This window comes from Schistocerca americana, chromosome 5, assembly GCF_021461395.2.
Source record: "Schistocerca americana isolate TAMUIC-IGC-003095 chromosome 5, iqSchAmer2.1, whole genome shotgun sequence".
NCBI lineage: Eukaryota > Metazoa > Arthropoda > Insecta > Orthoptera > Acrididae > Schistocerca > Schistocerca americana.
Genome location: NC_060123.1, coordinates 414,627,139 through 414,699,227, shown reverse-complemented (window position 1 = coordinate 414,699,227; position 72,089 = coordinate 414,627,139). Strand labels below are relative to the sequence as shown.

At 43.0% G+C, this 72,089-nt stretch overlaps 1 non-coding gene across 1 annotated transcript; it reads right to left on the bottom strand.

Moving 5' to 3' along the window:
* Positions 1 to 39,836: 39,836 nt before the first annotated feature.
* On the bottom strand, positions 39,837 to 39,911 carry Trnat-ugu. Its single transcript has one exon. It is a non-coding gene; the product is annotated as a tRNA-Thr (tRNA).
* Between the last annotated feature and the right edge of the window lie 32,178 nt (positions 39,912 to 72,089).

Sequence of the window (72,089 nt, the reverse complement as noted above, 5' to 3'; positions counted from 1 at the left end):
CGCAGCATGTCATTCTCAATGGAGAGAAGTCTTCCGAAGTAAGAGTGATTTCAGGTGTGCCGCAGGGGAGTGTCATAGGACCGTTGCTATTCACAATATACATAAATTACCTTGTGGATGACATCGCAAGTTCACTGAGGCTTTTTGCAGATGATGTTGTGGTGTATCGAGAGGTTGTAACAATGGAAAATTGTACTGAAATGCAGGAGGATCTGCAGCGAATTGACGCATTGTGCAGGGAATGACAATTGAATCTCAATGTAGACAAGTGTAATGTGGTGCGAATACATAGAAAGATAGATCCCATATCATTTCGCTACAAAATAGCAGGTCAGCAACTGGAAGCAGTTAATTCCATAAATTATCTGGGAGTACACATTAGGAGTGATTTAAAATGGAATGATCATATAAAGTTGATCGTCGGTAAAGCAGATGCAGACTGAGATTCATTGGAAGAATCCTAAGGAAATGCAATCCGAAAACAAAGGAGACTGGAATAGAAGGGAGAACCGATAGAGGCACTCAGGGTACCCTCCGCCACACACTGTCAGGTGGCTTGCGGAGTATGGATGCAGATGTAGATACGTATTCTGCCAATGAATCTCACTCAGTCTTTGGTTTGCTCTACCCACAATATTCTCTATGTCATCGTCCCAGTTTAGGTTATTTTTAACTGTAATACCTAAGTATTTAGTTGAATTTACACCCTTCAGATTTGTATGACTTATCGCAAAATTGAAATCTAGAGTATTTCTTTTAGTGAATAACTTCACTTTTTTCCTTATTCAAGGTCAATTGCCACTTTTCGCACCATACAGATATCTTATCTAAATCATTTTGCAAGTCGTTTTGATCATCTTATGAGTTTACAAGACGGTAAATGACAGCATCATCTGCAAACAATCTAAGACGGCTACTCAGATTGTCTCCTACTTCGTTAATATAGATCAGAAACAATAGAGGGCCTATAACACTTCCTTGGGGAACGCCGGATATTACTTCTGTCTTATTCGATGACATTCCGTCTATTAGTACGAGCTGTGACCTTTCTGGCAGTAAATCATGAATTCAGTCGCACAACTGAGACGATACTTCGTACCCACGCAGTTTGGTTAGAAGACGCTTGTGAGGAACGGGTTCGAAAGCCTTCTGGAAATCTAAAAATACGGAAACAATTTGACATCCCCGGTCGATAGCACTTATTACTTCATGAGTATAAAGAGCTAGATGTGTTTCACAAGAACTGTATTTTCTGAAACCGTGCTGACTATGTGTCAATAAATCGTCTTGTTCGAGGTATTGCAGAATGTTCGAATACAGTATACGTTCCAAAACCCTACTGCAAATCGACGTCACTGATATAGTCCTGTAATTCAGCGGATTACTCCTACTTCCCTTTTTGGGTATTGGTGTGACTTCTATTTTCCAGTCTTTAGGTATGCATCTTTCTGTGAGCGAGTGGTTGTATATAATTGCTAAATATGGAGCTATTTTATCAGTATACTCTGAGAGGAAACTGGCTGGTATACAATCTGGACCAGAGGCCTTGGCTTTATTCAGTGATTTAAGCTGCTTCGTTACTCCGAGGATATCTACTTCTATGTTTCTCATTTTGGCAGTTGATCTTGTTTGGAATTCAGGAATATTTACTTCGTCTTCCTTGGTGAAGGAGTTTCGGAAAACTGTGTTTAATAACTCTGCTCTAGTGACACTGTCATCAGTGACTTCACCGTTGTTATCGCACAGTGAAGGTATTGACTGCGTCTTGCCACTGGTGTGTTTTATGTATGACCAGAATCTCTTTGGGTTTTCTGCCATATTTCGAGATAGAATTTTACTTCTAATTCTGGAACATTTCATAAACAAGAAAGCGTTACAGTTCCCAGGGTAATTTTGCCGCGAGGGATATAAAACATGAGAAAACTCAGGCAGAGAAGAAATACTCTGCCTACTCGATCAAGCGACGTAATTATAAAACCACAAAACTTTACGAAAGGAGGATTTATTGACGTCTTTCACAACAAATAATCGATAATGTTTGGTCAAGTGCAACTTTGAGATGAAGAGGTTGATACGGGTGAGGAAGTAACATCTACATCTAGAACATATTTACATACATACTCCGCAGTCCACCATACGGTGCGTGGTGGAGGGTACCTCGTACCACAACTAGAATCTTCTCTCCCTGTTCCACTCCCAAACAGAACGAGGGGAAAATGACTGCCTATATGCCTCTGTACGAGCCGCGGCAGTAAAATAGAACTGCAGTCAGCCTCAAATGCTAGTTCTCTAAATTTCCTCAGTAGCGATTCACGAAAAGAACGCCTCCTTTCCTCTTGAGACTCCCACCCGAGTTCCTGAAGCATTACCGTAACACTCGCGTGATGATCAAACCTACCAGTAACAAATCTAGCAGCCCGCCTCTGAATTGCTTCTATGTCCTCCCTCAATCCGACCTGATAGGGATCCCAAACGCTCGAGCAGTACTCAAGAATAGGCCTTAATAGTGTTTTATAAGCGGTCTCCTTTACAGATGAACCACATCTTCCCAAAATTCTACCAATGAACCGAAGACGACTATCCGCCTTCCCCACAACTGCCATTACATGCTTGTCCCACTTCATATCGCTCTGCAATGTTACGCCCAAATATTTAATCAAGTTACGGGAGGATTGCATCAACTCAGTCAGAAAGATGACCCGAAAATCACCCAAAAATAGGAGAAGGGTATTACATCACAGCAGGAAGCATTCACGGAGAGTGAAGGGCTGTAATTGTACCTAAAGGGCGGCGCTACACAATGTTAGTGGCACTGTCGGCGTTTCCCGAGAGAACGGCAGTGCAGTGGGCGTGGGGTAAGGTTTGTGCAGGTAGAGCGCAGTGTTGGGAGGAGCGGCGGAGTGTTTGCACGCGCGTGCAGACGGCTCGCAGCGCGCAGCAACGGCGGCGGCAGCGGCGGGGACCGCTCGATAGAGGTGGGCGTGGCCCGGCCTGGCTCCGCTCGGCGCTGCGCCGCGCAGCCCGGCCAAACACGGCTGCAATTACCGCCTGGCGCGCCGGCCGGGCCCGGTGCCGTGGCCGCGCCGCCGCGCGCGCACCCCTTAAGCGCGCCTTAAACTCGTTTACGGCCGAGCCGGTGGCGCCGACGCCGCCTCCTCTTAGACCCGAACCGACTCCAGCAGCAGGTGGCCCGCTGCCCACGGGTGCCCCTAGCGTCGCGTCTCACCGTGTCGGGATTGGACAGGGAGGCCACATCTTACGAGGGTAAAGCCTTCGGTACACGGACCGTGCATCCGAACGTTGAGCGTTGAGCGTGCCGAGTTTCTGACGTCAGAGCGTGGAATAGCACGCTCGGGAGTCTTTCCGGACGTGCAGAGCAATATCTGGCATGTCAGGTATTCTGACAAGGGAACCTCCCCATCGCACCCCCCTCAAATTTAGTTATAATTTGGCACAGTGGATAGGCCTTGAAAAACTGAACACAGATCAGTCGAGAAAACAGGAAGAAGTTATGTGGAACTATGAAAAAATAAGCAAAATATACAAACTGAGTAGTCCATTGGCAACATAGGCAACATCAAGGATCTTCTGAGCACAGCGGCGCCGTGGTCCCGTGGCTAGCGTGAGCAGCTGCGCAGCGAGAGGTCCTTGGTTCGAGTCTACCCTCGAGCGCAAAGTTTACTTACTTTATTTTTGCAAAGTTATGATCTGTCCGTTCATTCATTGACGTCTCTGTTCACTGCAATAAGTTTAGTGTCTGTGTTTTGCGACCGCACCGCAAAACCGTGCGATTAGTAGACGAAAGGACGTGCCTCTCCAATGGGAACCGAAAACATTTGATCCAGGAAAACACGTCTGATATATTCTATACGACACTAGTGACGGCATGTGCGTCACATGACAGGAATATGTTGTCGACCCACCTAACTTGCACACTTGGCGAATGGGTAAAAAGATTCTTCTACCTTGCCCGATTTAGGTTTTCTTGTTTATGTGATAATCACTCCCAAAAAAGTGATGAAAACATATGTGTATGTCACATAAACTGCAACAAATGAATACAATAGTTTCACAGTCGTACAGTTTTCTCTGTGCTCTGTCAAAACATATGTTTTTAACGTTTTCAAATTTTTCCTTGTGTAGACCGTCAAATCCTGCATATGTCCAAGCAAATCTGAACATGTCCTGGAAATTTCGAGAGTGAAATTGATTATGTGTGAGTGCCTGAACTTTGATAATTGTCTGAAAATAAAAATTTAAACTTTTTACTGAAGGGAAGAATTGAACCAAGGACCTCTTCTTCCACAGCTGCTCACGCTAACCACGGGACCATGGCGCTCCTGTGCGGACAGCATCATTGATGTTGCCTATGTTGCCCATGGACTACTCAGTTTGTATATTTTGCTTATTTTTTCATAGTTCCACACAACTTCTTCCTGTTTTCTCGATTGATCTGTGTTCAGTTTTTCAAGGCCTATCCACTGTGCCAAATTATAACTAAATCTGAGGGGGGTGCGATGGGGAGGTTCCCTTGTGAGCGTGCATCTCAGCGTTGACCAATGACATGGCACAACGCCACCTACGTCACAAGCACGCCGTCTCCCTTCAGTACTGAGTTGTGAGGCGCCATATTGGCATTCATTTCAAGCCTATATGTATATATGCCGTTCCGGGCACCAGCAAACTGAGAATCACTGCAAAACCCGTTGTTAACTGTGTCATTCGTTCCAATAAAATAATGAGAAACATCATATTCGTGGCAAAAGAATTATTGTAACTTGCGTATATGAGAGTAGGCTATTTGAAGGCAGCGACACACTAAAGATCCACACAAAACGCATTTTTCATGGTACAATGTGTTATAATTAATTTTCAATTAGTAACATATCTATGATTAAGGTTTTTAGAGACAGGTAAGACACTGTAATTAGATACGAAAGGTATGACGTTGGTTCAGATAGCCGGCAGGGTAACTCAGCGTGTTCGGTCAGAGGGTTAGCTCCCCTCCGTAATAAAAAAAACTGAGTTAATGGATCAACGACGAGCTGAAACGGGTGTCTTGCGACGTCCGCCCTGAGCAAATACAACGAACAAAATGAGATTAAAAAAAAGCGTAATTAATAGCGTCACCATCTAATAACGAGGTTTTTTTTTGTTGGGGCGGTGGTTCGCGTCCTGATACAACCAATTATTTTTCCCTTAACATTCACGTTTTTATTAGGTTCTGATACCTTATTATTAGTTTTATATAAGTGTAGACTATAATATTTGATGTTATGTAAATACAAGCTCACTTTCTTTTTAGGGGTGACTTTGTTCGATTGGCGTAATCTAAAGGAGAGCTTGCTCAACTTGTATAAAAATATTTTGCTCCTTCTTCTTTTATGCTTCGTAATTCACATGTTGCAAAGATTCTGCTACTGGGTACGAACAGTGATCAAGTAAGACTAACCTTGGGGTTTTACTAAAATGTGGGAATGATGAAATAATGTTTATCATATGCGGAGAAGTATTCCAAATTTGTAACGCACTGTTTGTAATGGAACTTTTATAAGCCTGTGTTGTTATTGATTGGACATGGTACTTTCCTTTTGGTGGACGATGGAAGAAATGTGCGTTTTAATAGAGCTAACGTGGGAATCTTACGCGCGCCCGTTGAGTAAACAGTGTGATTTACGAACTAGAAACATCCCTCAACTGCCGCTGGAGTGCGTTGCAATCGCGTATACCACTTGGGGGCTCACGTACCGTATGCGCAAGTCGCATCGTTCCCGAGCGTTCAGCAGCACGTCGAACTTGGCACGCTCAACGTTAACGTTCGGCAGCACGGTCCGTGTGCCGACGGCCTAAGGGGCGGTTTACACTCGCGACATGATATGCGATACGCGAAGCGACTCGTGATACGACGCAGAAGCGACCCGTATCATGTGGTGCGTAGACACACAGCTAATGCGACTTAACTGCTTCACTCTGTTACAAAAGGATACGACACCGACACGTATCGCCCAGCGCCTTATGGAGAGTTACACAACTTGTATGCTAAGATACATGGCGATGGAAATTTCAAGTCATCCGATGTGCCTAAAAAGCAATTGTTTTATGTAGATGAAGCAAAGGTAAATCTGAAACTTCCTAGCAAATTAAAACTGTGTGTCGGACCGAGACTCGAATTCAGGTCTTGAGTCGTGCTATGGTAGCAGTCAGTCTGGAATCATCCCCCAGGCTGTGGCTAAGCCATATCTCCGCAGTATCCATTCTTCCAGGAGTGCTAGTTCTGCGAGGTTCACAGGAGAGCTTCTGCGAAGTTTGGAAGGTAGGAGACGAGTGCCTGGCTGAAGTAAAACTGTGTGAACAGTGTCTCAATCGTGATTGGGTAGCTCAGTCGGACTCCGGCACGGTAGCTCAGCGTGGTCGGACGGAGGGTTATCTGTCCTCTGTAATGAAATAACTGAGTGAACGGATCAACGATGAACTTTTGACCGGTCTCATGGGACGTCCGCCTCGAACATATCAAAATGGTGCAAATGGCTCTGAGCACTATGGGACTTATTCGGGGGTCATCAGTCCCTAGAACTTAGCACTACTTAAACCTAACTAACCTAAGGACATCACACACATCCATGCCCGAGGCAGAATTCGAACCTGCGACCGTAGCGGTCGCGCGGATCCAGACTGTAGCGTGTAGAATCGCTCGGCCACAACGGCGGGCTCGAACATATCCAACGAACAATTACGAACACAATGACACCAGCAAGAAAATGACAAAAATGTCGGTAGAACACTTGCTTGCGAAAGGCAAAGGTCGCGAATTCGAGTCTCGGTCCGGCACACAGGTTTAATCTGCCAGGAAGTTTCATATCAGCGCACACTCGGCTGCAGAGTGGAAAATTCATTCTGAAAGCTACGTCTGTGTTTGTAGGTAGTTTGTTTCTAAGCAAAACTTTTACTTTTGCGTAAAACATAAAAACCACTGATTTTGATTCACACATTTTTCCTGCTACACAGTCTTTCTTATTCGATTTTGAGGAAACAATTTGGCAAAAATTTTTCCACATCTAATAGTCTGAACTGACTTAATTTTCGTTATTACCCATATTTACTGTGGTAGTTTCCTAATATATAACCACTAGGCACATTTTGAACTTTCTTCAGTGTAGAACATAGTCGCTGGCCAGTTTTGTCCACATTAGGTCATAGTTTGCTGCGTAGAAAATGTAAGTAACGTATTGGTACTGTTTCTGGCGGTGGAAAGAGCATGATACCTCTTTCCATTCTCCATAATATATAGGAGAATGCCAGGGTTGAGGTTTGCGGCAACGGGCCTCAAGCGACGCTATTACCTCCTCCTATGTGAAATGGGGAGCTCCTCCGTGTCTCTACGTGTCAATTTTTTTAAAACTGTATGCTTCCGGATTTGAGGTCAAAAAGAGATTGAAAGCTGAATTCCAGTTACTTTTGCATGACTATCTGGACGAAGCCGGGAATGACTCTTTGGAATTTTTCTAATTATCAAGGGCTACTTCCATTTCTTCAAAAACAATGTCTATCCCTACACACAGTTCACCATCTAGTGACTGCTACACCATCGATGTTGATTGGTGTCATTTCAAATCCAGCAATGTTTCTCGTTAATAATCATCAACCTGAATGATATACTTCTTTGCGAAATTGAACAATTGCAGAAGTCATATCCTAGGTTTATTAGTTATTAACCATTATTTATACATGTACCTAATTGATTAAAGTACTATACTATGTGGTCTCACAAGAAAATAAACTTTTCATGATGGCATTTCAATGTCATTCACACACTTTCACAAATGTATCTTATTGTAATGAGTAGCTCCTCAGCAGGAGAAATAGGAAGGCAAAAATATGTCTCCTGTTTAGTCAGAGTAGCTGATACTAGGTGCTCCAAAAAGTGGAAATTATCTGGACTTATTCTGTAGGTTTCGTGAAACTTGAAACTTTTCGTGTTGAGAGACCTCTCGAGAGATCACATCCATACTGTCAGATATGTAGAGCATTGTACAGCTGCGCCAAGTTCTCACTTTCATCTTTCAGTTTTTTGAGCTTTAACTAATGAGGACCAAAAAGAGCATCCCTTTCAGAAGAGCATAACTTTGCAACTGAAACTGAAAAAGAAACCTGCTGATTCCTGTTGTCTTGTTGCTTGTCGAATGGCGAAACGCATCGCATATCGTGCCGCATATCGCGTCATCCCAGTGGGAATACGACTGTCGCACCGATAAACGTCGCGTCGCGCCGTCCTCATTGCAACGTGTCGTATAGCACAACGTATCGTGTCAGCGTAATCCGCACCTCACGTGTCGCAATTACTAATTTGCCGTGGCTAGAGTACACTGTCCTGGAAAGTGCTTAAAAGACAGCACGGTCGTCCTTAACAGAGAAAACTAATTGAAGAGTGGGCACGTCAAATATTGATAAGTCCCAAATCAGACACTTGTCGGAAGACTCAGAAAACAGTGTGTGTCTTTTTGTACGCAACTGTTTTGTATCCAAAAAAAATTATAAGGTATCCTGATAACACATAACTATACTGAGCCCCTGGTTACTGCCTCGGGCATGGATGTGTGTGATGTCCTTAGGTTACTTAGGTTTAATTAGTTCTAAGTTCTAGGCGACTGATGACCTCAGAAGTTAAGTCAGGCACTGTGTGATTTGCATCTTTCCCGCAAGCTGGAGAAACATCTGGTAGGAAAAAGATTTTCCAGTGATGCCACGTACACAGCGCTTTTCTAATGGCTCCGCGGGCGAGGAGGAAATTTCTATCGTTGAGGAACATTCCGAGAATTATTGACAGAGACTTGATGACGAAGTTAAACAATAGTATTATGTATATGTGTCGCTTTGACGCATAGAGCAGCATTCAATAGAAGTTATGTGACTTGCCATAATAGCCGGCCGGAATGGCCGAGCGGTTCTACGCGCTACAGTCTGGAACCGCGCGACCGCTACGGTCGCAGGTTCGAATCCTGCCTCGGGCATGGATGTGTGTGATCTCCTTAGGTAGGTTAGCTTTAAGTAGTTCTAAGTTCTAGGGGACTGATGACCTCAGCAGTTACGTCGCATAGTGCTCAGAGTCATTTGAACCATTTGAACTTGCCATATAATGTGTAATACACCTTACGAAGTCCCTTCGTATTCTGGAGCACGGAAGTGCTAGGAAGACATATTGCATTACCTTTGTCATCCATTACGAGCATTGAACAGCTTTCGTTATGCGACTGCACGAAGTGTTCGGTTCAATTAAGAAGAGATTTTCCTGAATCACTCCTTTCTTGGCGTGAATATTGGAGCAGTTTGCTTAGCAACCTATTTTCTCGCATCCTAGTACACTACTGGCCATAAAAATTGCTACACCACGAAGATGACGTGCTACAGACGCGAAATTTAACCGACAGGAAGAAGATGCTGTGATATGCAAATGATTAGCTTTTCAGAGCATTCACACAAGGTTGGCGCCGGTGGCGACACGTACAACGTGCTGACAGGAGGAAAGTTTCCAACCGATTTCTCATACACCAACAGCAGTTGACCGGCGTTGCCTGGTGAAACGTTGTTGTGATGCCTCGTGTAAGGAGGAGATATGGGTACCATTACGTTTCCGACTTTGATAAAGGTCGGATTGTAGCCTATCGCGATTGCGATTTATCGTATCGCGACGTTGCTGCTCGCGTAGGTGGAGATCCAATGACTGTTAGCAGAATATGGAATCGGTGGGTTCCGGAGGGTAATACGTAACGCCGTGCTGGATCCGAACGGCCTCGTATCACTAGCAATCGAGATGACAGGCATCTTGAAAATGTAATCACATGTCAGTTCTAGTATAATATATTAGTCCAACGAATAACCGTTTATCATCTGCATTTCTTCTTGGTGTAGCAATTTTAATGGCCAGTAGTGTAACATCCTGGTGTAATTTAGAGTGTTAGGTCATGTGTACAGTATCTCAAATGAAACACAAAGTAGCCTTATAGTTGACAGTCATGGCCACTGATATCTTCATAGTTTCTATAGTACTTTCAGCGAAATAGGAAGTGTGTTGACATCTGTCAGACGGGATTTTTATAATATAGAGAATCTATTATCCCTTAAATCTATTTCAAGTTTGTAGAAGTCTTCAAAAAGTATTTAAAGTGCAATCTGCCAAAAACATTTTCGAGGTCACAACAGTTACAATTTTTTTTTTCAATTCAGCTCTGTGCTTCTTTCTAAAATAACTCATAATATTATTATATTTAATTAGATTGTTTTCTTTTATTTAACACAAATTTGTAATATCGGATACGTCGGTTAATCTTGAACTTTCGCGTTCATTTAACAATGTTTACTAGAATGTAAGAATCGTGGGATAAGCCATGTGTCTACACGTCTACACAATAATTAGACTTTGTTGTTTATGGTAATAGTTTTCCTTTCTGTGTGTTCCACTGGGAGTGCTCACTTCTCATTCGCACCAATGTAGCTTCTAGATACCCTTTTACTTTAAGCATCTTTTGCATGACTTGTCATTACAATGGTCATTAGATCAGATATGTTGATCTAAAACCAACAGCCTAGCAGAGATATCTAAGGTGTCTCCGAATTAGTAGTCTAGATGGGGATAATCGGACACCGAATCTGTTCTATTCGTTGCATGAAAAAGTGATGCGGGAATCAGGAAGAGAAGTTAAAACTATGTGGACTAGATGAATCACTAAATCCTGGCTGTGAACTCTAGAGTTTACTTGTCTGATGACCATGAGACTTTTTGGAGTTATTGTCACGGTTGCAAAAATACCAGTTTTGTAACATGAATCAACAACAAAAAAAGTCTTCTCTAAATTTTTCGCAAAAAGAAAAATTGATGACGAAAATTTTGAGTTGTAACAAATTCATATTTCCAGTGCTGAAAGCCAGAATTGTTTTCGTATTGCTTTTTCGAACCTTAATTCAAATCACAAACGTAAGGTTTTTCATCCCTTCCTGACATTAATCCACATTGATTGTGTCTTCTCTGTACCACATCATTGGTTTTGGTTTATCTTTGTGGCAGTATAATCCCACAGTGTAGTTTTTTGAATGTAACAGCATTCAGAGACATCAGAAGACTATGACAAACAACGGGAATTAAGTAACGAGATTTGATGCTGTGCAAATGGATTCTTTATTTATTCATTGCTTACTTAGCCTGACCACGTTAGATATACTGGGACGCTAAACAATATCTTGCGATCAAATTGGTTTCATTTCATAAATAAAAAATGTGCCACATAGAGATTCGTGTCCCGATACTTTCTGTATGTGGATAATGCGTTACCTGTTGTGCTACTGTACGGCGAAACATTAACTTTTCAAACGTACGAGCACGTGCTGAAAAGTAATGCCTTCGAATTTTTTATGTGAAAATTCTTAAGCTTTTTAAATAAAACAAACGTTATTTACATTCTACATCTTTGTTTTTCAAGTCTACATGTTTGCAGACCAGTGCCGCTAGAGGGTTCCGAATTCTGGCACGTAACACGATGGTGTGTAACGTAACCTCGATTACGGTAATGAAACCAACCTTTAGCTACTTTTCAGTCCAAATAATTGAGCCTCCTTCAGAAGATATACCTGAATCTATAATTTGTGTAAGAGGGCATGGTTAAGAAATAAAACTAAAACAGCCTGAATATTCTATTTATTTCTTAGACAAATAACAGATTCAGGTGTATATTCTGAAGAAGTCTCAATTACTTGGGCTGAAACCTTGGTAAAGGTTGGTTTCATTACCGCAATCGAGGCTGATAGTTTCTTATGTATAGGATTATCACGACTGCTGACTGTGCTGAAATGTTGAATGTACAATAACGTAACTATGTTGGTGTAGGAGAAACAGCTTGCTGTAATCCACACATGGAGCACCTTCTCTTTGAGCATGACGATTCCAGACTACACATGAGCGCTGCATCTGTAACAATCCGACGCCTTTTGTTCACTGTCGACGATCATTCTCCACATAGTCTTGAGTTGCTCCTATCCGATTTTCTACTTTTTCCAAAACTTCGAGAAGTTAATGTTGATAGTGCTGAAGCGGTAAAACGACAGGTGAGGTTGCGGCTCTGTCAAGAAGATCAAACATTCCACAGTGACGTTATTAACAAATCCTCTCCGTAGGAGAAATGTGTTCATCGCCAGAGTGACTATGTTGAGGAGTAAAATAAAGGTGTAGAATTTTGATAACATTTGTTTTATTTGAAAAGCTTGAAGACATTTCACTTAAAAATTCGATGTCATTATTTTTCAGCACACTCCACGCAATATGTGGTTTACAAGGAATATATAAATTTCATGTCACCTATCAAACACCCAATGAGACTTAGCATGCAACCTTATGGGTTAGTAGCTACTGATATTGTTAATGTCAAACAAAAGGACGTACAAATTGTTTGGGGTTAGAGTCGAATAAATGCAAAGAAGTGAGATAGTCTGTTTCAGGTGTACGTTTTTATGGATACATGCAGGGAGAGAATGTGTGTAGACGGAGACAACAAACACAGTTATGGATGCGGAAAGGATTAAACCATGAACAACTTGGCTGAAAGTTATCAAACAAATATTTCAACATTTCCACGCCTGCAGGATTTGATTGTGACTGAGAAGTTACTTGTTATTACGTCTTGAAAGTGATTATCGTAGACCGAAATTAATTACCTGACTACACATTTTGTATGGAACTGTACTAAGTGTAAAAGAAATTGTGTGAGTGCGTGATGATTATTGAGGGTGCCTAACGTTTCTGGAGCTTTTCAGGTGGTGATCGGAACAAAACATGGGCTCACATACGTCAACTTCTCGCCATCATATCTTGACAAAGAGCAATAATTGGTGTGAAAGACATGGAAGCATAATCCTAAAAGAGAGCGCAGACAGCTGGTTGTAGTACAATGACTGCAGAACGACTGTAACGAGATGGACTCAACAAAACGGGGGGTGGGGGGTAGAGGGAGGGATATAGAGAGACGGAGGGTGCTAGAGGGATGAGGGGTTATGAGTGGTGAGTGAGGAAGTGAAGGAGGAATCTAACGAGACAGGTATGTGAAGTTGGTGTAATGTGCACAAGGGATTGAAAGCAGCTATAAACCAAGAGACAATAACGTCATACCGCCCTCCATTTTGAAAACTGGAGCACATTATTTTCCATAGCCGTATTTTTACTTTGCGGCTTCTTTTCTGAGTCCACTTCCCACAATAACCTATCCACTGCATCCGCTCTTTAGTTCCCAGTGTCATCAGAGTTAACAGTCTGCACTGGCATGGTATACAGACCTGGCATGGTATACAGACGACAGCCACAGCCAATTGGATTGGTGTTCTGGAAAAATATTCTTTGTATTGTATGCACTCGTATATTTCTGTTTGAAACATGGTTTACAGATATTTAGGTGCACTCAGCCAGATTTGGCACAGAGGTTATCTAGGAAATGTTTGAAGAGAATAACTTACATCATAATAAAAGGCATTCGTTTAAAAGCAGTTATATCCGAAATCGCTCCATTCTCTGCAGTGATTCATTCTGACAGAAAACACGCGGTTAGCATTGACATGTTGTTATTACACTTACGTACCATCAAATGTGCAGCCTCACATACTGTACGTACGGACTATTTGACGGATACTGTGCACATAATGACAGACGCTGCTGAAATGGTTCAAATGGCTCTGAGCACTATGGGACTCAACTGCTGTGGTCGTAAGTCCCCTAGAACTTAGAACTACTTAAACCTAACTAACCTAAGGACAGCACACAACACCCAGCCATCACGAGGCAGAGAAAATCCCTGACCCCGCCGGGAATCGAACCCGGGAACCCGGGCGTGGGAAGCGAGAACGCTACCGCACGACCACGAGATGCAGACGCTGCTGAGATTTCTGACCTATATACAGGTACTTCTATTACAAGATAAATCTGATTTGAGTAGAAAAAGTTTCTGTATTGTCTTCAATTACACTTTCAATTGATATAAAGCCTGTTTTAAAAGAATCCAATGAAATGTTTCAGGAAAGAAAACAATACATAACGTAATGCAGGAACATGGTGATACTGCGAATGGCGTTTAAAATTTGAGGAAACAGCTGACGCTACCGTGTAATAACTGTCACCTGTTTATCACAATAAGGGTTCTGCCGCTGTCTTGTGGGAAGGAAGGAAAATTCCAAAATATGTGTGAATGAGATTGTTCTGTCAGCATTAGGTATGTAATGAAAGAAAATTCGCAGGTCTAGTCCTGTAACGTTACTAAATTTCAGTGAAGAAACGTGAAAACATTTATAATTATTTCCTCCCTTTAATACTCACCATCCCATCTGTCTTGCTAACGTGCCATAGCTTTCTGCTTAGTCTGAATAATGACACAGGACGCTGTAAGGAAAGAATTTTATTATCTTTTCCCAGATAAGAGGCTTACAGTTAATTGCAGCGTAAATAATTTAGGTCCCTCGTTCGTTCTCGCTTCCATCTTTCACGCCGCTTAATGTAGTGGATGATTAGCTGCGATGCTAAAATTTAAATACTGCATTCGGGAAGAAGTCTACCACTTTTAAATGAACGTTACTATGGAAGTTGATTTTTATATAGAGTACTTTAAAATGATGTGTTCGAGGCATTTCAGATGATATCCAGAGAAATAGGATGAGGAGAAAAACAGATTTCCCTGAATTTCTTACTATGGTAACATTTTAAACATATTGTTTATGAAACTCCGGTGGTGCCAAGCTGATACAATGTAACTAGCCCCTGCACATAACTCCACTACGGCAACCGTCTCTGGACAAGTGCGTCAATTGGAATCTGGCGTCTGACATTATCGGAAGTAAGTACTCCACACACTTGCGATTGAATTTCCTGTTTATCTTCTAATCTTAGCTGAACTAACAGCGCATACTTATTTGTATGTTTACCTACCGAGGTGAATAGGTGATGTACGGCTTGTTTAGCCGGCCGAAGTGGCCGCGCGGTTCTGGCGCTGCAGTCTGGAACCGCGAGACCGCTACGGTCGCAGGTTCGAATCCTGCTCGGGCATGGATGTGTGTGATGTCTTTAGGTTAGTTAGGTTTAACTAGTTCTAAGTTCTAGGGGACTAATGACCTCAGCAGTTGAGTCCCATAGTGCTCAGAGCCATTTGAACCATTTTGAACGGCTTGTTTTCACTGACGTATCTATTTCTCGTTTCCTTTCTTTCACACTGAACTCATGTTGGTACGTATCGGTTTACTGTCACGTTTTCCTTTGAGGGAGAAGATAATTAGGGCTGCGGGAGGGGGGGGGGATTTTTGACGTTCTGGAGCGCCGTTCAAACAAGTCACTGGAGATAGCTTACCCTCCTCACTTTGTTCACGAATTCACCACAATGATTAAACCTTTTCAGTACTTCGAAAGAAGAAGTAAAATAAGCTCTTACTGCAACCATCACATACGAAGGGAGCAACTTCGAGAAGTAAGTCACGCAGATCGCCCCACGCCTAGACGATTACGCGCCAAGTGTGGTGCATTGTCTGAAGTGAGTTCATGTTCCTCGTTTCCTGTAGACACAGTTCGATGCGGTACGGATAACAGGAGCATCACAGCGGGGGAGTGAGGAAGTGGAGCGGCAACTGGAAGTGTACTCCAGAATCGAAGTACGTGCTACAGTACGATTCTTGTGGGTAAAACATTTAAATTCCACACAAATTCGCACTGAAATTCAGGCGGTGTATGGACCAAGAGCAACGTTGCATCCTACCGTTGCGAAATGGTGCCAATATTTTCAGCAGGGCCATACAGACGTGGATGATGCTGATGGGAAAGGCAGGCCATCGACATAGGCCGCAGACGAGCGTCCGGGTAATCGAGGATCTGATTCAGAGCAGTCGCAGATTTTTGGACGTTGAAAGCGTTTACGACGATGTTCTCTAATGGTCCCTTGTCCAAGAAGCGGATTTCTACCGTCCGGGATCTGAACTATTGGTAGAACGTTCTCACCATTGATTACAGAGATCTGGTGGCTATATCGGGAAGCAGTCATGTGTCTGCGTCATTCAGACGTGTACAGCAGCGTTAGATAAATTCTAGTCGGTCTCCCATCGTACAGTCAAGTGAAGAAAGTAGTGGGATAACGGTGTGCACATATACAGATGGCAGGAGCATCGCGTACACAAGGTATAAAAGAGAAGTGCATTGGCGGAGCTGTCATTTGCATTCAGGTGATATACGTGAAAAGGTTTCGAACGTGATTGTGGCCACTCGACGGGAATAAACACTCTTACAACGTGGAATATTTGTTGCTATTAGATGCGTGGGACATTCAGTTTCGTAACTCGTTAGGGAACTCAATATTGCGAGGTCCACAATATCCAGTGTGTACCGAGAATGCCAAATTTCAGGCATTACTTCTCACCACCGGCAACGCAGTGGGCGACGGCCAACACTTAACGATCGAGAGCAGCGGCGTAGGCATAGAATTGTCACTACGAACACACAAGCTACACCACGTGAAATAATCGCAGAAATGTGGGACGCACGACGAACGTGGCAACAGACGACCGACAGGAGTATATTTGCTAACAGCGGAACATCGCCTGGAGCTCTTGGTTCAAATGGCTCTGAGCACTATGGGACTTAACTGCTGAGGTCATTAGTCCCCTAGAACGTAGAACTAGTTAAACCTAACTAACCTAAGGACATCACAAACATCCATGCCCGAGGCAGGATTCGAACCTGCGACCGTAGCGGCCTTGCGGTTCCAGACTGCAGCGCCTTTAACCGCACGGCCACTTTGGCCGGCCTGGAGCTCTTGTTCTGGGATCGTGATCATATGGGTTATAGCTTAGACGACTGGAAAACCGTGACCTTTTCAGATGATTCCCGATTTCAGTTGATAAAAGCTGATGGTACGGTTCGAGTGTGGAGCAAATACCACGAAGCCATTTACACAGGTTGTCAACAAGCCACTGAGCAAACTGGTGCTCGCTCCACAATGGTGTGAGCTGTCTTTACGTGAAATGGACTGGGTCATGTGGTCCAACTGAACGTATCATTGGCCAGAAATGTTTTTGTCAACAAGGAGACCATCTGGAGCAGTTCATAGACTTCATGTTCCCCTAAGAACGATACGCTACAGTTGTCCGTGATGTATTTGTAGAACATTCTGAACAAATACACTTCTCGGGTTTGCCGCCGGATCGTATTGTGTAACTCGCATGATATTTCATCGACTCAAGTGCTCGGCATCATTTGGTGATGGTAGCAGGAAGGCATTTTACCATTCCTGGATGTCATAGTCAGAAGAAAAGGTGGTGGAACACTAGGACATAGCGTCTATCGGAAATAAATTCATACGGAACTATATTTGCAGGCCACAATTTGTCATCATCCTGCGCAAGGCGGTAGTGTCTTACGCTCTTTGGTGCATAGAGCACATGTGGTCTCAGATGTTGATAGTCTACCTGGCGAGCTACAACACCTAAGAACGGTATTCCAACAGAATGGCTATTCCGATAGGCAGATACGCCATGCATTCCGTTCAAGGTAAATTCTAAGCCAACAGCGTTTCTGCCTTATTTTGGTGGCATGTCCTCAAGAATAGAAAGAATCCTCAAAAGACACGACATCAAGTGTTTTCTTCCGGCCACCAGCAAAATTGAGGAATTTATAGTGCTCGTACAAAGACGACCTTGGCCTTAGTAAAATCCCACGCCAGTATGGAAAATGAGAGATTCGGCAGACATGCCGAACCGTACAAGAACGTTGGGTTGAACGCCATCGTCCTACAAGCCTGGAGCAACCTAATAAACCTGCAGTAGTGCAGAAGTGCCTGGACACGGGACACCGTATGTTTTACGAAAATTCTGAAATTTTATCCACAGCGTCATCTTTCTGCGACTGTGTTGTTAGTGAGGCGGACAGGGATGCATGTTTTCAACTAAGCGACGCCTGATATCCACTGGCTACCATTAAAGAAAACAGGGAAAACAAGAACTGCCGATTCATCACGCGACGCAACGCACTACTGAGATTTAATTCAGCCGCTAACCGCAGGAGCGTCCGGCAGCACAGTCATTTCCCATAGCTCACCCGTGGATGGCCTTTCTGCGGCTCCCAGCAGGGGCACCAGGAGCGCCGCTTTCCTCCAACTACGAGTGTCTTTCCGCGCACGCGTATTGCCTGCTCCCGGAATGATACATTCCGACGCCGTCGCGCGATTGTCATCAGTCGCGCCTTGCAGTAGTGACAGCAGCAGCTACCACCACCTGATGATGTCGAACAGTTGCATCGATGAAACATTGTGCAAGTTCCGCAGTACAATAAGGCGCAAACCCGAGAAGTGTATTTGCAACAGATTCGTAGGGGAAGCATGAAAAGTCACAACAGTCTGGATAATTAGAAAGAATAATTTTACCACCAAGATCGTCCGACGTGAATCCCTTAGAAAATTTTTGGGATATAATCGAGAGATCAGTTCGAGCACAAAATCCTGCACCGGTAACATTTCCGCAACTGTGGACGGCTGTAAAGGTAGCAAGGCTCTATAGTCTTGGAGGGAAGTTCCAACGACTTGTTGAGCCCATGCCATGTCGAGAGGGTGCAGTACGCCAAGCAAAGGGAGGTTCGACACGATATTAGTTGGTATACCAGGTCTTTTGTCATCTCAGTGTATACAAGAGGACAGAATGGAGTTATTCCAAAACGTCAGGAATAGAGGAATCGGTCTGCTCAGAAAATTCTACACATTGTTGAATCCATCTTCCATCTACCGCCGTAGATTGGTAATACATTTTATAGGCCGTAGCTTCTCAATGTACTGGAATAGACTGCTGTCATCTGCAGTCAAGCGGTGGTACGCATGTACAGACGGCACAAAGAGTGCAGAACCACGCACGCGGTGGCTCCACACATACCCTTTGCAATAGCTGAGATGTGTCTAGTGACCGACGTGCCACTTCTAGAGGACCATCTTCTACGACAAAACCAGAAAAATTTGTGGGATAGGCAGAAAAATTCATCTGAGCCACAGCAGCTAGCTGCATAGACAGATGCTACTGGTAAAAACAAATCGGATGAAGAAGGAGGCAGTTACTACTAACGTACAACAAAAAATAAATAAACAAATAATTCTAATAAAGACATAGCCCTGTTGTGAATTCCTAAAGTAGCCTGAGAATTATGCACAACTCGGCGAAGACCCGTCGCATGAATGTTGAATCTTGCTAGCGACGGTACGTGGGGTAGCACACTGACATAAGCGACTGCGACAAAGGGAAGATGGCCAGGCGACTGCGAACTGTGCGAGTGTTCACGTGCTGTTGTGGGCATCTATGGAAAATCGTTGAAGAACGGTGAAGTCGGAAGTAAGCGATGAGGTCTTTCACGTTCGCATAACGTGAAGAACCGAGGATTACCCGTTCTGTAAAGGCTGATAGGTGGCGACCTGTGGGATTTCCGATGACAGTGTACAATGTCTGGTGGAGGCAAGAGTGCTTCGGAGCACACAGTTCAGAGCTAATTTTTGGACAAGGGGGCAGCAGGCGGCCCCTACGATTCCATTTTGATCCCACGATATAGTCAGTTACGCCTACAGTGGTCACTTAGATTTGGACTGTGCGTAAATGGAAGCTTGTCGCTTGGTCGTATGAATGGCTTTTCTTGATAAACATGGTCGACGGCAGTGTCCAGATATTCCGTCATTCATTGTAGAATGAAGATCCAGTACGATTAGGCACATGTTAGTCAGGCCAACAAGCTTATAAATTCAATCGAATATTCACAAATGATTTGACACCCGGCGCTAATGCTTATTGTTTGGGTGAGGTACGTCACATAGTGAATATAAAGTTGTTCTCTTGCAAAACCACCGAGTGACACGGTCTGAAATTGCAATAATTTAATCGTTCATCATGTCTCTACGTAGGGCGTGGTATGCTCCAATTCCGTAAGCTGCGCGCACAATGAGTAGACTGGCAGGTGGCTTTCGAGTCAGACGTATGAACACCTTTTGCAGTGCATTGAACAATAAACTGAGGTCCTTGCAAGAATTTTCACTGTCGCCAACATGAGGCTAAGAGAGTAATGCCTGAGCGCTTCACGTAGCCGGAAGTTTATTAGCATCACATCGAACTCAGGCCTTCTCCACCTCGGTAGCTGCACGGTAACTGCAGATTGCCAATCGCACGAGCCTGGGATCGATTCCCGGTGAGGTCGGAGATTTTCTCTGCTCGGGTAGTGCGTGTTTTGTTGTCCTTACGGTCATATAACCGTATCTGGCAGGAAAATCGTCTACAGTATGCTGTCGTATTGCCTTTCCATTAGTGAGATCGCTGAATAGGCACGAACAGAAAGCCAGTCAATTGAAACAGAAGTAATAATAATAATAATAATGATAATAATATCTCAGCCCTCCTAAAAACAAACTTTGGCCTGCAATCAAACTGAAACGAAGTGGTCTATTCACCGCTGATATTCTGTTACGACATCACAGCACGTATCCCCTTATGGCCGGGTAGCAGTTTCAACAGTGGGAGGCCTTGTGGCCGAATGTATTCCGCATCCAAAATATCCGCCATCGGTTTTCACGAACAATTTTCAAAAATTTCGACTACTCGAATAAACGCTCGACTTCAAGCAATTACAGTCTCACGAAGAGTTACACAAGACAATGGTCGAGTGGCTACGTGGACTTAGAATTTTTTCCCTGTGAGAATGAAAACGCATGGAAAATTGGATTAAGTGTCGTAGTATTAAGTGTCGTATCCCCAGTACGGATATATGCAGTTTTTATTTGTTTATCCTCATAACTGCCAACGTGCACATCTACATCAACATCGCAAGCCAGCCTAGATGTGTCGCGGTTGTTATTCCTGTTACCACTATCTGGTTCTCCTTTCCCTGATCCTCTCGTGACTTGTGCACGGGAAGAATAATTCTGATAATCCTCAGTACGAGCTCCAATTTTCTGACGCGTCTGGGAAGAACTAAATGCATCTTTACTCTTTTGGAAAGTGCGTTCAGGGTATTTCAACCCCAGATATCTCCGTGGCGTCCGCAACTGTAGTTCGATGAGCCTCTACGTGAAGCTCTCGTGCCAACTATACGTTAACTCATATTTTTAAGCGTCCGAGACTGATGAGAAATACTCAAGAATTGGTTTAAAAAGTGTTTTGCAAGCAACTTCTTGCTTGGATGAATTCCATTTGCTTATGGTTCTCCCAAATAATCTCAGCCCGGCATCTGTATTTTTTTACAATTTCTTTTACGTTGTTAATATACCTTACGTCGCTCTGGATTGTAGCTCCTAAGTATTTTACAGGAGATACTGTTTCCAGGCGTTTGTCACCAGTGGTGTTGTAACCCGCCCCCCCTTCCCTCCCCCGTGGTGTTCGATACAGATAGCGTGTGTGCGTGTGGCTGTCTAATGTCTCCGAAATGGAATTCTCACATCTACAAATGATTAAGATGACCCTGCAGTTGACAACCTACACTTAAAGATTTCCACAAAATGAAGTATAGTGATGCGGTTTTATTTCAGTTCAGTTAATCACATCAAACCAATCACTTCTGTCGGAGCGCAACTTCTACGTGGATAGTGTAAATTACTATTTTTCAAATACCGTGTATAGTGCAAAAATTGTATAGAGATGAATTGTACAATGTCAGATTATATGGTACGTGTAATATCGAAATTCACAAAACTCTGTTAAAACCTTCCCCACCGCCTCCCCAATTATTAGACGGACGCAAGCCGGCTGATACCTATTAGCGGTGATCACAGAAGTCGTTTCAGAAAACGCTCTGTGGGCAAGCAAATGGAACTCAACGAGTTTACTGTGAGTGTTTCCCTATGTGCTGAACCCGAGAGCGCATATCACCTACTGAAGTACAGACAGCAGTTGCACTGCACCGATGATCTGGCAGCTGTGCAAACGACGTACGTGGCATAACTGCAATTCTATAGCTACACGATGGACACAGTTTGCTGTCAGGAAACTCCTAGTTTTTGTATGTCCATACTTCTCATTAAAGGTTTGAGGGACTTTGGCTGTTCACTTATGTAATAAAATGGAACACCTGCAGCCGTCCTTTATTTATTATATAACTATTATATAACTACCAGTTTCGGTGATACAATCTTCAGGTCTTAGCTGACACTGAGGGGGTGAACTCCGTGAATGGCCAATATATATGAATAGGTTTCCGTACACTGTAATAGCGATGATGTCTTTACAACCTAATATAAACATAAATCGAAAGACTATTAAATGGATTGTGGCAAAATACTGCCTCCGTACAGTGTAACCAAATACCAGCGGACCTCTTCACCTTATCAATATGCGACATTAATTTGCCCTTTGGGTCAATTGACAGATCTAGCAGCAATCGTCGATCTTCTACAGGTCTTTCTGCACACCGCTATAATCTTCTGACGTTGCAACCTTCGTACAGACAACAGCATTGGATGCACGTAGCCTTTCAGAGCGGCCAAATTTACCAACTATAGTCCTATCCCTGAACGATGGAGGTTCGCGCATGTCGAGGCACAGACGGGAATGGCATTGTTGACGACTGCAACCGACAGTTGCGGTACGCGCACGAGCATACGTTCTGCTTGAAGGAAGCGTATCCTGCAAATTATCTCTCTCGCTTGCTTATGCAGAATTTATCACTTACCACCACCATCAGCAATGACAACTCGCAACAGATTAAATATAAATTCACTACACTACTCGCTACGATCATATTTAATTCTTGCATTAGCTACGGCATTCAGAACAGAGCGCTCAGAACACTAGTGAACGATTTTTGGCTGTCGGAGTATGCGTGACGTAGGTGCGCAGAACAAGCCTAAACTCGACCGTCATCGTTCTTGACTCCAAATATAGATCATTAATATATCTTGGAAGCAGTAACGATCCTATAACTCTCCTTCGGGGTATTGCTTGTGACCACTGCTTCGATATCAGATCGAATGTGCGAGATAATCTCTTTGTCTGCAGCTAAGCAATCGCCTCCTTCGTGTCTCGCTAGGGGACATGCGCGCTTTGAGTCACGCCGCCTTACCGGCGGAATAACCTCGCTCACAGTCGTTGACCACCGGTCAATGGAGGATGGCTATCGAGGGGCAAGTTTGTCACTTATGTGGGACATGGACGCTACAAGCAACTCTCTTTCAGGGAGTGTGTGTTGCTCATCTATCAGTTTACATGCCTGAGAAATATGTCGCTTAGCTTAAGTGGAATACAGCGTTGGTATTGCATCTGGTGTCTGATGTATACAGAAATCGGGGAAATTGTGTAATGGCTGAACCATATGACCTGCCTGGTGAACACCTTAATGTGTAGCCTGTACAAGCCACTGTTGAGAGCTATCTGCCGTGCTGTAGGGTTCGTTATAACGTGTGTTTTAGGCTTCATTTAACACCGTTGTTATTGAAAAGGAGTATACCGGTCATATTAACTTACATTGGTATATTTTGTATGTCACTGCTATTTCTGTCAGTTGGTTTTGTGCCCTGTTGATTATCTGATGAGCTGGTTCTGCAATCTATCGCGTTCTCGGCATAAATGCAAGTTTAATTTTCCTTAGTTCAAGCGTTTTGAGGATTCTCGTTTAAATTATATTTACTCGTGTAGACTGTGTTATGGAAATAGCCTTAACAATTTCAATTTAAAATCGAACTATGTACTTTGGTATTCTTGTCTATAGGTTTTGAGTCAAGTTTGCAATTTATCAGTACTATTTGTGGTTGCTTTGAAAATGAAGGTTAATTTTTCTATCTATTGTTGAAGCCAGCTAGGCGTCGTTCTTAAATTTTATTTATACATTTGTTTCACAACATTTTCCACGGCGGCTCATTGTCTGTTCTGATGTGATAACTAAATGTTTATTCATGTTTTGTTTACTGTTACGGAATTTTTTTTAATTGAAATGTTCATCTCTCTGTTTTAGTTCATGCTCTGCTTTATTTAATCTGCGTTGAAACAGAACAGCCGGACTATAGTTAACCGTTTGATATTTCAAATTAAATTGCTCGGTTTATCCATCTAAAATTGTATTGTCCATTTGCTAATACTCATTTGAGTGTTTCAAACTTCATGCGTTAAAGAAATACATAATAACTATTTGGAGTACCCTTTTCAAAAAAAAAAAAAATTGACTTTTCTGTTTCAAATGTTATGTTTTCCTGAGTTGGTGCATTACCTATATCAGCTCCTCATCTGCTACCGTACGCCCTAAGAAAAAATTACGTATGTATGCACCACAATAGAGTTACGCAGATTGTTATTTGTGCAAGTATCGAAGGAAAATGCAAAATTGTAAGCTTTGGCGACCGATAGATGAGTACGTGACGCTGCAGCGCAGTTTCAACGCATAGCAGGCAAGGATGTAAACAGGGAAAGTCTTTGCTAATTCCATTTCGTGTACCCACTCACACAGTAACTATGCCTCGCAGACAGGCGCGTCAACAACATAAGCAAATGCCAACATTTGAGATAGAACGTGTAGAAGGGCTCAAAGAACCCGGTTGGAGTAATCAGCAAATCGCTCGACATTTGAATAGAACCGTCGCCACTATTCGACGGTAATGGAAGGAACGGGTGAACTATGGCTGACAGGAGTGTCAAGAAGGAAGCGCTCGGTCCAGAGAGCCGATAGAACGTTAGGACAGAACAATCGTCAGAGATGCGCTCAGAGCACCGATTTCATCATCATAGATCCGACGAGCAACTGGTGCTCCATGGACCACAAGGGGACTGGCCTCACGGAGCTCCTGGAGCCGACTACCTCTGTCCTCTGTACACCAACAAACCAGTTTGGTGTGGTGTCGGGCCCATTGATCCAGAAAAATCATTCACTGGGGTATAATTGTCTTCAGTGATCAGTCTCGCTTCAAACTGAGTCCCAACGACCACTGAAGACGCCGCAGACAGCGGTGGGATAACAACCTGACTGTCGCCAACCATAAGGCCCGACAACGAGGAGTGAGAGTCTCGAGTGTCATTTCACTTCAATTTATAGCACGACCTCTTTGGTTGTCAACTGCAACACACTTCAGCACAGCGGCACGACAACTTTATTCTACATCCAGTTTTGTTGCCCTTCATGGCAAGCCATCCTGGGCTTACATTTCAGCAAAATAATGCCCGCCCGCTCGCGTTGAGGTCTTCTGCCGCTTACCTTCGTGCTTGCCAAACCCTACCTTGGGCAGCAAGGTTGCCGGACCTTACTCATGAAGTAATAAGTGCTATCGACAGGGGATGTCAAATTGATTCCATATTTTTAGATTTCCAGAAGGCTTTCGACACAGTTCCTCACAAGCGTTTTCTAACCAAACTGCGTGCCTACGGAGTATCGCCACAGTTGTGCGACTGAATTCGTGATTTCCTGTCAAAAAGGTCACAGTTAGTAGTAATAGACGGAAAGTCACAGAGTAAAACAGATGTAATAACGGCGTTCCCCAAGGAAGTGTTGTAGGTCCCCTAGTGTTCCTGATCTATATTAACGACATAGGAGACAATCTGAGTAGCCGTCTTAAATTGTTTGCAGATGATGCTGTCATTTACCGTCTTGTAAAATCATCAGATGATCAAAACGACTTGCAAAATGATTTAGATATGATACCTGTATGGTGCGAAAAGTGGCAATTGACCCTGAATAAGGAAAAGTGCGAAGTTATTCACATGAGTTCTAAAATAAATCAGCTAAATTTTGATTTCGCGACAAGTCACACAAATCTGAAGGGTGTAAATTCAACTAAATACTCAGGTATTGCAGTTACAAATAACCTAAATTGGAACGATGACATAGATAATATTGTGGGTAGAGCAAACCAAAGACTGAGTTTCATTGGCAGAACACTTAGAAGGTGCAACAGGTCTACTAAAGACACTGCTTACACCACGCTTGTCCGCCCTATTCTGGAGTATTGATGTGCGGTGTGGGATCCGCATCAGGTGGGACTGACGGATGACATCGAAAAAGTACGAAGAAGGGCAGCTCGTTTTGTATTATCGCGAAATAGGAGAGATAGTGTCACAGATATGATATTGAATTGGAGTGGCAATCATTAAAACAACGTCGTTTTTCGTTGCGACGGGTCTTCTCATGAAATTTCAATTACCAGTTTGCTCCTCCGATTGCGGAAACATTCTTTTGGCACCCTCCTACATAGGGTGAAATGATCATCACGATAAAATAAGAGAAATCGGGGCTCGCACAGAAAAACTCAAGTGATGGTTTTTTCCGTGTGCCGTTCGAGAGTGGAACGGTAGAGAGACAGCTTGAAGGTGGTTCATTGAACCCTCTGCCAGCTACTTTATTGTGAATAGCAGAGTAATTTCATAGATGTAGATGTAAATCTCTCCCAAATGAGAACATCTGCAGCATAATGGGCAGGATCCTCCAACCAGTTCGGGATTTTGTGGACCTAGGGATTCAGCAGGATATCCCTCAGGGAGGCATCCAACAACTTTGTCAATCAATGCATACCAAAGTAACCGCTTGCATATGGTCCAGAGGTGGACCAACGCGTTATTCACTTCCTCAACTTGTGATGCTCTCCTTCTGTTGAATAAATCATCACATTTTTCTGAAATTGGACTCATTTGTTTCTCTGCACAGGTATATAGCACCTACCGATTTCCGTCCCATTCGGATAATTCCTTTGTGCTAAATCAGTTTTTTTTTCTTAGCATGTGTTTAAAATAAAATTACTGTAACATCTCACTATTCTGTTCCATTTAGAAGGGTGTGTTGAGTTGGTCTGCGAGGAACTTCTGTGTCCATTCACAAACCTGTCCAGTACTCGGTAGCTCGTACTCACTAAATGTCCCGGCCGGGGCACACATTTTCAGCTGTTTCCATTGATGTATATCACCAACACCTTCGGCAGCTGAGGGTTTTAGTTAAATTATCATTTCATTCTAGAGAATCTGCACGGTCATCAATGGTATCTGTTTTTTCGGGAACAGATGCTATCTTCATATAGACTTGGAAGTGATGATACCAACTTAATTGTGAGCAAATTTTCATTCAAAATTAATACAGATCGCTGAATAGCAGTACCTGCGATAACTGCGCCCATGTTCTCCACGTCGGCCACAACGAGCGCCACTTACGCCCACGCCGCGCTCTTACTTGCTGTTGTACCAGGTGGAACAGCGATTTATCTTTTTCCCGCCTGAGAGAGCGGTGTTGACGCCTCTAATGAGTTTATAACGCGACGCTATTAACGTCTTCAAACGTAATGACCGTTTTTGTCACAGCAAGTGAGGCGAAGCAGAAAGGCTCTTGAGGCGTCATGGATAAGAAATTGAATTTCGTCGTACCGCTACCCTGACACAGAGAAGAAAATGATGATAGGCGCTTAATTTTCACACCAGTGCCCTGTTGCCGTTATACAGCGATGAAATAAGTGGACTCCAGGAAGTATCATCATTGGTCTTATTCGCTAATTATTGGTTGTTCATTTGACATGATTTCATTATAATTCAAAGCACTGCATACGTCTTTTTATAAACCTTCATCAGTATAGAGCAGTACGCATTTGCATATCTGGAAGAGTGGTCTTCCGTGACTGTGTTATAATAAAGTTTATGTGTATGAGCCGCAACTAGTTCACAAGTGTCGGCATCATTTACCTTTTAACATTATTTTCGACCCGTTCCGAGTCTATGGTGATTCAGCCATCTACTTCTAACTAATTTTGTCTTTCATCGATTTACTCTCGATCCGTATTCTGTGCTGACTGGACTGTTCATTCCATCCAGTACATCATGTAACTCTTCTTTACTTTCACCGAGAATCACAAAATCATCACCAAATCGTATCATTGATATCTTTTTACCATTAATTATAATTCCAAATCCGAACCTCTCTTTCACTTCCATCACTGCTTCTTCGATGTATAGATCTAACAATAGGGCCCTGTCTTACACCCTTTTTAACCCGAGCACTTCGTTCTTAGTCCTCCGGTCTTATTATTCCGTCTTGGCTCTCGTACATACTGTGTATTACCCTATCTCCCTATAACTTACGCTATTTGCCTCAGAATTTCGAATATCTTGCACCATTTGACATTCCTGAACGTTTTTTTCAGGTCGACAAATCCTTTGAAAGTGTCTTGATTTTTCTTTAGTCTCGCTTCGATTACTAACCGCAACATCAGAACTGCCTCTCTGGTGCCCTTGCCTTTCCTAAAGACAGCTCGTCATCTACCACTATCACATCTTCAGTTTTCTTTTCCATCTTCTGTATATTATTCTTGTCAGGAACTTGGATACATGAGCTGTTAAACTGATTGTGCGACAATTATCGCACTTTTTCGCTCTTTGAGTCTTTGGAATTTTTCCGAAAAGGCAGATGGTATATCGACAGACTCATGCATTCCACACATCGACGTGAACAGTCGTATTGTTGCCACTTCTCCCACGGTTGTTGGAAATTTTCATGGAATGTTACCCATCCCTTCTGCCTTATTTAATTGTAAGTCCTCCAAAGATCTCGTAAACTTCATCCGTGTAAAAGCCTTCAGTGTACTCTTTCCACCTATCCACTCTCTCCTCTGCATTTAACAGTGGAATTACCGTTGTACTCTTAATGTTACCACCCTTGGTTTAATTTCACTGAATGTTCTTTTGACTTTCCTACAAGCTGAGTCAGTACTTCCGACAGTCATTTCTTTTTCGCTTTCTTCATATTTTTCATGCAGCCATTTCGTCTTACCTTACCTGCACTTCCTATTTATTTCATTCCTCTGAGACATTTCCACATTCCTGAATTCCAATGAATATTTTTGTATTTCCTTCTGTCATCGAGCACCTGAAGTATTTCTTCTGTTACCTGCGGTTTCTTTGCAGTTTCCTTCTTTGTACCTATGTTTCTCCTTCCAATTTCTGTGATTGTCTTTTCTAGAGATGTTCATTCTTATTCAATTGAACTGCCTATTGAGCTGTTCCTTATCGCAGGATCTATATCCTTAGAGAACTTCGAGCGTATATCGTCATTCCTTAGCACTTCCGTACCCCACTTCTTTACGTATTGATTCTTCGTAACTAATCTCTTGAAGTTCAGCCTACTCTTCATCTCTACTAAATTGTAATCTGAATCTGTATCTGCTCCCGAGTACTACTTACAATCCAGTACCTGATTTCGGAACTCTGTCTGACTGTGATACAATCTAATTGAAATGTTCCCCGTATCTCCCAGCCTTTTCCAAGTATACCAACACCTCTTGTGGTTCTTGATCAGAGTATTCGCTATTACCATCTGAATTTCGTTTAAGAACTCAATTTGTCTCTCTCCCCTCTTATTTCCAGTACCAAGACCATAGTCTTCCATAACCCTTTCTTCTAATCCTTCCTTTACAACCACATTCCAATTCCGCATGACTATTGCATTTTCTTCTTCTTTTACTTTTTGATAACGCGTTCGATGTCCTCATATATTTTCTCTGTCTCTTAATCTTCGGAATCGACGTCGGCAGGCATACCTACACTATCGTCGTTGGTGTTGGTTTGCTGTCGATTTTACTGAGAACAACCCTATCACTAAACCAGAGTAACACACTCCCTCTTGGCAGCCCCCTCCCGCAGATCCGAATGGGGGGCTCTCCCGGAATCGTTCACCAACGGAGAGATCATCATGGCACTTTCCGCATTACAGGCCACATTTCCTGTATATACACATTGTCTCTAATGTAGTGGTTTCTATTGCCTTACGCATGCTCATACCGTTGATCACTACTGATTCTTCCGCCTTTAGAACCAGTTTCCCACCCCCAGGACAAGAGAGTTCCCTGAACCTCTATCCATTTCTCCGCCCCCTATGACAAGGCCGGTGGCAGAATGAGGGCGACTTCTTATACCAGAGGTCTGTGGCAGCCAATGGTTCGAACCCGGGACCGAACGCGTTCTGATTACTAATCAAAGACGCACAAACAAATTGAAGAAACAGAAAGAATGAGTAGAAAGGTAACTATAGAACACTGTGCTTTTTTTCAGACATGGCGTAAACATGACCATAGTAACAGTGGTATTAGTGATTTTTTAGTGAAAGAAATATCCAATCTTCATCTGGACAAGGTATTAGCAGATTAAATTTAGGATTTGACGATACTAGTTCAGTATCTATGACATCGAGGTATCTATGAGACCTCGTTCATGTAGGCCAAAATCTGTTACTGCAGAAGAGAATCTTAATGTTGTCGCGCAGTGTTTTGTGCAGCCACCGACTAAATCTCAAAGTAAAATGTCCAATACTGTGGAATGTCAAGAACAAGCATGGATTTTGAAAAACCTGAAACTGTCACTTTACTTCACGGCCTAAATCAAGGTGATACCGGCATGCATACAGTATTCTGAAAAATGGAGGCGGTCTGACAGTCCAGCCAAAGTTTTGCAGAAGCATTCTTTGGGAAACGAAGAGAACTCTTAAGGTGACTGGCGGAGTGAACAGACAAAGGCGTGTCTGCTGGGATTCTACGAATCCCCTTGTGGCGGTCAAACTCTCGTAGTGTGCTTGTATGGGCAGAAATTTTCAGCGGTGGGCTGAACGAGCGTTATAATTTTATTGCTGATTTCATTTCTGGATATGCGTCAAAAAACGTTCTTAGAACTGTAAACTTTTTGAACATCTACAGCTGTTTAATGAGAAGTTGATATGGCAACAAGTTGGGGAATCCCTCGCATTATGGAATTATAGTGACAGACTTCCTAAATGAAAAGTTTGATGAATGGATTGGCATCCCACGATCCCCAGATGTCACACGAAAGGTCACCTGCTGTGGAGCCCTGTGTTCAACAATAAGCACTGGACGTTCTCCTCCGAAACACCTGTGCATTCACTAGCACTACACACTATCGTCGTATCTTCCACAGGCCGCCACCTACACTGCTTTAAAGAGCAGGCAAGGCACTGACTTACATCTTCTGTGATGACACGCGGACGCGCATGATCTTGTTGTCTACTCAACGACTTTCCATAGGTGCTCACGACACTAGCTCTCGAACGGCCGACCAGTCGCCGTTTGCTTGCTGCCCGTCCCTAGACGCTGCGCCACAATAATGCTACCTTTGTCAAATTTGCTATGCCAGTGCAGTTCCTCAGTTGCGGCCCATACCGTTGCTATAGCGATTTCCTCATCTATCTTTGCTCTACATATAATGGTAGTCAGAAACAGTCTGAAAAGCTTCAAAAGGTGTTGCAGGGTATCTTGTGCTGATGAATAATTGTGAAGAAAAATATTCGATACGTTGCTCCAAGTTAATTGGCATTGAAGTAGCCAATCGGGCTGCTGCAAGCAAATCAAGCGGCTGAGGAGTTACAATTAGTGTCAATTGTTCTCACAGCGTAGATGATAGCGCACGGAATTCTCAGCCTTTGGCTCGGGTTCGATCCTGACCACCGCCTCAAGTTCAATTTTTATATCACTCTCTTGTTCGGTTTTAGGAAGCTAAACGAAGAATACGTTTGGTGACACCGTCTCTGGCAGGCTCGCAAAGATGTGATGTATGCTGATTAACACGACAATGGTGCAATGTATTTGATATCTGTTTTCGCAGGACAGAGCGGATCAGGTTATGGTTGTGGAAACGGACCAAGATCAGTTACTGTTAGTTGCACAGAACACAGAACTTTATTTTCCTAAAACACTTAATCACACATCCCCTTAAAAACATTAAAAAACAATACGGCTGAAGGCCCGACCACAAGTTATTAAAATTGCCGGACGGAATACACACGGCTGAAGGCCTTAGTTAAAAAAATAGAATTTTACATAAATACTCGGCTAAAGGCCACACACTGGACTCAAAGGGTTAAAGCATGGGTAACAATGATTTCGAAAAAATTAGTTTAAACAAGAATCTTCAAGTTTTAATTTAAGACGGCTGAAGGCCTTATCTTAAAATATTTCAAGTAAAGTTCGGCTGAAGGCCACATGCTGAACATGAACAATTCAAGGCTTAAGGCCTGGATAACAAAGATTTAAAATGAGGCAAATCTGCTTTTTAAAACCAATCAATCTTGAAAGCTTAGTTTAAGTCGGCTGAAGGCCTTATTTTAAAATTAAAACAAACTAAACTAATAGACGGCTGAAGGTCTAGCACAGTACTTCAGACTAAAAGAAAACCACAATCTAAAACCAACAGAACAGTAGTGCTCAGAAGTGTTCCAAGGGTCGGCCTGAAGAGGTAACTCTAACGTAACGTTAGGTGAGGTAGGCAGCCAAGTAAGATTAAGTAGCCCGCCCGGTTGGCCGTGCGGTCTAACGCACGGCTTTCCGGGCGGAAAGGAGTGCCTGGTCCCCGGCACGAATCCTCCCGGCGGATTTGGGTCGAGGTCCGGTGAACCGGCCAGCCTGTGGGTGGTTTTTTGGCGGTTTTCCATCTGCCTCGGCGAATGCGGACTGGTTCCCCTTATTCCGCCTCAGTTACACTATGTCGGCGATTGCTGCGCAAACAAATTCTCCACGTTCGCGTATACCACCATTACTCTAACACAAAAACATAGGGGTTACACTCGTCTGGTGTGAGACGTTCCCTGGGGGGTCCACCGGGGGCCGAACCGCATAACCCTGGATTCGGTGTGGGGGGGCGGAGGGGTTAAGTGGACTGCGGTAGTCGTCGTGTTGTTGTGGACCACTGCGGCTGCGGCGGGGACGGAGCCTCTCCGTCATTTCTGGGTGCCCCGTTCACATACAATACAATACAATACAAGATTAAATAATCGTATGGCAGCCCGACCCAGGGACGGCTGAAGGACTGACCAACAACCTAATCAATTCCCTTCCGCCCGACAATGGAAAATGTCAGCGAGGACGAAGATACCAGCAGCACTACGTCTTCAAAATATTGGAATCTAAATGCAGCCACGGCACAATAACCACTGAAAATTATTAACAAACGCAAAAGACTGTCGAACTACACGCCGTGCCGGACAGCATCAACACGGCGAGGAAACACACACTCGCTGCTCTGTCCGAACCGACTAGCTGCCTATTGCAGTACGCAGAGAGCATTCATAACTGCTCATTGGAAATGACAGAAGCTACACACAATTCCACGTAAGCACTTGCACGAAGAACTCCGACAATCCTAAAACCAATCACTGTGGAACAACAAGGAGAAATCGTAAGTCGGCACAAACAGAGTTTCCATAAGCGGTCGGCGGCCAAATACACGTCGTCCGATGAGACGACCTACCCAACGACCAACCAAGGTCGTCCGTTATGTGCGTCGGCAACGGTCGGGCGAGTCATGGCTGTCCGGAGCTCCATCCCGACTCCCTTGATGTCCGTTCGGAACTCGGAGACACGGCGACCCCTGCACACTGGCTCGGACCCAACCATGCACAGGGAACACTTGCCCATTGCCCTCCCGACGTTTCTGCACAGGGAAGGAACCGACCCACGTTGGGCAAGATGACCAACTGACGCGGCCCAGAAACGGTCAAAAGATAAAGTAAACGTCGCCCAATGAGACGACCGACCGAACCATCAAACCGGTCGTTCCCGCTCCAGTCTCCTTCCGTGGGACAGTGAATGTGTGTCTCCAGCGGTCGGCGAGTACTGGCTGTCCGGACCTCACTGGCGCTGCGTCCCGACTCAACTACCGATACACAACGAGCCGGGAATACTAGCGGTCGCTTCAAAGGTAATACGACAGTGCTCTTATGGATACGCGCTGCTGCTGCCACTCACGGAGAGGGAAGCCAGCAACTTATTGACGCCAGTAAATCGAATAAGAAACGAGGCGACAGTTCCGTGAAGACAAGCTGTGAAGCGAGAAACGGCATGAACACGAGCCGCGCACGGCTTGGTATTGAATTCTTTTCTTAACAATTATTTCTCAGCAGAACCTACCCTGCTAACTTTTCAGATTGTTTCTGATCACCCTATGTTACTTTCCTTACCGCGTCAGCTGCCCGCAACGCCACAAGTCGGATTTCCGTCTCGCTGTGGGCAGTGGTCTTGAAGTTATTTGTGGATGTGGATGTATGCTGTCTCAGCCATGAAATGCTCCTGTCTACAAAGCGAAAAGTGAGCGGTAGAGTTGCGTCAGACAAGTGATACGAGCGGCTGTGTACGGTCGCGCCACTTGTTGCGTGTAGCGCGGCTTCTTTCGCGGCCGCAGGTCAGCGGGCACGGCGGAAGCAGACACGGCGCCGGCATTTGCGTGACGTCACGGGCCTTGTGAATGAGCGCGGCGGCGTGTAGCGTGACGTGCGACCGCGGCTATGTTTAGCGGCCGCCGCTCCGCGGGCCAGCACCGCCGCGGTCATTGCCGGCGTACGGTACTAGCCCAGCTGTACGGTGGCCCACCCTCTGCTCGAGGCGGCGGCTGCAGAGGAGCTACTGGACGAATCGAAGACTAGTCGCATCTAGTGAGGAGGTCGAGTGGTTAAGATACTGTGCTCTTGCGTGAGTGCCTTATAACGCGGCATTTGCAACCCGTGGCCAGACGAATGTATGATTCAAGAATCTGTATAGAAATCGATCTGACGTGACTGAAGAAGTCGATCTGACTAGAGTGAAGCTTCCGCCATGGCACTAGAGCAGAGCAAGTTGCCACATTGAAAAAGTGGGGAAGAGACGGCTGCAGTGGTGACCTGGATTACCACACGTCCGAACCTGACACCGCGCCGCTTCCTTGTCCTAGGTAAGGAATAATGAGGCCCTGTCGTAAATGAGATGGAACGAGCATCCTAAATATCAGCGCACACTCCGCTGCAGAGTGAAAATCTCATTCTGGAAACATCCCCCAGGCTGTGGCTAAGCCATGTCTCCGCAATATCATTTCTTTCAGGAGTGCTATTTCTGCAAGGTTCGCTGGAGAGCTTCTGTAAAGTTTGGAAGGTAGGAGACGAGGTACTGGCAGAAGTAAAGCTGTGAGGACGGGGCGTGAGTCGTGCTTGGGTAGCTCAGTTGGTAGAACACTTGCCTGTGAAAGGCAAAGGTCCCGAGTTCGAGTCTCGGTCCGGCACACTCTTTTAATCTGCCAGGAAGTTTCATATCAGCGCACACTCCACTACAGAGTGAAAATCTCATTCTGGGTTCTAAATACTATCCGTTTCACAATGCAGCCAGCTCCGAGTGGTACACCACAATGACCTACTCCTGAGGCCAGATGCTAAGCGTTCTTGACGTCCAGGCCACACTATGTTCCTGAGTGCTGATCGCAACATTTCCACTGATATATAATGGATGAATAAATACACTAGTGTTCTTCAGTGTCTCTGTAGTTTTAAGATGGCCATCCACCTAATTTTATGTGCCTGCTGCCCCACCAACCACCCTGCACTGCCACTGCCATCTGCAGTGACACAAATAACAACGACTCCAGCCATCCTGATGTGGATCGCCCAACATACTGCTACTAAATGCTGACTCCACTAGCTGTGAGACTATGGGCTCCGCCTGGTCCTGATAAATCCACATTCTGGCTGCATTCTGCCGACTTAAGGGCGCCTACCTAAGAGTGCACGGTTCGGATGCACACTGCCCAGTGCTCTGTTCACATGATCTCTGGCGATGCGTCCCACGTAGGAGCGCTTCGTTCGACTCCGCATGGTGCGTAAACTGGTTGGATTCGCTGTCGCTGCGTGGTAGCCTGCCGTGGCGCTACACTTGACAGAATCCTGACAACGTAACTTGGCTATCGTTGCGCCTGTCTGCCGTCGCTCGATGGCCAACTCCTGAGTCCATGGGCTAAATTGATTTTTATTTATTTTTTATTTATTTACACGTCGAGATCCGTAGAACCAAATTGAGGAGCAAATCTCCAAGGTCAGAGAACGTATCAGTACATGAAATTAGAACGTAAAAGTAATAACAGATAAAAATAAAATGTTTATGAATCCGAAAAAAGTCAGTCCATAAGTTTAAGTAAATGCAATCAACGATACAACAAGAATCAGATTAGTTTTTCAAGGAACTCCTCGACTGAATAGAAGGAAACTCTTGACTTTTGATTTGAAACCCAGTGGATTACTGCTAAGATTTTGAATTGGGGTGGTAGTTGAATGAAAATGGATGCAGCAGTATACTGCACACCTTTCTGCACAAAGGTTAAGGAAGTCTGATCCAAATGTAGGTTTGATTTCTGCCGAGTATTAACTGAGTGAAAGCTGCTTATTCTTGGGAATAAGCTAATATTGTTAACAAGAAATAACAGTAAGAAATATATATATATTGAGAGGCCAGTGTCAAAATACCCAGACTCGTGAACAGGTGTCGTCAAGAGGTTCGTGATCTGACACCACTTACTGCTCGAACCGCCCGTTTCTGGGCCAAAAATATCCTTTCAGAATGGGAAGCGTTACCCCAAAATATAATACTATACGACAGAAGCGAATGAAAATAAGTAAAATAGACTAATTTTCATAACGAACGATCAGTCTCTTCAGATATCGTTCGAATGGTGGAAATGGCAGCATTAAGTCCTTGAACAAGATCCTGAACTTGGGCTTTCCACGACAGTTTTCTATCTATCTGAACACCTAGAAATTTGAACTGTTCAGTTTCACCAATCATATGCCCATTCTGTGAAATTAAAAGATCAGGTTTTGTTGAACTGTATCTCAGAAACTGTAAAAACTGAGTCTTCTGTGATTTAGCCTTAGTTTATTTTCTACAAGCAATGAACTTACGTCTGGGACGGCACTATTTGAAGCCGAGCCAACGTTGCACACAACATCCTTTACTACCAAGATAGTGTCATCAGCAAATAGAAATATTTTAGAGTTACCCATAATACTAGACGGCATATCATTTATATAAATAAGGAACAGGAGTGACCCCAACACTGATTCCTGAGGCACCCCCTACTTGACCGTACCCCACTCAGACCCCACATCACAGAAATTCACAACACTGTCCGACGCTAAAGTAAGAGGTGAACGAATTGTAAGTTACTACCCGTATTCTGTAATGGTCCAACTTCTGGAGTAATATTTTGTGATCAACACAATCAAACGCCTTAGTTAAATCAAAAAATATGTCTAGCATTCGAAACCTTTTGTTTAACCCATCCAGTACTTCTACATCTACATCATACTCCGCAAGCCACCTAATGGTGTGTGGCGAAGGGTACTTTCGGTAGCACTATCTGATCCCTCCAACCTGTTCCACTCGCGAATAGTGCGCGGGAAGAATGATTGTCGGTAAGCCTCTGTGTTGGCTCTAAGTTCTTGAATTTTCTCCTTGTGGTCAATACTCGAGATGTATGTGGGTGCAAGTAATATGTTGTCTTACTCCTCGTGAAAAGTTCTGTCCCGAAATTTCAATAGTAAATCTTTCCATGATGCAAAACGCCTCTCTTGTAACGTCTGCCAGTGGAGTTTGAACACCATCTCCGTAACGCTCTGTCGCCAGCTAAACGATCCTGTGACGAAACGCGCCCCTCTTCGTTGGACCTTCTCTATCTCCCCTATCAGTTCTACCTGATATGGATCCCAGATATATTATTCGAGAATCGGGCGAACAAGCGCATTATAAGCCACTTCTTTCGTGGATGAATTACATTTCCTTAAGATTCTTCTGGTGAATCTGAGTCTGGTGTCTGCTTTTCCCACTATCTGTTTTATATGGTAATTCCACTTAAGGTCGCTCTGGATAGATGTTTTACGGCAGACACAGTCTCCAGCTGTTTGTCATCAACAGTGTAGTTGTACAGTAGTGAATTTCTTTTCCTTTGAACTGCGAGATTTTAAAATTTGTCTTACCCATTTTGGCATTAGATGTAAGATGGAGCCCTTGAAACACGTATAAAGAGTGATTTAAGATCGTTGTAACTCTGAAAAAATGTGGAAACCTGCGATGGCATTTGTTAGTATTTTTAGAGAGCGGTACTCTTCACTTGTCGAGCAGAATTTGTGATACAACACCCTACACAGAAGGTGTCACAGTAGCATACTCCATGGCGACGAAGACGAGGGATAAGGATATGTAAACATAAAGCTGTATTAATATCGCGTACACAAGCTATATAAGAGCAGTGCATTGGCGGAGCTGTCATTTGTACTCAGCTGATTCATGTGAAAAGGTTTCCAACATGATTACAGGAACTAACAGACTTTGAACGCGGAATGATAGTCGGAACTAGACACATGGACATTGCTGTTTCTAAATTGTTAGGGAGTTCAATATTCCGAGACCCACAGTGTCAAGAGTGTTCCAAGAACATCATATTTCTGGCATTACCTCTCTCCGTAGACAACGAAGTGACCGACGGCCTTCACTTAACGACTGAGGGCAGAGGCGTTTCCGTAGAGTTGTCAGTTCTAGCAGACAAGCAACACTGCCCGAAATAATCGCAGAATTGAGTGTGGGACACACCACGAACGTATCATTTAGGGAAGTGCGCTGAAATTTGGCGTTAATGTGCCGTGGCAGCAGCCCACCGACGAGAGTGCCTTTGCTAACAGCACGAAATCATCTGCACCGCCTCTCCTGGGCTCCTTATCATATAGATCGGAAAAACTTTGCCTGGTCAAATGAGTCCCGATTTCAGTTGAGAAGACCTGATGGTAGTGTTCAAAAATCAAATGGTTCAAATGGCTCTGAGCACTATGCGACTTAACTTCTGAGGTCATCAGTCGCCTAGAACTTAGAACTAATTAAACCTAACTAACCTAAGGATATCACACACATCCATGCCCGAGGCAGGATTCGAACCTGTGACCGTAGCGGTCGTTCGGCTCCAGACTGTAGCGCCTAGAACCGCACGGCCACTCCGGCCGGCTGGTGGAAGTGTTCGAGTGTGGCTTAGACCCTACGAAGCCATAGACTCAAGTTGTCAATAAAGCACTGTGCAAGCTGGTCGCGGCTCCACAATGGTATGAGCTGTGTTCGTATGGAATGGATTGGATCCTCTGGTTCAGATGAACGGACTGCATCGATTCATGGACTGCATGTTCCCCAACAACGATGTAATTTTGAGGGTGACAATGCGCCATGTCATCAGGCTATAATTGCTCGCGATTGGTTTGAAGACCATTCTGACAATTAAAGCGACTGATTTGGCCACCAAGATCGTCTGACACAAATGCCATCAAGCATTTACGGGACATAATCAGGGCAGTTCGTGCTTAAAATTCTGCCTCGACAAGACTTTCGCAATTACGAACGGCTGTAGAGGCAGCATGGCTGAATATTTCTGCAGGGGACTACTAACGCCTTGTTGATTCCATGCTCCGTCACTTTGCTACAGTACGAGGGTCAAAATGAAATCCGACACTATATTAGGAGTCATGACTTCTGTCTCTTCAGTGTATAGTGCCTACAGCATTTGACAAGATGCATACGTATAAACCAGTGTGTTGCGAAATTCACAAGTAAATGGCACAAGAGGCGGACCCGCCAGTATAAAAGGAGTCAGCAGGTATTGTGTTGGAGTACAGAAAGTAACAGCAGAATGGTTCGTCCAGGAGGGCTCAGTGACTTCGAAAGTGGACTGGTCTTTGGAAGGAGCCGGAGCAACAAATTCATGTGCGATATTTCAACCTTCCTAACTTTATACTGCAGCTATGTTTGTAGAGCTATCCAAGCAGACTGTTGGTGGCGTGACTGTGAACCAGGACCACGAATTAGCAACACAATGCACAAATCACGTACTGATGGACAGGGATCGTCGAGTACTGCCGAGGGTGTTTGGTCACGAATCCCATGAAATGAGCAGAAGGAATGTCTCGTAAGTACTACCAATGGCCCGGCTAGCACAATGACTGTGCGTAGGGAGCTAAAATGAATGAAATGATAATTAAATAGACACCCTAGCTGCAAGCAGGCGTTGATACACTTCATTGGGGACATGTTGAAAATGTGTGCCCCGACCGGGACTCGAACCCGGGATCTCCTGCTTACATGGCAGACGCTCTATCCATCTGAGCCACCGCGGGCACAGAGAAGAGTACGTCTGCAGGGACTTATCCCTTGCACGCTCCCAGTGAGATCCACATTCCCAACATGTCCACAACACTACATTCGTAGTGCGCCTAATAGATGTTTGCCCATCATACTCATTACTCGTGACAGATTAATCTACCAAGTCCCGTACGAGTTCGGGCATAGCGTGTGCGTTCGCACAAGAAGGTCAAAGGCCGGGAATCCATATTTTTAACTATATATGACGGTAGTATCTGTTCCCGAAACAACAGTTACCGTGGATGACCATGCAGCTTTGCTAGAAATGAAATGATAATTAAATAGACACCCTAGCTGCAAGCAGGCGTTGATACACTTCATTGAGGACATGTTGAAAATGTCCCCAATGAAGTGTATCAACATGGTGAAAATGTCCCCAATGAAGTGTATCAGCGCCTGCTTGCAGCTAGGGTGTCTATTTAATTATCATTTCAGTTCTAGCAAAGCTGCATGGTCATCCACGGTAACTGTTCTTTCGGGAACAGATACTACCGTCATATATAGTTTAAAATGAACGAGGTAAAAAGACAGAGGAGCTCGTCTTAGGCCACTGATTTCTGTTGCCAGCGCTAACCCAATGGATGGGTTTGGGTTTGACGAATGCGCTGAGAATGTTACCTGACATGATGTGTAGTGCCAAGAGGAAAATTGGAGGGGATAGTGGTACAGTATGGGGACGTTTTTCGTCGCTTCGGTGTGAGCCCCTTATTGCTCTTGGGAGAATACTAAGTGCTGAAGGACGTGAACATACTTTACAGCGTTGTGTACTGTGTACAGTAAAGGAACAGTTCGGAGATGATTGTATTTGTATTGGTGTGACAAGGCATCTTGTCATACAGCAGCAACGAGAGGCAATGATTTGTGAGCAGTTCGTGGCTCGTGTTTGTGCCATCTCTTATTGAACATCCTGTTTTCGCCGTACTGCCCCCTCGTTATGTTAGTTTCAATTACTTGTGTCACTGAGCAGCTGCGTTACTTGTCCGTGAGCGGAAGCAGCAGAGCTTATCGATATAAGCCCTGCCGCATTATCTTTGCCGGAGTGCTGTTACTTCCCGGTCGTCGTGTGTCGACCAGTCAGTTGGAACGTGTCAGCAGTTAGTTCGGACCTTGGCACGCGGCACAAGTTGAGTCGGGCAGCAGTGATGTCCGGACCGCCATGACTCGCCCGACGGTTGCCGACACACGTGATTGGAGTGGCGACGACTTTGGTTGGTCGTCGGTCGGTCGTCTTGTCGGACGACGTGTATTTGGCCGGCGATCGCTTATGGGTTGGCTGTGTGTGCCGACTCGTGATTCGTCCCTGTTATTGTACAGTAACTGCCGTTAGCATTGTCTGGTTGTTCGTGCAAGTGTTCGTGAAACTGTGTGTAGTATGTGATTTTGACTGACAAGTTATTTTAAATGTTTCCGACGTACTGGCTCTGAGCAGTCGGTCATTTGGTGTGTATCAGCCAGGAAATCTCCGCGCGGACAAGTGGGCCGGGCCCGCTGGCGGTCTCTACGCAGTGTCGGAGTGTGTGGGAGCTGTTCCGATTGCTACGAGGTTCGTGGTTCACCGACCCAGGACATCAAAGTTGAGTGGTGATCTAATTACCGAAGTTAGTCTGTTCACATTGTGCCGCTAGTTTTCATGGTGGGCTGTTGAGGGTATTCCCGTGAGCAACAGACAAAGTTTGGCCACCATCTGGTGGAGTTTAAGTGTATTTTGGTTATTTGAAGTCCAAGTGCACCAGCGGAATTTTCTGCCTTGTGGCCGTTAGCGTTCCGGTTACCTGCCCTGGCCGCTGATGTAAAATTAAGTCTGTGTCCTTTCTTCACCGTGTAGTCGCTAACCAACACGTGTGTGTAGTTTTTACAGCTTATGCATGCTTGGTTGCGGGCGGCTACGCCTTTTACGTATTGGCTTTGGAGTTCCTTATGTACTGGTCGGGTGGAAAGCAAGTCGTCTTGTCGGTGGGTCCGTTGACTGTCTCTTGGTTGGGTTGCCGCCGGATCGAATGTAGTTGGGCCGACTACCTGTCACCCCTAAGCGAACGTTAATGTTTCAAGTGCAGACCGGCCCCCGGAAACTTCTGAGCGCCGCTGGCTGTACTGTCTTTTCTTATTGGTGATTGATTGTGTACTTAAATGGCTCATAGCCGATGGTTTGAATTTGTATGCTTTTAGTTGGGTTTTAAATAAAGGGCCTTCAGCCACTTTAAAATTGAAAGTTCCTTACTCGTCACGTCTTGCATTGTTTGGGCCTTCAGCCTCATTTGAAATATTTTTTTTGGATAAAGCTTTGGGCCTTCTGCCTTTTGAAAATTTATTGTGGTTGTATATTTCAATCATGGGCCTTCTGCAGTCTTAAAATTTACATTCTTTACTTGTTAAATCTTAGATTGTTTAGGCCTTCAGCCTCACTTGAAATATTATTTAAAGATAAAATCTTGCGCTTTCGGCCTTGTAAAAATTTATTGTACTTGTGTTTAAAATCATGGGCCTTCAGCCGTTCTAAAAATTAAAGAGGTTGTGCCCTGAAGCCATAAGATTGTGTGACATATTCAGTCGATAGTTAAGCTCGAAAATTGGCGCTGTAATGTTTGGGCAACTAAATAAAGTTATATGTGTCCGAGTGTAACTGACAGCCGTTCACTTTTGGCCCCTTTCCACAATTCCAACTACCTGTTCTGTCCTGCACATTTAACCAACGCGTTTCAGTTGGTGAACTATAACATTCCCGAAATGGCCTGGCATGTCCAGAATTCCAACGTGAACCCATTGATACACCTTTAGGATGAAAGTCGACTTCGCTCCAGGCCCCAGCACCAAACATCACTTCTCTGGTTTAGGCTGTTGAAGTAGAATGGCCTGCCATTTCTTTGCACACATTCAGAAACACGTTGAAAGCACCCCCATCAGAGTTCAAACTGTCATAAAGGCGAAGACCGTAAGCACAACGTACTGATGTCCTAAATAGGCATTCGGATATTTATTATGAGAGAGCGTATCTGTGCCACCAGTGTTGTAATTGGTCCAATATGATTATCGCTGTACGCATGCGTAGTTGGCTCGCACAACCTGTATATAAGGTGTACACGAGCGGTTTAAAGTCGGTCTTAGCAACTCGCTTCGAAAATGACCGGACAGTTTCCAGTCAAAAAATTTGCAGGAGACAAATCTTGGCTATGACTCAGTTCCCGCATTGTTCTGAATCAATTAATACGTCGTGAAAACATGAGATTGTCATAGATAGTTGTCTTGGACCCTGTTCAATAGGCATTTTTTTTAGCAGCAATTAGCTCAGTAGACGGAGGCGAGCTTAACCCTAGCACAATTACAACAAATTTGTAGCAATTTTTTTTTAAGGAAACACCGAAATAAACGAAAACTGTACAACACGTGTAACACAAACGTTGGGAGTATGGATAGGAAGATGTTAAATTAAACGCAATTCCTGTCAAAATAGTAGAACGCGAAGCCATCAACCAGCACTGTAGAAGAATTCTATGGAAAGACGTAAGACTCCTTGCAAAACCAAGAGAAACTCTGGTCATATGAAAAGGCTTGCAGTGGCACTGGAGCTGGTGTTACGACACTCTTGGACACCACTGGAACTGCAACTGAGAACAGCAAAGCTAAGACATAAATACAGAACTCAGTACAAAAACGTTCCTTTAAAATGGTATCTCCATGCGCACTGCCCGACTTTAATTTTCACAACAGTGCAAAGTTTATTGATACAAGCATTAGTGTCACTGATGCTGAGAAAAAGGAGGAATCGCAGAAACTATACAAAGCTCTAGGCTGGATAAAATCCCTATCAGATTCTACATCGATGTAGCCCCTCTGTCAAGCATAATATAGTACAGCCATCGAACGACAAATTGTGCCAAGTAGTTGGGAGAAAATACAGCTTGTAAGTAGCCTGTTTGTATGTTGGCAGCGCTATAGACTGTGTTAACGATGACAGCACCCTGCGCCCTCGGCAAGATATTCTGTGGTTTGACGGATTAGCAGTTAGCGAGTGTATAGGGAAGTATAAGGACATGATATTCTTAGTGGAGACTTTGTCTTGGTAAGATATGCCTTGTAAATACATTGTTCGCTCTTCAACAAAATTTTTCTTTTCCCTAACCATACGCCTGCTAGTAGTGAGAATCTTTTTAATTAGCTGGTCGTTGTTGGTATTTGCTGTAGTTTCTATAATTCGTGTTATGAAGATTTTCTGTGAGGTAAGCGACTTATGAAAAAGAATGGTGTTTCCACTATCGGGATTCGCTATTGAAATGAGTTTAGGCAATCAACAGAGTTGGAGGTAGTTTCAAGCTGACGCCTGTCTACAAGAGAGGTTGCAGAAGTGACCACAAGCTTACAGCTCATCCACCAATTTTGTCATCATAAATATATCCTGAGCTCAAACGTAATGAGGTATCACCAACACCAAAACCTCCTCCACAACAACCACAAGGGTCCCGAAAACGCATGTCATACGATACGCTATATGAGCATGTTGAGCAGTTTTGAGAATATCGAACTGCATTTATGACATCAAAATTTAGACAGGAATCGCTTTAATCAGCTCTATGCCTTGTGTACTGATTGTGCATAACGTTCAAAATAACACAACTAGCTGAGGCCTTTCCATTATTGATTTACTTGAACACAGTGACTGTGTATTAACTGAGTATAGATGTGGATACCTCTGGCCAGTTACTTATGAAGTATTTATTTCAATAACTAGTAGTTTGGGTATTCTTGCAATCATCTATAACCCGTTCTGGTGTTAGAGTACCCTGATGAAGATGCCGTTTTGAAAAGGACAATGCGGAATGTCACCGATCTTTGGTTGCAAGAAGCGACTTCGTGAACACTCCAGAAAATTCGCGGTCATAGCTTGGCCTCCCATATCACCCGATCCCAACCGAATTTGTAGAATGTCATCGATACTTGGATACGTACTGTGAACCAAACACCAACTGCAAGAGAACATAATTATGGGTAGTACTGCAAGGTCCGTGGATAAGTTTCTCTATAGAACGATTCCTACACCTTATGGGGTCTACGCCTCAACGCGATACTGTACTTCTGAGGGCTTAACGGTCCACTATGAACAATATGTCGAGTACCTCCACGTGTTTTTGGCCACACGTTGTACAACAACACGTGTTACAAAGCCAAAACGGTAATCTATATTTCATTGTATGTCCTTGGTATTGCGCATTAGGCCTTCTATATTTTGCATCTCATGATAAATGTACGAACAGACTACTTGTAGGTGTCGGTCTCATTTCACAAAGGCAAAATTCTAAGACAACGAGGCCAGTTTATCTTAAAATTACATCAATAACCTTTGTATTAATGTACTACAGGAGGCTGACATCGCCGTACTACACTGCTCTAAGCTACAGAGGTTAACTTTACTGGCGCTGTGGGGCGTATTGCCTATGCGTCGGGGAGTACTGGCGTGGAAGTCCACGGCCGGCATTAAATATTCTCACCACACCAGTTAATGCACGAACTTGAAGCGCTCCGGGGCAGTTTCGCTAAACTGTAATGTTGTGAAGTAACGCTGGAGGCTTTTCGGAGCCGTGTTCACTAACGCAACTGTAGCATGATCTCGATCTATCTAAGGACAGAGTAGAACATTGTCAATGCCAGCCTCAGATGAGTAACTCTCCTAATTAATGTCGGGATATCTGAGATGGATATTTCTTTGAGTGTCAAGGTGAAAGTTATAAACCACTAGCTGGTTACCCGTCCTCCATATTGGATGAAATGTGAGAAGTACAGCACAGTGCCTCACAGTGTTAAACAATAATCATTGTTCTCTTGAGATTCTTTACTGTACTTACCGGCAGTTAACAGTACTGCCAGATAAAAGGAACACTTACACATCGGCAGAAGTATTTACATCTTAAAGTTTAACTGAATTTCTAACAACACGAGAAATATAATGAACTGCTTTTTTAACTAATTATCCAAGATGTGATATTTGGGGAGATATAAGAATAATATTTGTCTCGAAAACAGAGTTTTTCATGATCAAACTATTGAGCGTACAGAAATAATGCGTTATAAAATTTAGTAGTAAGAAATATATGATAAAAACGTATGTTAACTATTTTAAAGCGGATGAGTTCAAATAGGAATGACTTGAGAAACAGGTTCTTACAGTTTTCGGAAATAATGCATAGGAACATCTTTGCTGATAATTACTGTTGATTACTTGAGAATATGGTAGAAATCTCAAAAACGTCGACATCTAAAATAATTTTTGTTTCGATTTCCCACCAAAGTAATAAATATATTGAAATGCCGCCATTCCAGAGATACCCGTAGATGAAGCGTACTTCACACGTCAGTCGTGGAAACTTCGACTACCTGCAAACATAACAGTGGAGATCTAAATATGATTCTCTCATACTGTATAACAAAAATTGCCTTTTACCACAGTTCCATCTGAAAATAACTGTAGGCAGAGTGTTCTATCACAGTTCAAACACAATTTGTAATCTATATTATTGTCTCATTTCTTCGTCAGATCCCTGAAACATCATCCGAGTTAATTCGACTATATTTCAATACTTTTTTATAGTTTTGTTGATGTTCATCTTATAACCTCTTTTCAGTTTTGCTTTTGTTTCCTTCACAATTTGCTTAAGTTACGGATTGCATAACATTAGGGGAAGGCTACGATGGAGTCTCACTTCTTTGTCAACTTATGTTTCCCTTTCGTATCAGCTCTTATACTGGGGTCTGCTTTTTGTGCAGTTAGTAGTTAACTCACCGCTACAAGTACGTTTTCCTTCCTGCCTTCAAAGCTTCAGATAATGTATTGCAATCAAAAATGTAGAAACTTTCCTCTACAGCTACAGATTTTGCTATCCAAGGCTTAAATTTATGAAACCTATTAACTTAGAAGAAGGAATACTTTAATCTCTACAGAAATTTTCGTAAGTTCCTCATTACGATTCTTTTAATTTCGAAACTAATTTTTGAACCCATTAGACGGATTATTACGCTGTTGACCGATTTAACGATCGCAGTAAGGAGTACACAATAAGTTGTGCGGCGGCTTACTCCTTCTGGAATACATGCTGTCTAGATAGCGACATGTATACAATTTCTAAAATAAACTTAAACAAAGAGCGTCTGCGTCGTGCTTGCTCCAAAAGTGAGAAGTACGCGACCGGTGGAGCTACAGAGCAAAAACTGCGCACCGAACGCCCACACAGGGACTGGGAGGTCTTTGTGACGCTCAGTTCGACCGAAAGCGGCCGTATCTCTCGTCCGGAGGAAGCTCCGCTGCCCCCCTACAAACACACATACAGGGTCGCGCCTGCCGCTGCTCTAACCATCCTACTTGCGTGTGTCGCGGGTAGCAGACATTCAGGCGAACACAGTGAGTGGGTCAGTAGTAGCTATGTAGAAACGGAGCCTCTGGTTGATGAACCTGGGCAGTGAGATAGTTTCGTGACTCCAGTGTATCATTGTACAGAGCTATTCACTGACACGGTGACAGGAAGAAGAAAAGAAATACATTTCATTAGCTAGTTAATTTCATGTTCCGCAGATGATTTTGCACGATAAATCGTAATGACGTGGAATGACTCATTTTATACGCACCCTGCAATTTAATTTGTAAATATGGCTATATGCTGAACATTTTTTTAAATATACAAATGAGAGTTAGTAATTCCTTCTTACCAACTTTTACACACCACAACAGTAGGAATTCTTCTACGGAATAGAAGGAGCTTTCGAGGAGAAACTTTTTCACTTTGTTTCAAAATTTTACTTTGCTGACTGTCAAACACTTTATATCAGTAGGAAAGTAATCAATAGTTTTACTTTTAGCATTGTGGACCCCTTTTTGTGCTTAAGACGGTTTTGAAGTGAAGCAATGAAGGTCACTTTTTCTTTTGCTACTGTAATTATCTACATCACGGTTCGTTTTGAACTGCGAGTTATTTGTAACAAACTTCATGAGGGAATAAATGTACAATGAAGCAGCAGTCACAAAGCCCATGTCCTTAAACGTATGTCTATAAGACGTTTTTGTGCAATGAGGACTTTCTTTGTTAATTATGAATTACCACGGAACATTATTCCGTGTGACATTACTAAAAGAAAATATGCAAAATATGTCAGCTTGCGATTTGTCTCTCCCAAAGATGTACAAAGATTCTATCTGCAAATGCGGCTGAACTAAGTCGTTTGAGGAGTTCCAAAATGACCTTTTCCACTTTAAATTGTCATTAATATGGGCTCCAATATTGGATTTTTCCACCCTGTTTATTACTTCCTCACTATGTGCAATGCCTTATACTTGTCACTGCTGTAGCACCCTTAGATGGGCAGAACTGAATATGTTGTGTGTTCTTTAAATTGAGGGTGAGAACGTTCACAGCAAACCAGGTGATGGTACTTTTGCAGACATTGTTTACCATTTCTTCGGTTTCTGTTTGTAAACTAGGGTTGATTTCAATACTAGTGTCATCTGGAAAAGTGCCAAAAGCCTTGCCGCGTTGGTAACACCGGTTCCTGTCAGATCACCGAAGTTAAGCGCTGTTGGGCCGGGCTAGCACTTGGATGGGTGATCATCCGGTCTGCCGAGCGCTGTTGGCAAGCGGGGTGCACTCAGCCCTTGCCAGACACACTGAGGAGCTTCTTGACTGAGAAGTAGCGGCTCCGGTGCCGTAAACTGACATACGGCCGGGAGAGCGGTGTGCTGACCACAAGCCCCTCCATATCCGTATCCAGACACGCCTTTGGGCTGAGGATGACATGGTGGCCGGTCAGTACCGTTGGGCCTTTCAAGGCCTGTTCGGACGGAGTTTAGTTCAGTTTTTAGTCATCTGAAAAAAAAATTGTGCTTGTTGTATATAAGACGGGAGACGGTACACTTATATGAGGAACAGTAGTGGATCCAACATTGAGTCTTGGGAAACCCCATACATGGTTACTCCCTGGTCAGAATAATGTCGCTATAGTACATTGGTTCAGTTAATAAGTGCAACTTTCTACATTCTTTTGGTTAGATATAAGATTATCCGTTGGTAGGATATACCAGCAATCCAATAAGATTTCAATTTATCCAGGAGAAAAATTTTGCTGGAGTAATAGACTCCAGAATTTTGCCTGCATCGGCTGTAATTGCTCCAGCTGCCCTCAGTTGGCAACTGCAGTACAAAATGGTAGCCAGCAGTAAGGAGAAAGCTTTTCGTACTCTCTAATGGAAAATCTAGCCATAAAGATTCACTTATCACTACGAAAAAATCGAGACTCGTCCATGAGACTAGGTAGCGGTGTTGTTTTTGCCTACAGATCCACGCTTTAATGCGAGGTACTTTTCAAAGTGATGGATGACTTGGTGGGCACCTCGGTTGCAGAAGTCTGCTATTTCGTTGCTTTGGAGATGTTCTACCTCGATAATCACATCGTTATTCTGGAAATGAAAGAGAAAGTCACTGGATGCCATGTCTGGAGAGTACCGGCAGTGAGGCACAATTTGATAGCACAAGGAAGCAGCATGTGTGAATCTGTCACGTGTAGAATGAGCTGGACCATGATCGTGTAGCTAGAGTAAAACTCCACCTTCAGCAGCTTACCGCGGTGTTTCGTCTTCAGTATCAGTTGTAACTTCTTCTGGAGACTTCATTAGCATTCGCCTGTGATAGTTTGCCTCTTGCAAGCATAGTATGTTACCATCAGACCATAGCAATTCGCGGAGCTCTGCACAAGGCGACAATTGTTGCGAAAAAATGTTGAGTAGGATGCTGGAAATTGATTGGTGAGTGATGTACACTTTTCCAACTATCGCTGCGGTCGTGATATGCCGGTCTTCGAACACCAGCACCTTTCCTGACATTCCTCACCTCTTTACAGAAAGATGTACATAGAAACAAATAAAAATTAATTTTTATGTAAATTGCTGATAATAGTTCGCTCGATTTGTGTTTGTGTAAAGACCGAAACAATGTGAGTCCCAGCGTCGCACAAGTGGTGATGAATGGGATCAGGGAAAGCTACCGTCATATTCCTTTGAAATCGACTGCCACGAGGGGGGTAAAAAGTAACTATGCTCCAAACCGCCATACAGTGTGTAAAGAAATTGCTTGGAGGTGAAGGCAGGTCACTTATAACTGTGTCCAACTTTAACAGGTAAAGTAAAAAGCCTATGTTCGAAGTTTACCGTCGCACAGCAAGCTTTCAGACAGTCGTTCTTCCCGCGAACCATACGCGACTGGAACAGAAAAGGGAGGTAATGACAGTGGCACGTAAAGTGCCCTCCGCCACACACCGTTGAGTGGCTTGCGGAGTCTAAATGTAGATGTAGATGTAGAAGATAATGATTTCCATTGCAGATTAATTGTCAGCGTTGATATAACGTTTCCTGTGACTGAAAAGATGAATCAACCAAACGTCCTAGCTTGGGGGGGGGGGGGGGGGGAGGGGGCAGAAATCTATCATTATTATCTGGAGCGTGTACGTGACTCTCACGGATTGCATGTGTTCTATGCAGCTGCTTGCAGAATGGTTATTATCACACAGGTATGAAGGCAGTGAAGACTTCATTCTGAAACATAATAGTGCACCACCACAGGTCAGAGCGTTTGTATACCAACAGGTATCTCAGCTATTGATCGGACGAGGGGCGAAAGTATTTACAAAATCTCATAGCGCCACCTATACTCACCAGACATCACACCAATCAGTTCCTTAGTGTGGGATCACGCTAAAGATCAAGTATTCTCCATCCTCTACCGGCGAACGTTCTGGAACCGAAACAGCGCGCTTGAGCCACTGGTCTGTTGGTGGCGCCTGAGAATACATGGGCTATCACGTACATGTGTGTCGAGTGACGAAATACCCGCGTTTTAGGCATTTGGTACGTCTGTAATAATGATCTGCAAAACTCTGTGCTAAAGAAACTTCATGAGTTAGGGTACACAACAAAATAAGATTCATATTTTCATATCCACTTTATGAGTTTTTGAAACTTCAAAGAAATGTAGATAATTGTGAAGGCAGGCAGAACATATTCTCGCCGTTATTCAATCCGTACTTCTTGCAAGCAATAGGCGAAACCAAGGAACAGTTTTAAGAGGGATGTATGGTTCACAGAGGGAAATGAAATCTTTGATATTTGCCGATGACATTGTAATTCTTCCTGAGATCGCAATGAACTTGAAAGATTTTCGGACAGGAATGGGTAGTGTACTGAACAGAGGTAATCAGGTCCACACCAACAAACACAAAACAAGGGTAATGGAACCACAAATCCTTTCGCGACGGATTTGTGGTATTAACTGTCGTCGGTCCAAATCAGTTGTCAAATCTTTTTGAAAATCCTCCATTGTTTTTGTCAGGAAAGAAACTCATTATCAGAGAAGTATGGGAAGCACATAAATCTAACATATGTTAGCCCTACAACGTCCGTTACTTCTGACAGTCAGTTGCAGCGTCAACACTTACTACAAATTTACTGGAATAGGTCAGGCAGTGCTGGAGTAATTAAATTAGGAAATGAGACATTATAACTATCGGGTACGAAAATAACCGCAAGAGTCCAAAGTAAAAGAATGAGATATTCAATGTGAATAACATGAAAAGTGTTTCTGAAATTAATCCTAACGTCTAATATTTATTTAAAAGTTAGAAAGTCTTCTCTGAAAGGAATTGCAGAAGCATCCAGAAGGTTAGCTGTTAGATCGAGTAATTAACGAAGAGATACTGAATCGAATAGGGGGAGGTAAGTACTTTATAAGGCAACTTGACTAAAAGAAGGAACGGTTTGACGGGGCACATTTTGAGCAATTAAGTGATAATTACTTTGGTAATAGAAGGATCTTCGGGGATGAACACTGTGGGGTGATACATGGCTTATTGAAGTAGACGTAGTCGCAGTAGGTATGTTGAGATCAAACTTGAACATGATCATTTTACCGAACTCCATAACACAGCTTTCCAGACTGATTAAATATAAGGCAAAGACGAAAACTGGAATTATGAGGGGACTTCAAAGTTACCCATTATTGGGGCATGTCAACCAACTTTTATTGGATATTGCTGCTCTACACTTCAAAGCGACACAAATACATGATATTATTTATCAAACACACTCTCGAAGTCTCTGTAAACAGCGGTCGGAACGTCGAAGCCAGGAATCTTCTTCAAGGTCATTGAGCCTTTCGAGAACGACTTTGTGAACGTCCTCGTCGTTGGGAAACCTCTTCTCCCCGCCACCAGATGGAATTCGCATGTTGCAAGATCTGAATTTACTGGTCAGCATCATCCAAACCTGTTCAGTCTTGAGCAAATTGTTGGTACCATTTTACTATGGCTGAATGGGATTTTGCGTTTGGTTCATGTACTGTCCTAAGTACTTCAACTTTAGAATACCTTTCCAGATGCCACGCCATTGCAATCCCTCACTGTGATACACCTGTTATCTGTACTTCAGCAGAACTGTGTCTGTAGGAATCACGGATCACGTACTCTCGTCTGAGAATACGCCACTGTTCCGCAATGGTCTTAGAGTGGAACGATTTGCGTAACTTACTTTCAGAAATACCTGTGTACGTATTTGGGTCTTGACAGGAAATTTTTATGGTATAAGTCTTAGCGATGCCAGTTACCTATCTAGCTTAGAATTCTATGACTGTAGGGCAAGAAGCAGACTGTGTTTATTACTCCAGTAACTACTCGCTTAATGGTCATTGCGATGCCGCTTCTTTTGTTATCGTAAGTTCACTTAACAATTTTAAATTTAGTGATTGCAAATCTATTTGCTACATATCGTATCAAAGCGATGACATGCATAGAAGATCGCATTCCGTTTATATTACCCTGTGTTACAGTAAATCACTCCACATGATGACCAACTGATACTTCAGCTTCCCTGTTTACAAACTCTTTGTATCATTATCTACGTCGGGTACAATATGTTCTTCATCCACTCGTGTGGGGCAGCACTGATATTTACTCCTGTAGCCATCAGATATAAACACTCTGTCGACACTATGTAACCCTCTTTGTCATTAATACCATTCGGCGGTTATGGCAGCAATTGCCGTATGGTGCTTCCACTGATGCATCTCTAAACAGACGTAGAGCCCTTACGGGCAACATTAAGCGCAACCCCACTGTCGTCGCCACCTGCGTCATAATTACAACGTCGTCATCCGGAAAGTGGCTGAGGAAGGTTAGTAGCATATCTCAAAAAGTTTAACGATGCCGCCGTTATGAAATGAGGACAGAAACCACAAAAAGAGAGGTTCATTCTCTTTCTGTCACACATTTGTTGATGAGTGGAACTAAACACTTACGATTGGCGATACATGACACGGGTAGCAAACGGGGTAATCCACTGATATGGGCTACACCGACAAAGAGGAGACTATTATGACCCGTCGTCAGGTAACAATCTTCTCAGAAATGACGAAGCCGTTCGGCTCCTACCATGCTACGGTCGCGCGAACGTGTGGAAAGTGGACGGTGAAACATTGAGTAGGCAAAAATAAATATGATGACAAAGCCTCATGAGAGAACGTGGATCAGAGTGTTGCCCGCTCTGTGAAGAAGGATAGGCGATGTTCTTGTGGCATATCTGACGACACAGTACAATGACTGGGCAAGCGCAAGTGAATGACACCGTACAGCGTATTTTGTCCCGCAGCAGACGACCTATTCTCACGCTGACCGATCGACGTCATCATTTACGACTACAGTGGACACGTGATCATAGAGATCGAACCGTTTATCAGCGGAAATATGTTATTCGATCGGGTGATCTTGTTCCACCAGATCACTGGTCGTGCGCGTATGCGCTGTCAGGCAGGTAAACGACTGCTCGAAACATGCTTCACGTCACTGAGGTAGGCCGGTGAGGAGTATTATCCAAGGAGACCCGTTTAGTAATCGAAGAATGCTGTCGACTAGATGACAATTACTGCGGACGTCCTGTATCCCTTCAGCTTGGTACCTCCCTTGCATGTGATGGCATCTTCCATTTGATAACAGTCCATGTCGCAAGGTCAGGATCGTGCTACACTAGTCTGAGGAGTATAATAATGAATTCACATTAATTCAGTCAATCTCAGACGCTATCGACTGCCACCTCCGAGCCCACGAACTACCGCCCAGTACTTAACGTTACTGGAGGCTCTTGTCTCCATCCCGCCAAACACATCTCGAATTTCGATGGGGTCTTTTATTTACTTCAGGTAAACGCCAGTATGTTCTCTACTGTATGTGACCTAAACCATCCTCATAAAAATACACTTGTATATATGTAAATGTCTCTGTTTATTAAGAAAAGCAATGAACCCTCAACCGATCACCATTGGCTTCATGTAATTATGGGCTCCAGGGTTGTCGTACACACCGTTAAATGGGTGCACATACTGTGTCGTCCAGATCTTGTCCGTATTCGGTACTTCAGTACAGACCCAAAATCATTGCGGTATGAATATCAGATGAATTAAAGGGTAAATGCTGAAAGAACATTGGACAGCGCTATGGTGCGAAAATAAAGCGTCGGTTGTTTAAAATGTTCGATCGGACCGTGAAGATTTTCAATAATTAAATTGAAAATCAGATTTGAGAGTGATCCACGCACGCGTTGTTGTGACTTGTTACATCTCTCGACACAGCTCATTCCTGTACCACCCTCTTCAACTCTGCATTACTGCTGCAACATACATCAATCTGAATCTGCTTACTATGATCAGGCGTTCGTATCCCTGTATAATTTTGATCCTCCATCCTCTCCAAACGTCCCTCCGTTACCAAACTGACGATTCTTTAATGGATATTAACTGACCATTTCCCTTGTCCAGTTTTTTGTGCCACAAATTTCTTTTCCTCTTATTCAGTCTATCCATCCAAAGTAAGATCGATATATTTCTGATAAGATGTAATCCTTCGCTGTTGGAGGTATTTTTGCGTTGAAAATAATGCTCCGTGGAGCGTGTTGGTCCTCGAAATTCCGCTGTTTACCGCAGCAGACAGCATTTCAAATGAAAAAAAGTCAAATCAAAAACACCTTCAGCTGTCCGTATTTCTAATTTTGTTTTATTTTTACGACCAATTTCGGCAACTGATCGACGTATAGGAAGAACCATGAGTCTTGTATGATCGAAATAGGGACCACCATACAGGCACTTGTATCCGTAGATTTATTTTTTAGCAATGCCCATCAAGGGATCGCTCTTTTAAAAGAGAAGTCAACAGATACTGTTAAGTGTATGCTGAACCCTATTACTACTGTACATGAGTTTCGGTTATTCCTACACGTCGTTCACGTTCAAGAAGCCTGAAGATGACGTAGTGACAGGCCGAAATTGCTCTAAAAAAATAAAATAAAATTGGAAATACAGATGCTGAAGATGTTTTCGATTTGACATTTTATATTGAACGGGCGAAGTCCGGCAACTATCTTGTATGAAAATGGACTTACACAGACATTTAAGATGCTTTCATTAAAGCTTTATTGTTCTTGAGCATTCGACCCGGCGCCACTACTAATACCGGTTGTACCCTAAAGTGTCAAAATCTGTAAATGAAACGAATAGCGTATAAATGTATGCACTTTGGAGGCCACTAACAATGTACAACAACAAATTGTGGAAAACTACACGTGGCGAATTCAAACAGTATTAATTTAGTTTCACAAGGACGCAAATTCCAGATCACCAGTACCATGATCACTCTTCTATTTTACACAGCCTCCTTTGATAATGGTTACCTCTCAATGGCACATGTGGGCTACGGAATGGGCGTGTTTCCGTATGCGGAACTCAACTGGTATATGGGCGGCCTAGTATGTAATTATTCTCGTTATCACAATCTGATTCCATACAATTTCGGTCCGAATCCGATGAGTACCCAATTAAAAGTCTGAATACTGACTAATTGCGAGAACGAGAAACCATTTATAATGCACAGGCTGCCGCAGAGGAGGAACAACGGCGACAACGGAGCGCATCGGTCAGTAATCAGAACTATGTTTTTAATGAGTTTCCTGCGCGCTGAATGAGTCCGTGACTTCTAAAGCCGGAAATCAATAACTTTACAATGCCTCAGGAAACGAGTCTGCAGGCATCGTGTGATCATGACGATCATAATCATGATCCACATAATGATGGAGCTGAACTACAACGATAGATTTGCAACTGTTTCAAGTATAAATATTTTCGTCACTTTCAAGTTACGTCATAATATTCGGATGTGTTCTGTATCTACGAGGGGCGTTCAGTAAGTAATGCAACACTTTCTTTTCTCTGCAAATTTCGATTGAAAAAATGTGGAATTTGTTGTGGCGTGGAATATCCCCTCTTCAGCCCATTTAGTTTCATGAGGTTCCAATTGGTGGCGGCGCAAGACGTAGCCTTCAAAATGGCGCTCAAATAGAGAACTATCAATGAGTTTCTTTTGGCGGAAAACCAGAACCTTGGAGATATTCTTAGGTGTTTTTAGAATGTCTATGAGACCTGGCAAAGCTGTTTGGTCATGGAAGGATTCAATCAGTACATAATTTACAGAATGTTCATTAGCAAATTTATGAAGAAGGAATTAAACAATTAATGAAACACGAAAAACGTATGTATACGAATAAGTAATATATTACAGAGAAAAGTTACTATTACGAGGAACTATTATACAGAGTAGCAAACTGACACCTCAGATAAGTTGGCCATCCGTTTGTGTGCTAAGAATATTGTCGGTTAGTGGGCAGATTTGCCCCAGAATATAACACCAAACAACCTAATGGCAAAATTAAGCAAAGCGGTCAAACCTTCCAGCTGCACTGTCGGAGGTAGTGTAGATAATTCTTATAGTGAAAAAAATTACACCGAATTTCTGCAAAAGATCTTGAACGTGATAATCCTGAGATTGCCGTCCATCTGTCCAGACTCCAAAAACATTAAAATGGTCGACATCACTGACTTTTTGGTCACCTTAGGACAATAGAATATCGCTTTTACAAGAATTTAGTATCAGGAACTGTAAGACTGAATTTTGTTACAGGTAAGTGTCAAAACCCTGAAAATCTCGTCCTGATGTTGCTGACTACCTTATTAGCTACATCATTTCTGTTAAGTTTCACGTCTTTCACAGCATCTCGTATGTTACCAGCAAAGTGAACAAGTTTTTGTGTCGATTTTCGTATCTAGAGGCAGATCGTTGATTTTCATGGTGTAACAGGTAAAGTGCAGATATTTCTATTGATGGCTGAGGAAACTGTATCAAACAACATTGCATCAGTATTAACGTAATTTTCAGACTGTTCATTATAGCTGTTACAAGTCGTATGTTTTAAGTTGGGTACTACCTCCAAGTACATGTGAGAAGTGCAAGCCATTTATGTTATTTTTCCTGGGCAGCAGGTCGTTGACGTGTGGACGCGTGAACGCAAAATGGTCAGTCTATACTGACAGGCGTAGTTCAGTTAGTGGAGCAGAAAACAATTGGTAGTAAATTATGTGATGTGAAGTTAATGTCTTCTGGGTCATTAGGCCTCATCATATTTCCTCTAAAATAATCGACGTTTCGACCCCTCTGCTGGGATCTTCCTCAGGTTCTTCCGGTGTCTAGCAGTAGTGGACCGGAAGATCCTGAGGACGATCCCAGCAGAGGGGTTCCAAACTTCGATGATTTTAGAGGAAATATGAGGCGGCCTAATAATCCAGAAGATTTTAACTTCAGTGACAACGGCCACGAAAGCCTCCAGACTTACATAATTATGTGATGTGTTTGTAGGAAGACTTCTAGACACACAAAAAAACCTAACACGTTGAAATGGGTAATTAGAAAGGTACCACATATAAAAGTATCGGCCCCTACACCCCTTACATACTGCATATCAATAAAAGTAATGCAACCACCAGCCCTAAAAGCCGTGCATGTTAAAGTGCCGCTTCCGGGATGGGAAGGTCCTCTGTCCCCGCATAGAATACGTTCGGTAGATTAACGACTATTGCCGGTGTGCTGGCCAGACTGAAGTGGCTTTCAGGTAGTTTCTCGCACCCAAAGAAATGAGTAATGGGCTAGTACCCCGTTCCGAATCAGCTACTTGGTTCGCAAGCACTTAAAAACCGTATTCTCTCTTTCACAGACGGTTGGGGTTAGTTGACCTACACAATTAGGTAGTTAGTAACATTTTCCACAGGATATTCGAACGATTCTGTTAAAAGAAGCATGTGCAACGAGTCAGCTTAGATGTATAGATGATAAGTGTTAACAATAATGAACAAATTGTCTTTCAGAGTCCTGCTCATGCAGTAGCACTTGAAAACTTAGTTTCTTTCTGTTACTAGGGGGGAGGGGAGGGGGGGTGGAATGGCGACAGGAACGGCATCTGGGTATCCTTATGATTAACCATCCAAGATTTGTAAGTAGTCATGCCCACCCCGAGTAGATGAGGATCAAAGGCACAAAGGCATAGGAAAAAGAAGAAAAACAGAGTGATGAAACCAGATTAGAGATCTGTGCCACCCCCGTCTCCCCACCCTTCCCACCACTTCCCAGTCTGATTGAAATACTTTTACCATGTACTTATGAAGTTGTGGGATTGCGGATGTTCGATAAATTGTAAAGAAAGTATTCCAATATCCGTTATTTTAATAGCTTTTTACTTCGGCTACGAGTTTCGACTCCTCTGTACAGTCATTTTCAGGCTCTGTGGCGTCAACGACAAACACCATCCAGTCGTACTCGTATATACAGGGAATAAATATGTACGCCTGGTTGCTACAGAAGACTTGACGAGCCATGTGTGTATTTCGCACGTGCAACAACTGTCAGTGCTACAGAAATGTTTCACGTACATCGGTAACATTCCGAATGACAGGCGATGTTGTCACATTTGTGAAGAGCAAACTATGATCGCGAAGTCTGCTACGGAAATCAAGTGCAAATATGGGTTCCCTGGAATATGCATGTACGAATGGATGGTGCTTGTCGTTCATGCTATAGGGCCTGAAATGACTGTCTTGAGGAGTCGAACCTCGCAGCCTAAATAAAAAGCTGCGAAAAAACGGCAGTTTGTATATTCTTTTTACAATACCTCTTCTGTTGGTTGACAATGGACAGCCTACCTGTCGAAGATGAGGTCAATTATTGTTCAGCTTTTCCCCTGATTCCATTATGATCTAACTTATACGAAAGTATTGTATGATCCACGCAAACAACTGCTTTTGTCAAATAAAATATCTGCCGTCCTCAATGTATCGTTTAGAAATAAATGGACGAATTCCGTTTCCTGTGTTTCCAGTTGTTGTTTCTACAATGCTCTATAAAACTTAAGGGCGAGACTGATAAAGTAGCATAACATATTAACTACTCTGTGTAAATGAATGGCCGGCCGGAGTGGCCGAGCGGTTCTAGGCGCTACAGTCTGGAACCGCGCGACCGCTACGGTCGCAGTTTCGAGTCCTGCCTCTGGCATGGATGTGTGTGATGTCCTTAGGTTAGTTAGGTTTAAGTTGTTCTAAGTTCTAGAGGACTGATGACCACAGAAGTTAAGTCCCATGGTGCTCAGAGCCATTTGAACCATTTTGTAAATAAATGAAACTGCAGGGACGTGTTGCCGAAGGTTGTGCACAGAATGTTGGACGTCTCATGGTGCGAGGTCTGCGTGACTATAGCGCCAAATGGGGCTGGCTCCTCAATGCAAGGCTGTTGAAGAAACAAGGATGGACAGTGTGGGTCAATCAGCTATCAGTTACCGTGTCCTGTGGCTGTGTTTGTTATTACAGCTTGGCCTGGAGACAATGTCTAGATTAATTCATACGGGGAAGAAAGAGGAAGAAGTATGAGGAGTGTAGTATGGGAGTTTGGTAGGCCTATTGCACAGAGCATTGTTTCCTGTCCGTCGGGAACATCCCGAACCACAGGGACTGCTATCCGAAGGCGAGGAGGTGGTTGACCACAGTCCACTGCAGCAGTAGATGACCGCTACAGGCAAGATGTTGTCCACTTCAAACAGCGAGTCCAACTTCAAAAATTGTTCAAATGGCTCTGAGCACTATGGGACTTAACATCTGTGGTCATCAGTCCCCTAGAACTTAGAACTACTTAAACCTAACTAACGTAAGGACATCACACACATCCATGCCCGAGGCAGGATTCGAACCTGCGACCGTAGCAGTCGCGCGGTTCCGGACTGAGCGCCTAGAGCCGCTAGACCACCGCGGCCGGCGCGAGTCCAACGGCAACCACATTTAACAGGACTCCAGGTCACACAATCTGGCGCTCTACAGAGGCACGGTGACTGCATGTGGGTGATTCGTTCGCCCGACGACCGGTACGTTGTGTTCCGTTGCCAACTGCACAACGCCACCATTTGCGATGATTCCAAGAGCATAGGGGCTGGAGTGCGGTCACGTTCTCTTCCCGGATAAAAGGAGATTCAGCCTGAACAGTGATTCCGGATGCATTCTCATACTGCGCGAGGTTGAGACACGTAATGCAGCCAGGAATGTTGTCGAACGTGATCTTTTGATGGTATATATAGGCGTAGAGGTCATAACGTTGCATGGGCGTACTGACTAAATCTTCGATCACGGCACCTTCACTGGCTCACACCATTGTGACACCATACTCCATCCCAGTCTGCGTCTTTCTACGCGTTCATTCGGGCCTGACTTCATACTGTTGCGTCACAAAGCACGACAGCATCGAACAGTGTAGGTGCAGTAGCTCTTGCAGAGAGAGGACATCCGGCGAACGGGCTGGCGTCTCCGTTCGGAAGCGTTGGATGCGTTGGGGCGACTTGTTTCGGCACGTCCACTTACACCAGCAGTTACCAACCACGCTGGTGGAAGAATGGGACGCCTTACCTCAAAAATTCCTTACCAGCCTTGTGGCCAACGTGGGACCAGGTTGCAAAGCTTGCATTAGCGTCTGTGGTTTTCACCATATTAGGTGCTATGTCCCACCTACTCCAGCGGACCATCATAAATCGCGGTGACTTCAGTATAATTGTTACCTTCGAATGAAAAATACATTCCTGTAAGTCTCATTGCATATTTCTTTTAGTTGCCATCTTTACGATGTTGTATCACTTCTTTCTATGTGTAGTTACGCATCTAACTCTTGTCGTGGAAAGAAAAAAGAAAGTGTTAGCAGTGAAGTTGTAGCATAACGAAATAGATAACCCTTAAACATTGGAAAAGTGGTGGTTGCCCTCATCAGAAGAAAAACCCATCTCGTAAAACACACAGGAAATGTTATCTCTCTACATTGTTTGTTCTGTCACTTGACCGAATACATGCAGACAGCATGGGAAAGAATTGCATGTTTAGTCCCCAACACGTGTCACACATTGGTCTCTGACTAATCGTTCTATTGGAACATTGTTTTATGTGTAGAAACATTACACAGCTGCAGTGTTAAATCAGTTGTAAAATGTGTATTTGATTAATTTCGTAAAAATGCTTGTTAAAACAGTTGATGCCTTGCAGATAAGTGTTCACAAAATCTTACGAAACTATGAAAATGTTTATGTGTTTTTAGTGTGACGTATTGGTCACGAATTTCCCATTTGTTTCAGTAAGTACAGCAGCAAGTAATGTAGAAGTTTACAACAGAAAAGGCGTCATACTACATTAGGCAAATAGAGAGGGTACTAAATAGAACAATTGAGAAATAACTGAGAAGTTATGTAATCTGCCAGATATTCCCGGCATGACTTGATTAATGGTTTGCTTCCGGACGGAATCAAAAACTTGGTTGAACGTACTAAAACTCACCACCAACTGGGAAGTTAGTGTCTGTTTAGTTGTGAGAATTGATTAAATTTCCGACAGTAGTGACCGAAGGAACTTACTTAGTGAGATCCAACTGTGTTTATTCCCACAACAATATTCACAACAAATACAGAACAGCATAGTGGTACAACAGTTTAAAACTGATTTCCAAATCATTCTTTCGCGCAAAAGCAATAGTTCATAATTTATCAAACTGCGATGATCAAATGTCAGCAATAAAGTATTCCTATCAATCAGAAAAAAATTAAAAAATGTACAATGGCAAATATTTACCAAGGAAACACATATGAGAAACTTAATTCCTTGCTACAAATATTCTTCAAAACAGTGAACCCGATGTTACTCCTCACCTAATCATAGTCAATGGCACTGGAGTTCGAGAGAAGGGGCAGGTAACGTATGGGATCAAAACATTTTGTGCCTCTAGGAGAGAACATTATTTAATGTGGAGGACGATCTCTAATCAAGATTTAAAGACAGACCACTGTGTCGTCAAATATCACGTCCTGTGGATAAAAATTCAAAGTTCCTAGAGCAAATCAAGGGTGATTGGAGCAATGCTAGGCAAGAAACGAAAAATTCGACAAGGCATATAGTATTCAACTCCACGATGACAGTAGCAGCTAACCAAGTGTTAAATGGAAATCATAGGCCAATACATTGAATACATATACTTTCTGAAATTAGTTGGAAACGCAGGGTCAAATAGCGGACCATCTAAAGTATATCTCTGAGACTCACTTAACAGGCATTGTATTCTCCATCAGCAGACATTCTTTTTCGGGAAAACAGTTGTCAAAGAGATCATAAAGAGTAGTAACGCTCTGGATATGTGGCATTTCAACGAAAGTGACAAAATGCTCACTTTTTTGGAATGAACGTGGAGGCAGGAAATTGGCATCTAATTGTTGATACACTCCTTCCTTTCTGTTTTGAGAAGATTTTTTACAACAGAACGTTAAACCTTCTAATCTGAACTCACCTCTTAACAAAAGCTCAATTTTGCTGCCTTAAATATGTCTCTACAGAAAAACCGATACAGTATCTCAAGAACTCACTCCTACGTAGAACTAAACAAGAGAAAATATCCTGTTGGTATTATCTATGACCTAGCGGAGGGATTTTTTTGGGCATATCACGAATTTCTATAAGGAAAATGAAATCTGTATGGTGATAAAGGCAGTTCGTACATCGAGTCGCATTTTAACAAACCATAGGATCGTAATAGTGCGTCCTGCTAGACTGATTGCTTTATCCGCTCCTGTTGTTGATCTACATAAACAATTTAACCGAAGATTGGACGACACATCTAAACAGCAAGTTTATAAATACCATCCAACACTTACACGACAGAGACAGTCAGGAGAAAAATGATGCATTGTTACAACTTGTTCGCAGAAAACAACTTAACACTAAATATTACAAAGACTCACATTACGCGATTCCAAAGAAATAAAAGGGACTTAAAGTTACCATAAGGCTTAGTGCAAATGGTTCGGCCAACACTGTTTGAAGGTCCATGTCTGGAGTTCCTAGATATCCAGGTGGATGGTAAACTGAAATGTATCAGCACCGTGAAAATGTTAACGAAAAGGTCTCTTAGGCCTACTTTGCGCTATCTCATTGAATTTACCTCAGGACAGAATCGCTAGCACACGTTTCATATTTTCACTCAGCTGTGTCGTATGGCATAATCTGCTAAGGAAATTGAACTATGTGAAACAAAGAATTTATTCTACAGAAATATGCATTAAACGTGTTGTATAAATATCCGAGAACCTCTTAGAAGCCTCTTCAGGGACCTAGCGGCTCTTACAGTGGCGTGCCACTACACATAACCCCGTAATAGTATTTACGGTAAATAACAAAGGTGAATTTGGGTTTGACTACAGTTCACAACCAGGAGTCTAGAAGAAGAATAATTTCCCTGCTAAGGTTCAAAGAGATCTATAATATCGTTGTGCAAAAGGTTGAAACAGATTTACGGTGGACGTCACCCAGGAAACTGAAAATCTCCAAATACTCGAAAATAATGAAAAAACAACATATCAGTCACCCACCCTACGATTTATCCAAAAACATGAACTCGGTGGTGTGAATTATACGCAAACGTTTATTTGAAAGAGATCGACTTTGGTAGTATATAGGCTGATAATAACGTACCTCATTAAAAACAATGGATTTTGAGTAAAGGAGCATTTCACTCTCATTTAAGTGTATGACCGAAGGAGTCAGCATTCAGGAATTGTGAAACGAACATCTTCGCCACAGATGGGGAAACCGTCTATTCTGCTAAATGAGGCCTAAGCGCTGTAGTGTGCGAGTGAGACAGACGAGAACCTAAGTCATAGGGAAACTCAGTAGAAACTGTTTGTGGTCGAGGAGACGTAACAGTGTTAAATATGGCGGACCTAAGATCGGCTACAAAGGGAAATATTTGCGGAAACTATTTAATGCTGTAGTACTTCAGGGAACGGATCCCCAGTAATTTTAATCTACCATACTTCATAAATTTTTACGGTAATCTCAATAAAACTTGAATACTGATCATATCTATAATATTTTAGGATTTACGGTTAAAGTGAAATTAACAAGTTTTCTAACATAAACCTGAATTCTAAAATCTGAATGCTTTTGTCTATCTTAACGATCGACATCGTTGTGAATATCAACTCTGTAACTTTATTCGTTTAAAAGCTATAGTAAATTTAAATTATCAGTATTTTCAGTTAAGCATCAGATCATCATTTCCTCCACACAAAACACATTGAACGATGACAGCATGACGTCTTATTGAATCATTGGGTAATAGAATATTTGTTGTAAAGTTTAGTGCATAATAGTCACTTTTGTTCATTATTTATTTGTCAGAAACCACATTGGTGCAAGGCTACTGGCCGTAACATTCAATGTTAAGAAGGAAATTGTATTGGTTTTGTGTAAAAGAATTTAAAGTTTATTATTAATTGGATATTATTGTTACATTATTTAGAATGTGAAAGTGGTCAAGCTTTGATTATTTAAATATGTAAAAAAGGAAAATAATGTAGAATAAACTGTAGCCAATCAGATGGACTGCTTCAGGAAAGGGAACTGCCCTAGTCAGTTGAGCGATATTCGGCGCGTGGGAAACGCGGCCGATGACGGGCAGAGGGACAGTTCGGCTGGAGACACCCAAGGGAACAGTTCGGATGTAGACGCGAAAGCGGACGGTGGGTCTTTAGGCATCTAGGAAGTGAAACGGCTTAGAAGGTTTCGGGTTGTGTGGTATCGCTGGACTTAGTCTCCGAGCGGTGAGCAGCCGCGCGCCTGGTGTGAACCTAACTTTTCGCGTAGATAACTTGTATTTCGCGATGAGATTGTAAATGGATATGCACTCGAGTGTAACAGTAATTTTAAATACGATCACTTTGGCTATTAGTTTGCTTCCTGGATAAACATTATTTTAACCAAATCGCTACTGTGGGGACTGCATCATCTATGGGCCGTTAACTTAGTTCCCGATATTATAATTACTGTTATTATATGTTACGTTAACTCTGTATTTCGCAAACTTGCCATCAGTCAGACAATTTAAGCAAAGGGTCACAAGTATCTAATTTCGGACGTGCAATGCGACACGTGTGGTTCAACCTCTAGACGTGTTTGAGCCAAGACATTTCGACGAAGAGGAACCGCATGTGAGTCTGAACATCTTTGGGATGTTAGCTCGTAGGATAAAAACAGTAGGCAAGAAACGTAATGCGAAATGGACGTTGCTTTAAGAGAACAGCTATCACAATGAGCAAAACGAACATCAAAGAACTGTAAAGCCCTAAATCTATGTTCTGAATATATTGTCCAAGGCCGCGACAATACCTCTCTTAAGCAGCAATGATCCTCGCGTAAAATTTAGACACGACAATTTTAATATTTTAAATTCTACATCAGGGCCTTTATTTATTACGAGGTGTATTAAAGTACCATAGAATAATTAGCTGTTGCCGTTGGCTCACAAACTGAACAATAGCTTATTTCACGTTAATATTTAGTTCAATGAAAGTTCGTGGAACCAGTGAAAGCAACGTGTATTTGAGCACACAAACTGCCCAGAGCGTGAGATGAATGCCATGAAATGCACATAGCAGTTTTTAACACTGTTGGCTCGGAACTGAAGCATCACTGGCTGTTGTGCGGCCTGCTTCCACGGCTTAATGTCGTACGTTGCGTGGTGAATTAGCAGAACATGTGGCATTGTGTACACTTACACTCTCTAGAAAAAAAAAAGACATACATACTGATCGTACTGCAAGAAACTGTACGGAGATGAAGACTTTTTTTTTTTTTTTAACAAGACAGAGGACCGTCACATTACCATAATGACCTGCAGCAGTTCCTGGATGAAACCTTTGTTGAGAGGTGGATAGGTTGACAAGGAAGTGTTAAGTTTCCATCCAGATTCCCCGATCTAACGCTATTAGTTTCTGCGGGGAACTCTGAAGGACACCGACTGAGCCACAAAACCACGTACGCTGGAAGACATGAGAAAGGCGGTTGTGACTGCCAGTGAATCCATTCGAGTGGCAACCACAACACATGTGCGTTGATTTGTCCCGCAGGGTTTCAGACGCTGTATTGCTGGTGATGGAGGACATTTAGAGTATCTTCAACAGTAAAACATAATCAATAATGTCAATACCATCTAGGTGACTTAAAAATTCAAATTTTTTGTTGTTAATGTTGGAACAGTCTAAGCTCCTTTGTGGGACAACCTGTATGCTAATAAATAACAGCCACTAAAATTCGTTTGTGATGGATCGGAGGAGAATAGAAGTTGCTAGATTGTTTTGGTCATGGGCATTCGAGAACAGCACCTGGCGTGATGGTATGGGAGGCCCTTGGCCACGACACTCGATCACCTCTGGCTTTCATAGTTGGTAATTCTAACTGCAGGTGTTAGGAATTTGATTTGTTATGGCCGGTGGCTGTGCCACACCTTCGAGGTATTCGTAACATTCTCATTTAACAATGTAAGGTGTATGCTTCGCCGGCGATGGGCGAGGCATGACAGAATCTCTGACCAGAGAGTAGTTTGTCGTTAGTTGTTGCTTGTCGCTAGTGTGCGCGAGTCGACAGTAGAAGCTAGTCTGCGCTTGTCTGCGCGAGTCTGCAGTAGTAGTCAGTCGGATATGGTAGTAGTGAGTCGGCATGCGTCGGCTGTCTGCTCTGGTCGCGACTCTGGTCAGGACTCTGGAGGATGAGTATTGTTGTAGTAGGTAAAGAAGTAGCCTTGCGCATATTTAATAATGTATGTTAATTGTAATTTAATTTGTTCAGAAAAAATGCCCCAATAGGAATTTTTTATAAAGTAACTCTTTTAAAGAAAAGTATTCATTTCAATTTAAAGAATTTTTCCACTCTTTTGAAGAAAAAGCATTCATTTCAATTTAAAGAATTTTTCCTATGCATTACTTCCAAGAATAAAATATATATATATATATTGCACCACAAATATTTACCACAGCTGCAATCGTCAGATCAGTGCTTCTTTCCTCAGCCATGCCCGCATATACTGTGAATATATAGACACCACATAAACAGAGACACTGTAACCATCAATTACATAAAATTTCATTATTTGGTATCCTTTCTGGGGCTGCAATTTTAAATGGATGATATGTGGAAGATAATTGACTAACTGCTTCCGTTCCTGACTGTGCCTCGGAAGTAATTCTACTTGATGACCATGTTTAGTCGTTCTGAACATTCATGTTTGGCCTGTACGGGGAAAACAGACTATTTCAATAAGAACGAGAAACATCTCGAGAGCTCAGCCCCACAGCATTGTCCATCTTTTGAATCGTAGTTATAACGTGGGGTGTGTCCATCTTCGAGTGGTCTTGATGCTACTGTCTTTCCAGTCACATGTTAAAACAGCAATCAGAGGGGGACAATATTAATCATCAGCTCATGTTAACGTAATAACTCATAAAGGTTCGCAAATACTGCAAAAAACTGGTGATGTTATCCGGCTGAATTACAGAAAAAATCAAAATTGTCACATGCAATGAAAGCCCGATACTTCGAAGCTGTTATGGTCTATGAATCCAGAGGTAAAGGATAGCAAGAGACGTCCAAAGTGACAACGTAAAGAGGTTTTTCATGAAGAGTGGATAACGAGATGCCACCAAGAAATTATAGGAGACACTCAAATGAAAACTAAATAGATGGAACAAAAGTATGTGTAATGTTTATTATCTCAAAAGCTATAGCCATAATTATTAGTACATTTATCCCACTGTGAGAGAAGATGGTCAGTACCTTAATGGAAGAAAGAAGAAAGGAAGGAAGATTTGGTTTACCGTCCCGTAAAAATCGAGGTCTTTATAGACAGAGCAGAGGCTAGAATATCGTTGTGGATGGGGGAGGATTTCGGCTGTGCCCTTTCAAAGGAATGATCCTGACATTTGTCTGGAGCTATTTAGAAAAATCACGTAGCCTTCATGAAGAAATTTATGAATGTCTTTCTTAAGCGGACCAGAAATATGGAAATAGCGCTGGGAGACAAGGAAAGTAACAATTTGTGGACAAATGGTAGCCACTTATTTATTCGCGAACAAGATCATTAGAAAGTTATAACTTACGGGACTCCTGTCACGCAGATAAATTAAGTATTCGACTGACCGAGACTTTAGATCATTGTGGATTCCAAAATTGTGAAGTTGACATAAATATTTCCCACAGAAAGGAAATCTTTCATTTTAAAATGAAAATGTATTTGCCGTTAAATCTAGTTTCATCTGATGCACAAAGATGACACAATGTTGAAGATGGAAAGCCTTCAACAAAATTTGCTCATTTCGAACAAAGCTTCTATTATTTGCCGTAAGCTTATTCGTCTGTAACTTTTCTTAGCTGCATAAGGAATTTCGGAACGTTTTGTATTTAAAATTGTAGTTTTGTAAGTGGCTTCGACTGTTAGTTGTCACCTATTTTGCTGACGATTACAGAACGTAAGTAAGGAACTTTCTGCCTGTGACGTAGTAGAAGTCAGTACTTACAGGGCACTGCAACGCAGTATGTTGAACATCAAGAATTAGTGTCAGTGTAAAATACTTAAGAGATGGAGTTGGAGTATGAGATGTGCTGACTTCACTCAAAATTGGTAATGGATGAGATGTGTCCTGAGAGGATATGATGGCAAATCGAACAAATTAGCAACAGAATGGGTTCTACTGGAAAAAAATAATAATAGCGAGATGAATATTGTTTACGTAAATGCTACGATCATTTCCAGCAGTGGGGTACTAATACCTGACAACTGCCATTGCCACCTCCACCACCACCAACGACAGCATTTTATGTTTTTCTGTAAACAAAGTCAGTCTATACAGCTGAGGCAAGAATTATGACCACTGCCCACCACAAGACTGAATGCCCCTAGAGACTTTGCAGGAACGTGGGAGTATGTAAGTGAAGAAAACAGGAATAGAGAGCGCAGGTTGGAGTTCGCTGCAGCGAGGGAAGATCAGCTATCACATGAACCTACTACGAGTCTCCGTCGCGACGTATTTTACAGATGTGACGAAGTAATTTTAGGAAGCAATTTAAATACCAAGAGGTCACTTTGAAGTTCGTACCCTACAGATTTGATAGGTGGACAGTTTTTAAAAATGGAAGAACGGGGAGCAATGATATGAAACCCAGCCCACTCAACACATCTACCAACTCAGCGAGAACAAATGTTACACATTCTGGACATTTAATTTATTAGTAAAGTGATCTGTGACCCCATTATGGTGTCAGTCAACGAACTGTCATCGGTCAATAACAACTATTCAGAAAAATACTTCGATCAGTGACAATACAGAGTAGAAGAGAAACGGATTGAGAGCAAAATGCTGTCCTGACTCGTGAAATGAGGGCGCTGGAACATACTTCAGAGCAATAGACTACATTTTCGATAATATACAGAAAGCAGTGGACCTAGCACCTACTACAATAATGTATGTCGATGTACAGAATGAACACTTACCGCCGTTCTGTAGGAAATAAAGTGGGAAAAATAGATTCCGTAAACATTGGGAAGATTTGAAACCTAGTGAAAGAAGGCAGACACACAGACTGCAGAGAGAGCTCAACAGACGATTAATAAGATGAGCCAAGAGAAGTGAGAAGATGGCGTGAATAATTTTCCACTACAAACAGAGACGAATAGCTATTATTCAAAAGACTACGGTCGCAGAAGTCACCCAAGAACACTCTTCGTACCGAGCAAGGACATATAATGGAGCCATTACCAAGGCAGAAACGTTCGCAGGTGTACACGAACATCAAAACCCACTTCTTCAGGAAGACTTCACCATACAGCATACAGTGACTATAGACACTGTCGAACAACCCAAGCTAATTACACCAAGTAAGGAGAGCGATAAAAAGATTGAGCTTCACCAAACAACGGGTCTATAAAGGGTAACTTCATATAGGATACTGCTAAAAAGTCTATCGAGAAAGATAAAGATGCTTTTAACCAGAATCTATATCGGCATTCTACAGAACTGTTACTTTCCAACAAAATGGAAGCCTTAAAAGGTCCTCTCACGGGCGGAAAACTATCGGCCACTAAGCCTCTTGAGAAGTCTACGCAAAGTGAAAGATTAACGAAGTTATGGATCCCAAAAGCCTATCGTCAATAATGGAACCAGTTTCCAGCTGTAGATCTCTGTGGAAATCTAAGTAGATTAGACTGACGGAACTCGTCATTGATAAGTTAAACTTTTACAAGTGATCAGCAGTAGCGTTCGTCGACGTCGAGAAAGCTTTTGATAAGGTTTGACAAGTCGACCTCATACAGAAGGCACACGACAAAACTACAGGACCACTCTGCTACACCAGGCTCATCGCCGGCTTTTTAAAAGACAGAACAATGACGGTTAAAATCAAGGGAAAAGGATCAGAAAAAAAACTACGAACAGGAATTGCACAGTGTTCTGTCTTATTGCCGATGTTAAATAAAATTTAGGTTAATGACATGTCCACCACAAAAAACATCAAGCTGGTACAATTCACCAACGATACAGCTTTGCTGACTAGCGGACGGTATCGCAAGACAGATGTAAATACGTTGTAAGCCCAACTTAATTTAACGCCTTAATAGTGTGTCAAAAATACAATTAAAATAAGTTCTCTTAAAACAACAGCTCTTTACTTTAGCAGTAAAGGCTCTAACTTAGACCAAACATTAAATCTTGGACAGGACGACCCATTGAGTGTCTATGGATAGACAACTCTCATTCCTTAACCAAGTACGAAACCTATGGTACATAACGTAAGAGATGACTAAATGCTGCTCCCCACATTTATAAGCACCGGTCTTCCTACCCACAATGAAATGCAATGATATCGGGCTATTGTCCAGTCAAAAATATTGTAGGGTAGCCCGTCCTGGCATCTGGTCAACAATTTACGGACGGAAAAATTTGCGTTGTGCTCAATAAGTGTCAAAGGTGGATCCTGGGATAGTTCAAATACGCAAGAATAATAGATTTATAGATAGGATCAAACTTGAAACCCAAAGACTAGTCCAGTTAGAACGTCCAGGACGTTGGAGTCATCCACTAAACACTTTGGCACAGGTATAAAATACTTTGCTTCTTCGTACAATACGACTAAATACAAATAGTAGGAAATTATACACTATAGAATGAACAACGTGTGGGCAGACATACGGGTCTCTCAGGACATCAAAAGTCGCCCTAAAGAGGATTAACCCTTTGGCTAACATGGGGACGTATGTGTTTGCTGCATGTTCTTGCTATGTATCAATGTCCCACTGGTAAACGGAGGCCTACAAATATTTAGCAGAATTGTTACAATTACAGATTTCACCTGTGGATGATGCTGTTAAGTCTCATTGGTAACCCTCGTCATCGTATTGTCACATCGAATTAGTACACACCTGCAGATAGGCAACCCAACTACCAGATTTGCAATGCAGGTAGCCTGCTTTCGCGCCTTCGCACACACATCGTGCCAACGACTTCAACCCACGTACTGACGCTTTCTATATCGCAAACGAAGCCCACGTTGAGCATTTGTATAGTTTCAAACTTGGGGAATTGCTTTGACCACTAATGTGTGCCTGTTTTCTGTATGCCTTGTCGTTTTTGCACGGTCGTCTTCTGAGACCCTGGATGTACTTATGAACGATATTGCTTGTCCTACCCTCCACTCCCAGTCCCTTGGAAAACGAATCAGTGGAAAATATTTTTCCCATATTGTTACTTCTGCCTAAGATATTAATTAAAATAACTATACATTAATGTTTTTAAGATAAGACTGGTAGTCAGAATGCCTAGGAAGTGGGGATCATGGATGTATTGAGACTTCCATCAATGGTAAAAAAAGTAGAATGAGG